This window comes from Diadema antillarum, unplaced genomic scaffold (assembly GCF_040938485.1).
Source record: "Diadema antillarum isolate AM-2024a unplaced genomic scaffold, OU_Dant_1.0 seq00002035_RagTag, whole genome shotgun sequence".
Lineage (NCBI taxonomy): Eukaryota > Metazoa > Echinodermata > Echinoidea > Diadematoida > Diadematidae > Diadema > Diadema antillarum.
Window position 1 is genome coordinate 25,192 of NW_027272687.1, and position 72,089 is coordinate 97,280.

At 38.7% G+C, this 72,089-nt stretch overlaps 1 protein-coding gene across 1 annotated transcript; it reads right to left on the reverse strand.

The window, feature by feature from the left end:
- Positions 1-29,402: 29,402 nt before the first annotated feature.
- Positions 29,403-58,968, reverse strand: LOC139713692 (striatin-interacting protein 1 homolog). Its single transcript, XM_071625398.1, has 21 exons — positions 58,842-58,968; positions 55,998-56,067; positions 54,157-54,231; positions 53,390-53,521; positions 52,927-53,047; positions 52,072-52,140; positions 51,177-51,283; positions 50,325-50,452; positions 49,218-49,400; positions 43,606-43,787; positions 42,598-42,663; positions 41,669-41,732; positions 40,948-41,019; positions 39,587-39,661; positions 38,327-38,424; positions 37,196-37,322; positions 35,792-35,892; positions 34,665-34,731; positions 32,597-32,701; positions 32,010-32,214; positions 29,403-29,856 (listed from the first exon to the last, which is right to left on the reverse strand). The coding sequence occupies exons 1-21, from the start codon at positions 58,962-58,964 to the stop codon at positions 29,582-29,584; spliced, it is 2,445 nt and encodes an 814-aa protein (XP_071481499.1). The 5' UTR covers positions 58,965-58,968; the 3' UTR covers positions 29,403-29,581.
- Positions 58,969-72,089: the final 13,121 nt, after the last annotated feature.

The window sequence follows — 72,089 nt, forward strand, 5'->3', positions numbered from 1 at the left end:
CGCACGCACACGCACGCACGCACTGGCATGACTGGTATACAGCAAGTATAGGTAGGTATAACATATCAACAAAAGCCAATAACCATTTTTCCGTTTGTACATTAACCATTGTGGGCGACATCTGCGAATTAAAATGAAGGCCACATTCCTTGGCGTTTCTATACATTTAATGTAGGTATAGGACTGCCCAGTTTCTACATTTGTGGGCGATTTTCTGCTTTAGTGGGCGTTTCTACATTTCTGGGTTTTTGCAAGGTACCATGTGACTTCCCGGGTTAGGTCAGGGCTGTGCCAGCCTCGGAATATACCTCGTCAGACCATTATGGAGCAAGCTCTGGTCAGACCACTGAGTTGAAAGGTCTCTTCATAATCAAACCTCTACCATGAATAGCTTCCATTCCTTCTCATAGCAAGGATAGATATTAAGGATCAGACCTCGCATTGCTGCACAATGACAAGGAAACAGTACCTCAGCTAACACTTTTTCGAGAGTGAAATGCCAGAATCTGCTTTAGACCAAAGAGCCAGTTAGGACCCCACCGCAGCGAGCAACCGTATAATCCTGCATCCGAGCGTAAACTACTAACAATGGTAAAATAAGTGGGGGACACTGGGATGTTTTTCCGAGAATAAAGGGAAGAAAGAAAATAAAAAAGAATGAAAGGATACAACATGAAAGGAAAGAAGGAGGGACGGAAAAAGCATTGTCCACTATAAAAAAAAAGGTGGAAATTGACGCCGCCGCTTTGCAATTGGTGGAGCCGCATCACGAGTACTCTACGATGACAATGTAATGTAGGCCTACTGTGCAAGAAAGCTCCACCACTGTGCTTTAATATGGACCGTTGAAGGCAATACGGTGGGGCTTAATTCAAGAGAATAAGATCTCGCGACGTAGGTGGAAGATTAGTCAGTAATATTTAGTATACAGTAGTGCCTAAATTACCACAACTACATGACCGTTTCAAATTGTCACTTCAACTCCTCGCTTGGGAAAGGTAATGTCGTCTGGAATGGCTACCACTTCTGAACAAGATGCCAGAGAGCCACGTCGTCTTATACTGTGGTGCAATCCTCGAAGTGGATCGACGGCCCTAGCTAAATGTCTGACGAATCTCGACGAGGACACGGACGTCTGGTTCGAGCCGTTCACTTTCAGCCAGATAACAGAAATGCACTTCAAGAAAATAAATATGGACCTACCAAAAGAATACACTGGAAACGAAGCGCTCTTTGACGGCGTGGCTCAATCCATTCAGACTCAATCTCCGTATCCGTCCAAAGTCAACCCAGAATTATTGGCGTAAGTTCATCTTTCATCTCAATTGTTATGCTGCTGCTGCTGCTGATAATGATGATGAAACAGCATTTTTATAGCGTCATTCATTTGTAGAAAAATTTAACAGTTCAAGGGCGCCCGGCCCACAAATTGTCACACATTATTCACACAATTGCTGGAAAAAATAGGTCTTCTCTTCAGATCACTCTGTTTTCAATTCAATTGAGCTTTATCTCCATCCAACAGGAAAGTTATACAAATAAAAAGCATACATTAATAACTCACATGTTGCTAATTGTTTGTAAGCAATGCAGATCATAAAATGTTTATGCGAACGAATGAATATAAACAATGCATACTTTGCAGTGGTAACAACAGAATGTAGATCAATAAATTGACGGAAAAGCGTGAACTACTGAAAAAGGAGCTTTTAAAGCGTAAATCACTCGGAAAACAAATTGCCAAAACCATGTCATACACTGTTGGTCATAAAGGTGGAATATTTTTTTCTCAAATTTTAACGGCATATCTATTACAATGTGCTTAGAATATAATATGTTTGATGTATGTCAATCACTTAACTTTGTTATAATGCCGTTTACACACTTTCACAGTGATTTTTAACTATATGTCTGAATCATTACAAGCTATGGGCATAAAACAACATTGATAATATTACGAAAGAAACTTTATCAACAGAATAGTTGGTTTAAACGTAATTCAGTTTTCCAGATGACTTTTTTTTGTGTGATTCCATTGACAAGTTCACATCAAAATTAGTCATTGTTCTTAGATTTCACTAATATCGGGTATGTCCACTCCGGGTAGGCTATATCCCCCTAGCACGAATCAAAGCGCGTAGGCGTTGTGGCAGGCTGTCCACCAGGTTGCTAATGACGTCGAAAGGTATGGCTTCCCACTCTTCCCTCAACGCAGCTGCCAGCTCCTGCAGATTTTGAGGAACGACTTCTCTGCCGTTGATGGCTTGGCCCAGGGCATCCCATGCATGTTCGATGGGGTTCATATCTGACGAACAAGCTGGCCATGGCAACTGCTCAACCCCCTCTGCCTCTAGGAATTCTCCAAGTACACCTTCCCTGTGCTTAAGGATTTTAGAGACTGCACTCTGTGAAATCCCTTGGATTTCTCCTATACGAGTCTGCTTGTAGCCCTCCTGCCTAGGCGCTATCACTCTCTCGCACATTGCCATCAGCATTGGACCAGGCATAGTCAAGGGGGACTCTGTACCGATTTTTAATGTAAACAGTACAGGAAACTTGGAAAAAAAAAACTTTCTCTTCACGGTGCAAAATCAGCAAAAAGGGCAATTTTTAAACTGCACAGGGCTTAATAGTCTGTACAAGGTAACTTTGTTATGCAATAACACATTCCTCATGTTCAAATATCACCTGAATAATCCGGTAACATTGCGTAACCAATAACATACCAGACTGTCTACAGACAGCCGTTTAAATGCAAACAAAACGGTCGACTTTTATTCCATACAAAATTATTCCACCTTTTTGACGAACTCAATATATCAAAATTTATCTATTTACATTTAAAGTTTTTACGAATATATCGTATACGTGTATTTCATATTATATACACTCGACGTTTCGGACAATTAACTGAGGACAGACAGTTAACTGTCCGAAACGTCGAGTCCTTCTTGCTCTTCTAACGCTCTCCGGTTCATAGTCCTTTTCAGGACTATACACACACTCCAGAAAAAAAAATACTGTCGCTCAATTTCTTGCTTCTCCTATACCTTCTCATTTCTCCTTTCATTCTAACTCACACAATAGTGAACCGAAAAACCGAACACATGCTATTCCATGTCGTTATTGAAGATTGACAATAACAGCTTAATGACAATTTGACAACCATATAAAAGCTAAGTTAGCGACGTATGGACGAAGAGATCTAACATTCGTAAATGGCAGGTGGGTTTGTCTTTCTGCTAGTGATCAATGTTAAGAAGTATAGTCTCTCTGTTTGTGAGATGTGCATTTCTTCCTCTTCTTTCATTACTCTTCGGCCGACATTTCGTGCATGCATGTTCTTTTGCTGTCATTTTGGAAGCCCACCGAAATACTTGTTATATCCTCGTTCAACTGTGGTGTGTGTTCCGTGTTTTTCCTTCCTCGCCGTTATTGACCTTTAAGTCTGGTGAGATTTTCGAAAAATGTGACTGTTAGAGGCACTTTTTTGTGTGTAAAAGTTGGGAACCTATACTTTTTTAATGATTTGAGTACACTGAATCCAAAACCCGGGTTGCAAGCGGAATTGTTAGTACGAGACTATCTAATTTGCATAAACAAAATCGTTTCCAAATCACCGCCCTCTTTCATTATTGCAGGCTATAATCTCTCATAAATTATCAAAAGAAATGACAAAATAACCCGATCGTTAATTGTTTCCTACTTGGCGATTATGATATTGATTCGTTGAAATCTAGAAGAAATCATCTCTCAAGTTAGTTTCTTGAAAACTTTTGTTTTCATCGTTTCTGCCCCTCATTTCCAAACCTACTCGTGTCACAGTCTCACAGATCACTACTCTCATTAAAAACTTGTATTGTAATATTTTACTTCTTCCTGTTTCTTTTATAAATCTTTCAGATATGACTGATCGTTTTCCAATAATGACTCATTTTACTCTGAAAACTTAAGACGATGATGCAAATCTTCATTTCCTTGTTTTAACGTACAGAGTCTCGCATGAAAAGGTAGCCAGCCTTTATGTCGCGCTTGATAATGTTGATTGGCAACGAGTATGAAAGGGATGTTAATATGTTTTTTTTTTATAATTTTACGCAAAATGTAGCATTCTTTTGGATGCTATTATTCCTAAGCAAAAAATAGACAAATAAATTGGATCATAAAAAAGACACCAACAATACTGTGGATTTCAAAAATCAATTCCTTGCTCAATTAATACACACACACACACACACACACACACACGAACGATTTGAATACAGAAAAGGGGAAAAGGGATTTGAACTGCTGTGACATTTACATAAAACGCTTGCGAAGTTTCTTAAGCAACTAAAGTTGTTCCTATCTAATAAAAAATGTAGCATAATTCAGCAATGATCATACTTTGAAATATCCTGATATACTCAATCTCTATATACTTTTTCAATGCAGATACGGAGGAATAAAACAGAACTTAGAGGCTTCTTCAACTCGCACGGTAGTTGTCAAGGCTATGGCAGTAGCCATCCATGACTTCTACGATTACATTCCATCGGGATTTCGCCACGCCATCTTTATTCGTGACCCAAGACGGGTGGTGCCTTCCTTTCGTAAGATGCAGATAGATTATCAGAAGCTGGATCCCAACGACAACAGTATAGACCTCGAAGAGGTACACCCAAGCTATCCAACCTTGCACTGGTACGGCGAGATCTACGCACTTTGGAAGCACATCAGGGAGAAATTTGAGCCGAACCCTTTGATCATCGACACAGAAGATTTCCTCACCGATCCTGCGACGTACCTGAGAAAGATCTGTGAGCTGATCAACGTCGAGTACCGCGACGATCTGCTTGAGTGGGATCCTTCGATGGACGCCATCAAGAAATGGAAACACTGCTGCATTGAGTTGTTAACGAGAGGAGGCGTATCCGGTGCTCTGCTATTTCAAAGAGCTTTTACCAGCTCCAAGTTTGTCCCAACCTCCAGCCCTATACCATCACTAGATGATCTCACACCTGACTGTGTGCGCATCATTGGCAAATGTCAGGATCTGTACAATGAAATGTATCAGCATCGATTCAAACCTTAGTTGTTGTTTTTTGAAGAGCCTTTCCCTGTCACTCTAAGGAGCTCATTTTCAGAAGTTAATTGCGCATGGTAATGTCATAATACAATCTCTTATGAATTTGTTGATGAACGAAACAATTTTCTGCCATTTGGTTTTATTTCTGCATTTTTCATAAAACAGATAAAAACTTCAACGATTTTTCCATAAATCATTATACATTAGCCAAAATACATTTACCATATATGAATATACATACATGCTACATATCTATTTCGTCTTTGTCTTAATCCACTATATTCCGCGCTTAAGCATTTATAAGGTATCCCTATGACTTGAAGCGGCTAATTTCCAAAAGTTCCTTGCAGGTACGTATTCTTTTAGCTCTGCGGTGGCTAATGTAATAGTTTACTTTGTCTACCTTAATTTTTTTTTTTTTTATTGTTCACATTTTGCAAACCATCATCATCACGTTCGGGTAGGTGGAACGGGCAAGGATAAGCATTTGTTGAACTCTTGGATGAATTGTGAAGATAATCACGGCTATCAGATTTGTTGACGTTGGAATAAAAACGTCTAAACTCAGACCTAATTCCTATATAGAGTGACTGGAATCAATCACAAGAAAGAAAAACAATGGTGGCTACATTGCGAAAGTGAACCTATCAAATATTCGGCAATGAAATAATTTGGCATTTTTAAGTTCTGAATTCTATATAAGGCACTTTCAAGAAATAGAGTTGACCATCCATACTATCGACCCTATATCGCACTCTCCATTTTAAACTCTCCAAAATGCGTTCTTTAAGGACCATCTGGATAAACAAATTTCACGCGAAAATGGTCTTATTCTTCAGAGTGGCGATAACCACACCGCTTGTATACAATAACGAGTCACCTGAAAATCTGATGATTATGTGCGCTTTGTTTGTAAAATTACTGTATTTTCTTGTTCGAACTTCGCCCCCTCCATAAAACTGGCATCAAGTTACGTAACGCCTATATTTGGTTGGCAACGTCTATTACAATAGTGGCAGGTTTGTATGGAGCTAACCTTGCGCTAACCATGGGTATACATTGTATAAATATTATGTATACACGTGGAGCTAGTAGCTCCGTGGTATACGCAAGGAGGTACTAGGCACGCTTGCCTAGTACCTCCTTGGTATACGCATGAATGTAGCTCCATGCAGGGAGGGACCTTCCTGGTCCATAGTAAACGTTAGCTGGTGCAGTAAGTATTACAAGCAATTTAGACAGAAAATTTGTCCTGGCTATTTTCGCCGCAGACGTATACCTAATGGCTCGGGCACAAATACCATTAAGAACTGCTACGAACGCCGTACAAAAGATTTTAGACAATTTCGTAAGATCTTCTTAAGAAGGCCGTACGAAACCAGCGTTCGTAGACCGTAAGTTCGTAGCCTGGTCGATGGTCTTGTCCAAGATTTTTTTTTTAAACTTCGTACGAAACCCTCTCTTCGTAAGGCGGCCGTACGAACTCCAGAATTCGTTCGAACAGTGACATTCGTACGAATGCATCGTTCGTACGAACCTTTGTGACCGTAGCTTAAGACATTTTTATGTGTGAAATATCTTTAATACCGCTTCTCTTGTGTTCTCAACTCTGTCATTCTATTAATCTATTTTACGTTTCTTCATTGGGACGCTTTACGTATCTGACATTATATATTATCATTGTGTGATTTACCTGGCTTTACTCCAACACCGTATGTCAAAGAGTGCCATGGTGCCTGTGACTTTTTTTTTCACCTAAAGGGCTTATATGATAATTTCTACCTCTAACAATATAGCAATGTCGGCATTGCTAATTAATCTCCAGAATCTTTCCAGCATAGTTAACATTTTCGTTATTGTAGAAATGGATGCAACATCATAGCCAATTTCTGGACAGAACATTCTTAGTAAAATGTTACTATGATCTGGCTAGACTGGCGCAATTTCATTCATTGGGAGATGATGTGCCGGAACAAATGTTGGTTGTACATTTGATTTGGAACTACTGTTTAGAAATGAATGGGATCCTGTATACGAAGCGTGAAATTTTGATGCATTGTGCTTAATTGCTCCCTTAATCAAGGAATTGGTAAAGATATCAGTATAGATCAACGCCACTATAGGGCCATCGAATGTAAGTAAATGCAAAAACAGATTGGTTGGTTAGATTTTGTTGTTGTTGTTGTTGTTGTTTTTTAATTTGTCATATTGCACATGGGTCATCTTATCTGTCACTGCCAATAAAGAAAGTTTGATCTGCCAACGCCAAATAAATCTGATGTTGTATTGATATCATTGTATTTACTATATCGTTATCCTACAAGTGCACCATGTATTTATTGATACCGATAAGAAATTGTGAAAGTTCAGGAAATGAAAGGAGTGCGAGAAACATGCGACAGATTAAAAGAAAAATGCGATATATTTTTTTAACGACCTTAGGCCTTACCATCTATGTTCCCTTATCCAATATTAGCTGAGAGCACATTCACTAATTATCAAAGAATAAGTCTACCTTCATAAACATGTTGATTGAGTAAATACAGCAATAACAGTAGAGCACAATAAATCAGAGAAAGTTTGGGAAAGATCTGACAATCCAAACTCAAAAGTTACGAATGTTTAAAGTATCTGCGCGGTCACTGCTGGATTAGAAAGCAACTACAGTGTATGATGTCACAATAAATGCTTACATGCATGCGTAGCCCGATAAAAGGAAAACATAAAGAGAATTTTCCATATTTTTTAAGTGTTTATTTCCTTGATTTTTCACCAACGTATTTGGTAAGTGTATATAAATATTGTTCCCGCGGCCTTCTGAAAGAGGCAAGTCAAGTGTTCTTTTATTGTTCAAGTGTTCAAATTGCTTTATATTATCTTTATTTCGTTCTACACATGTGACATCACAAGCTTTAGTAGTCTCCTCATCCAGCAGTGACTAAGCAGAAACTTCAAAAATGCATTACTTTTGAAGGGATCGTCCAATTTTCCTCAAACTGACATGTTCAACTCATTTTGCTGTATTCACTAAATCCACATGTATATGAAGTTAGACTTGTCATTTAATACACGTTGATGATGCGAATGTAACCCTTCTTTTTTGCAAGTGTGGGGAAACATTGCACTGCACAACAAATACGTGTGTAGAGCCTATACCCCCGTGCATGGTCCATTATTTGAGGATAGTAAAGCGATTGATGGTGGTTTCTTACTGTTTCTTAAAGGTCAGAGATCAGAGGAGGCAACCCTGATAACTAATTACATAATAGTAGAGAAATCCAATGAGGACATCGCAAACAAGGAGCAATCCGTAAAGCACACATTGCACGCATATATCATATAAAGCATTTTATTGCGGTAACGGGTGCTGTGGACTGCTTCCCTTCGTTGCGCCAGTTTCAGCTAGATTCTATTCCGATTCCGGGACAAAATGGCCCCTCCTATACAACCAACGGCGTCAGAAAATAAGTCGCGCCGACTGATACTGTGGTGCAACCCTCGAAGCGGGTCGACAGCTCTTGCAAAATGTCTCAGTTTCCTTGACGACGACACCGAAGTGTGGTTTGAACCGTTCACTTTCAGTCGGGTGTTGAGAATCAACACGAAGAAGGAGTCTAACAGTGACATCCCAAAGGACTTCAAAGGTAACGAGAATATCTTCCATGGACTCGTACAGAACATGAGAGCTCGCATTCCCTTCCCAGTGAAGATCTACCCTGAGCTATTAGCGTAAGTAATATCTGTAGATACACACTGACTTTAGATAGAACTCCAAAAATAACAGGGTCTTCATGCAGTCACTTCAAGATTTCAGTTTCGTCTCACCTTCCTTGGTAAATCCAAAGAGGAGAATAAAAGCAGGGAGGGTAAGGCGTTACCTCGTTGGTAAAAGGACTCATTACTTAAATTAAATATGCGTTGTTCCTATCATGGACTATATTAGGTCCATGTTCCTATTTAGGATGCATTCTCATACCCGTTTTCGGGGATGGGTTTGGTAGGTGTAAGTGTGTTTGTGAGTGTGTGTTTTAATAAATTTATTCACGTGATAGAAACTCATCGTCAGTTATGCTGTATATTGAGTGAACTCAATTATATTGTACTCCCATTCTTCTTAAGCTCTCCATAACTTTCTGTGTTAGCTTTCATGTAGTTGTGTCATTAGTACTTTGTGTCCTATCTCCATTGCAAAGTTTATACACATTGATATGAATTTGTTCCTAGAACCCGCAGTTACAATTGCTTTGCTTTTGAGGTTGATTATGTTTCATATCTTATTAAGAATGATCTTTTATGTAGATAACGCACGGTTACACACATTCTAGTCATGACCCTCTATGTTATATATCTTACTTGTTTGTATCTTTTTGGTTTAGTATTTAATACATCAATGTCAAGCGCTATATGAATTAATGTGCTGGAACTGTCTACTGAGTCTCCCCCTAAGGTACCCGAATAGGAAGAGTAGAGGAAAGAGAGAAGAGAAGAAAAGCGATGAGATACAGTGTTCAGGAGTTGGGAACTATAACAAAAGCGTAACTTCTAATTCGAGTGGTACATTGCGAGAAGAACGTTTTTATAAGATGATTTAAAACATTGTAAAAAAGAACTGCGTCTAAGATCATCATTCAATGAGTTCCATACATCTGGACCATGATGTCTTATGGAATTTTGAGCTATAATGAGTTTAGGATTTTCCAAATGATAATCTGTTGCATTACGGGTAGGATAATCATGAATGAATACTATAATTTGAAAAATACATATCTTTAAACAATATCAAGTCTCGAGCTAGTGTGAAAGGTGCAGTTTCAGTAATTCAATTCCAATCAACAACGAAAAACAAAATTTTTCTTTCACAAGATTAAAAACAAACTCTTCAACGATCAAAATGTATCCCACAAACTTAACCCTTACCATAGCAATAGCATGCTAGACTTTCCAAGGTATTTTCTGTCCTTATACATACCAATTCCTCAATTCAGACCTTTGAGAGGTAGGGGGATGTTGGGGTTCGTAGCATTCCTGTGAATATTAGGAAGCACAACAACGTTTGTACGTAGAGTGATGTTCGTTACTCCGAAGGTTCGTTAGTCCGAAAATGATTTCTTTTTTAATTGAAGGTTCATTATCTCTTAAATGAAACATGGTTCGTTAAACGGAACATTTGTGGCCTTTTTCCGGAGGTTGATTATCCCAAACGTACTTTAATGAAATAAGGTTCGCTATTCCAAAGGTTCGTTTATCTGAAAATAAAACGAAGGTTCGCTTATTTTAAAAAAAAAAAAATTAAAAAGAATGCATAGAGAGTGCACCTCCATGGACGTATAATACACGGTGAAAGACGAAAGCGTATACGATTTAGTAATTTACATTGTCTTTGGATATCTTTTTATTACATTACTTTTCAATTGAAAAAAAAAAATCAAATATGCCACTGAACCGAGCGCACTATAGATGAATTTCAATGAATTTCATAAGTTCCCTCATGTGGGAGGGGGATATACACCTAAATCCCGTTCTTGATAAAGACAGTGCATGTCATCGAGGGACTGTGGAACACAGTATTTTGTCCTCCAGAATTCAAGCAATAGCTTGATCGAGCTTTCTTTGATAATAACAATACTAAAATGAAGAAAAGGGGCGATATTCGGAAAACATATACATGCACATCTGGTATTATGTATCACGAAAGACTCGTGAAAATGAGAAACTGTACACAAAGTTTTGTGACGGGGACTGTTTTCAGCAATGCCGCATTCTCACCACACTTGCCTATACCTTCCACCCTCAACTATCACACGATATGACACTCCTGACAAAGTACACATGCAGACAATGATGTGCAGTATGATATACAAAGATGGTTGTTTGTTATCTTATATAGTGCCCAGATAAGTTCACGAGTCTTCTTATTCGGTATAGGAGATAGGGTATCTCCGATGAATAATGAACGCTTATGTCGACTGACTTCAGAGACCAGAAAAAAAAAATCGCCCTTTTGATAGTATTCTGAGAGAGATCGAAACACATTATAGTATTAAACTTGCTTGTAACACCACCCAGCAACAAGATGATAGACATTAAAAAAATATGCACCTATATACCCCGACGCAAACCATCATTTAATGTTTTCCTGTCAAATGCTGGTTGCATGGCTTTCGACCATGATCATGCATGTTCAAAAGTGACCTCCAGACTGACCACTATGCTATACATGTACTCTATTTTGTCGACTGTCCACTACCACCTGGCTGGTCAAAATGGAAATCCCATAATATACATATGCTTCTCCCTCCTCCCTGGGATAGGCACAATTCCCTAAACTTTCCATAAGTTTCCACAGACTAAGATATATTGCTTATGTAAGGTTCTGGGGCAGTTACCCCCCGGACAATTACCCGAGACCCTTCTCCTGACCATAACCTTAATCCTAGTCCTGAACCTAATCCTAACCCTAACCCAAACTCTAAGAACCCTAAACCTAGCCTTAACCCAAATCTTTGCTCCAACCTAATCACTAAGAAGTTTTTAGCCGGGGGTAATTGCCGTGATAATGCTTTTAACAGTTTGTAGAGGGGAAACAGCCAAAATTTTCCATACCAAAGACTCGACATTTTCTTTGTATTTCTTTATAGTATGGTTTACGAAGGGGAAGGAAGACAAGGTTTGATTGCTCTGTCGCAAGACGCAGTCGAAAACTGATCGTTTGTACCTATGTTTGAATATCAGTTTTGTATCTTTTTTCTATGTCGTTTCGAGGCGAAATAATGGAACGTTATATAAAACATCACATCTGCTATCTGTCTTTATTTTCTTTTCTTTTCGATACTTTTTTTTTATCGCGCTCTTTTCATTTCATTCCAGCTTTGGAGGAATCAAGCCGGACTTAGAGTCTTCGACAAGTCGCACGGTAGTGGTCAAGGAAATGGCAGTGGCTATCCACGATTCCTATGATTACATTCCGTCGGGATTTCGCCACGTCATCCTCATTCGTGACCCACGGCGAGTGATACCGTCCTTTCGCAAGATGTTGCTGGATCTTAAAGGAATCGACGCAAGCGATACCAGCTCGAATATGGAAGAAGTGCACGACACGTATCCTACCCTGCACTGGTATGGCGAAATGTACGCACTCTGGCAGTATATCCGGGAACACATCGACATAAACCCGCTGATCATCGACACAGAAGATTTCCTCACCGATCCTGCGACGTACCTGAGAAAGATCTGTGAGCTGATCAACGTCGAGTACCGCGACGATCTGCTTGAGTGGGATCCTTCGATGGACGTTGTCAAGAAGTGGAAACAGGGTTGTATGGATCTTTACACGAATGGTATCATTCCCGGTTCCCTGGCGTTCAAGAGGGCTTTCTGCAGCTCCAAGTTTGTCCCTACGTCCAGCCCTATTCCATCACTGGAAGATCTCACGCCTGATTGCGTTCGCATAATTGGTAAATGTCAGGCAATGTATGATGAAATGTATGAACATCGTCTAAAACCAAAAGTCTCGGAATAAATTCCCACCCCCTTCGTACACATGCATATAATGCATTTACTTTTGTGTCTGTAGCTTCTTTATTTTCATTTTTATTTTTTTATTTTATTTTTTGGCAGGAAGAGTAGTTTCATGTTATCTGTCATTGTCCCTCTTTTGTAAGATAAATAAGTTAAAGTGATTGAGCATATTAGCAGTGTACTTCAAGATATGCAACTCAGTATAGTAAAAGACGATATTAGTGTGTTTGTACTCAGAAAGGGGGTTCAAATACAATATAACTTTTCTGCCTATCTATCTATCTCTCTTTCCCATCTGATATATATGAATATAGGCCTACGTTTTGTTAGAAAAGTGCAGCAAGTATCTGCGTAAAGCCTTGCTGAAGTTGTAGCCTGTCAATTCTGTTAAATGTGTTGCTTCATCTCATTTTTGCATTATTGTTACACAAAAACCGAATTGAATCTTTTTCCCTGGAATATTGGTACCTACAGAGTACTTGCCAATGGAAAGGTGACATCCTTGTATTTTTTTTTCTTTTAAGATCTGAAAGTGTCTGGCGAGAAATTTCTTCATGTTGATACTATTGTCATTAAAAAGTACTAGCTATGATAATCTTGATAATATACCACTAAATATTATACATTTATATATATATATATATATATATATATATATATAACAGAATTTACATGTAGAAAACGTTACGGTATCACACGAAATACGTTGGTAAGATTTTTTATTCACCCATATTACCTGGTTTGAAAATATTATACAAATAAGTATAACGCAACCATGCTCCCGATTTTTTATTACGGGGATATAACATGTATGGCAGCTGCAACATAACCCCTTTTAAAGATTGCAATATAGAGCTATTTGCATAGCCGCTGTGAACATGTATAGGGTATTGTTTGAATCTAGACTTTTTTTTTGGGGGGGGGGGTCATTAAATTCTATATTCCATGGTATGTAAAGCAATTAATGGACTGTCCTCTCATTATATTTACAGGATTTGTTTAAATACAGCCAACATCAATATTTGTGCTTAGGTCCAAAAGAAAATTATACAATGTATCTACCAAAACCCAACATTGATTACTGCAAATGAACTTTTCTCATAGAGATGCTTTTAAGTTTGGACCTCTTTTTGGATGTATCATCTTTTAGAAATAAGTTAAACACTTTTCTCCTGACTGTCTGTTATTCTCCATTTAAGATATTTCACACTTAGTTTTTATGAGGCATTATGCTTTTGAGTTAATAGTCAACATGGATATATTTATCGAAAATATCATGTCGGGACCCTATGGAAGAACACTTGTATTCTTGTTGATACAGCTGAATGGACAATCCCTCCGTATTTCAGTAAATTTGTTCCCTGTTTACGTACTGTTTCTGCACTATATACACCTTGCTATATCTTAAGATTGTTCTGCTTGTCTGTTTTTGTTTTCACTGCTCCTTGTACCACTCTGCCTTTTGATGTTTGAATACGGAAATGAATAAATCCAATAGATATAAATACAAGTTAAGAGGCTCTAGTGAAATTTCGCTCAATTTTGTTAATTTGGGTTTTTTTTGTTCTAGCTTTATTTATTCATTTTTTTTTCGAGACTTCCTCTCGGCTGAAATATCATGCAAAATGATACATGGTGCCACACTGAACTGAATAAAAAACACAAAGGGTGGGGCGGAGAAAACAGACATAAGTGAAGAGCTGAAACGAACTTTTCTTATGAGTGTCATGATCTGTAGGGCCTACATGTATCCACGACCGGAAAAGTTAAGCTGCGGCAAGTAGCAATAAAATAGGTACGAAACCACCAGGGAGGCGAACCGAAACCTCCCTGAAACTGCTAGGTATTAATATTGTAAGACCGGATAAGCAATTTAGCTAAGGTGGTGATATTAGCCAAACAGACATTGATACAAACGCCTAATTACTCATCATTGGACAAGGATTGTGTACTCAGCATGTTCCATAGAAACAATGGGAACAAAGTACGCGTCCTTGATTGTGTTGTAATACTCGTTTACAAGGGCGCCCTTCAGCAGCTTGGAGCGACAATAAAGCAGTCGGTTTTCAAGAAGTATTTAGTGACAATTTTTTATCCCCACTGAACCACAAGACACTCATAAATTTGAAAGAAAGAATTCTGAACGCTGCACATTCAACTCAGCACACACCATCCGAATGGGATACCACAAATGAAATGAGAAACTCAAAAGGATGAATGAAATAAACACCTTGAATATAGATTTTTATTACATATACAGTGTATTTTACTATATAAATTACATTCATTTCCACAATTGCTTTATTATGCGTAGATGGCTAGCAATTGTGAAGTTGATGAGTGACCGTATTGTTTAAACAGCTAATAGAGTCAACTTTGCCTTAGTCGACAGCGCAAAATTGTACGTCAAATCATCAGCTAATAGGGGAAAAAATCTAATTTATACACTCCTGAATAGTCTAACTTAGTAATTATTCCTTTGAACATGCAGAAGTCGAATACAGACTGTATCACCTTGGTCGATGTGTTTCTCCCAGTCCCACGTCAAGATTGACTTTCGTGGAGTTGACTGTATCAGCTCAGATATGGTGTATACTATGATACATGTAATTGCTTTTCTTTATTTTACAAGGCAGCAGTACTTGTAATACAGTAACCGCCCGGCCTTATAACTTGCCATGCTTCTATGAACAACTACAATGAAAGCAGTATCTCAGCTTTATACAATTTTGCTCTTTCCGTCAATCTACATGCACGTACATACGTCGACACACAGTGTAGTACTATAAGACATTAAATGTGTAACAGCAGTGTCTGCACATTGTTTGGCATGCTGTACACTTCTTTGTAGGAGAAATAAACACCATACAGGAACAATTCTGTTGGAAAAAAAGTGCAAAACAATAAGCACCAGTCCCTGAAAAGAAGCAGCAGCAGTTTACACTCCTAGCTGTAATATTCAGAGACTGAAAAAAAAAATACATGTATTGACATCAATAACTTCTCATTTATTTATTCCGCCTTCTACCTGCAACAGACATCAAAGATGCTTGAGACAAATCCCTTGCCAGTTACTGTAAATGCCCTGAATTTACTGGAAACTATTACTACACAATGGAGTCAGTAAATGTAAATTTAACAGATACTGAAGCAAGAAATACTGTGAAAATGTTATTTTGCAAATACATGTATTCTGAAATCCATTCACCAGCGTATACAACTACATGTTATACAGTCAACCTTGCTTAAGTCGACCTCGCATATATAAGTCGAATAATCGCCTACATGTAAGTCAAAGGTCTTTTCAAGTCCTCTTCTCTTTATACATGTATTCCACTGATTTTAATCCCTTGTGAGTTAAACTTTCTCTTAGTCAAAGCTATTTCTTCAGTCCAAATAGATTCGACTTGGGCAAGGTTGACTGTACAATGTATGATATCTAAATCATTCTGCACCCATAATACTGTCATGTTGTTTAGTTCTCAGGCTCACTCAATCCACCAAATGCAAATTTGTAATAGATGCGCAAAGACATAAATGTTCATTTGCCCAGAATCGACTACACTGAATGCATTCACACAACATTCTCCTAAAAAAGACATGTTTACATTGACGCAGTATCTCCAACAGTATACACATTATGGAATGCTTTGTAGGTCAATGCCAATATCACAGCCCCAAGGGGCATATCTCTTGCTCCAAGGATCATAGTAAAAAGGAGAGATCCCAAGGGGCAATAATATCTATAATGCCTTAAAGGGATCGTACAGTTTTGGTTGAGACCTAATTTCAGGTTTCTAAATTTTTTGGTGAGATAATAAGAAACTTCTTATGAAATATGAAAGAGCATGTAATTCTATGAGGAATTCAACGTTTATTTGAGGAAAATCGGTTTTGAAATGGCTGAGATATCAATAAAGAGTGATTCTTATAAGTGTGGGACCCACACTTTATTACGATCGCTTTGTTTTACTTTGTTTTTGGATGTTTTAGTCATTCCAAACCCGATTTTCATCAAACAAACTTTGAATTCTTCTTAAAATGGTATTTTCTGTACTATATCATAAGTGTTTTCTTGGTATCTCGCAAAAATTCTCATCTCCACCAATACTGTACCATCCCTTTAAATAAAAGCAGTGCACATCTATGTTACATATTGTAAGATTTTACTTGGTTAATCGCTACTGCCAGATGTTTTTATTCCGATTGTATCGGACAAGGTGCATTACATGTACACCATGCCAACACATCACCACGAACCAAAAGGCAGTTTAGTAAAAATAGTATGGGGCAGTTTGGGTACACTGTACTATGGGGCTGCAGGCAACTGCTGAATTTACGCCCCCAATTTCAACCACTCAGAATTGAGAATTCAGAAAATGAGGTACGCAAAATGAACAGTAATGCAATACTGCCAGCAAACTAACATTTTCAGAGATGATTTTGCTACTATCTAATGTCAATACATTGTATGAGTAGATAACAACACTTCTGAGACATCCAAGACTAGGGAATGCATACAATATCTCGATGACATGATTTACATTAAACTGTGTACTGTAACAACCTTTACCTCTGAATGCAAATTAATAGTGTAATTTGAGTAAAATTCTGTACACAATTTACAGTAGGATTCTCCACATTTGTGATTGAAATATAACCTTTTCTACACACAATTTCTGGAAAAGGGGTACTCTACTCTACTGAGTACAATATACCCTTTTTATAAAAAGGAAGCCCTCCATTCTTTGGTGAATTCAGAACTCAAAATACTCTTGCCATTAGAGATTGAAACAGGCAAAACTAGTGCATTTTTGATTGACTTTGACTACAACATTGTTTGCAAAAGACTTCAATCAATCCAGATGTCACAAAGCTCACACTGATTGAATCACAAGTACTGAATCATAATGTATCAGATTAACAATACAGTACTGCAAAACTTTGATAAAGTCCATGATTATTTGCTGGACTGCATAAAGTTATCTTTGATCCTTTTGATAGTGCAGCACATATTTCTTCATGTTAAAAAAAAAAAAGAGAAAAAAGGTGAACACAAAGATATGCACACATAGGTGCACTTCATTAAGAATATTTATGACATGTTTGTATACATTTTTAGTTATCACCTGGTATCTCTTGTGGACAATAAAAACAACACTACACTCTCTACATATGTGGCAATACAGTGTACTTCATGGAAAATTCACATCAAACTGACACACCTGAATGCGTGTGTATACAGAGTGTACTGCGAGAAGTGATTGCCTTTACTGTATGTTCAGCTCAGTATTTACCCAATCATTCTGATTCAAACTATGTAACTATATTACAAACATTCCATCTTTGTAAGCTTCTCAAGGAATTATTGGGATTATCAGTTTGCCTGCCTTGGTCTGCAAAAAAACAACATCTGCAAGCTTACTGCACATGTACATGTACATATTAAATTGTGCGCACCTTCCTTTTAATTGTTTTTTCACACCCTCTCTGGAAACAAACATTACACAAGCAACTTGGTATTCATGATCATTCCAGATTTATTTCTGGGACAAACCATAATTCATGGCCTCCAAAGGACTCGGCCTAACTCACTGGCCCTAAAGGGTTTTTACAGTGAGAAAAGGTCCTGCCTCCTGGTACTCACCTTCATGGTAAAAAAAAAACCCCACAAAACAAACAACAAAAAAAATAAAAACAAAACAAACACCAAAAAATGATAATAAAGAAAATGATCATCCTCAGACTTGTAGACTCACCAGCCTCCTGAATTTTTCTTTCGAAACATATACCAGGGGGTTCTTTTGGCACCACTCCAGCATGTACACTTGTATGTCAACTGGCTTTACTTCAGTTCTGACATGTCTACCGCCTTCATGATGCTACCTATAAACTATAGGGTTTATGGCAAGCAGCTTGTCATTTCTTTTTCTTCTTGCCCTTCCCTTTCTTTTTTCCTTTTGGGGCATTGGGCCAGCCAAAGCCCCGAATTTCCAGAAAGTCAACAGGTCCATGGGCAATGTAGTAGGCATTGGTCATGGCGGCAGGACTCATTAGATCTACTGGCTTCTTCTGGCTGGGGGAAGCTGACCGGGATTTCTTCTTTCCTCCTTTCTTGGGACTCTTGCTTCGGCTGCGGCCCCTCGGCAAGGCCTTGGCACTGCGACTGAATCCCTTCTTGCCAGGCTGCAAGAACAACAACACAATGCTTTACTGCATATTTACAAGTACACAACCACCACACATTTTTTCTTCTTTCATCCACAGTGCACTTATTTCCTTTTCCTGTGACAGACAAAGTCTATTTGAGTATGAGAGTGAGTGTGTATGCGTGTGTGTGTTTGTTTGTTTGATTACAGCAATTATGTAGACTGGCAGATAAAGAAAAAGTTACAAGAGTTATGTTACGGTCAGTAATTTGGTCTATGATTGGCTGTCCAAAATCAATCATTGTCTCATCAACACGATGCCCAAGGTAAAACCACCAACACTGTAATCACTGTGTGTTTAAATAAGGATTGAAGATTTTGACATTCTCTGTCTTGGATGTTGTAAAGGTATACTGTGTGTAGTATCCATACAATATTTTTTGTTTACCCCCATTTGGGATCAAAGTCTACAATCAAGAAACTTTACAATGCAGCTGAGCACTGATATATCACATATAATGAATGCATTACCAAAGCAATAATGTCACTGTCACATCATATGTGTACATACTACGACTTGAAAAGTAATGATTGTTGGTTTCAATGTGGAAATAAATGAAATAAAATGAAATGAAATGTATTCATGAACAATACAATGCAGGAACATTTTCCTCTCATACAGTGTAGCTGCATGTATTCACGCAGTATATTGTACATGTAAATGGTATTATATACTTCACTGTATGGTGTATTTACGGCTGTAACAAACTGGAACCTGTATGGCAATTTTCTGAGTGGCTGGATTTTCAATTAATAACCATATTGAAGGGATGAGAAAGGAGTAATGACTACTTTTCATAAGAAAAATGCGCAATCTTCAACCTTTACTGTACATATGATATGATACAGGAGGCAATATATTTCTATGGGCTATTGATTTCACCAATACTGTATCTGCCAATGCATAAATTTGTTAAAGACACCGAAAAACATACCACATATAATTGTACAAAGAACTCTTGTAAGCATGTTTACTTCCCTCTAACATTTCTACAAGAAACAGTACACAGATTGTACATACCATGATGACTTGGCGTTGAGGGACAATGGACAGGTTTCTCCAACTGCACAATTTGCTCAGAAATACGGATGAATTCTTGGGATCCTTCCCAAGGACACCTTCATATCCTCATTGGCATCTGTAAAGTAAGAATGAGTACATGTACAGTACAAAGTTTGTAAACTCAGGACTCCGCTTAAAGATCTTTAGATTGACTTCAGTACGAGGTATGGATCTTGGATCTTGGATAAGTAGACCTCCTAAACATCTCCTGTGGAGTTTTAACTGGAGGTTGCCTAGAGGGTGGACTTTCAGAGAAAGGATGAGAGGGAAGGGTCCTCAAACAGGGCATGTTTGAACTTGAATAGGGGGGTCCTTTTGGGAAATAGTAGATGGAGCCAAGTTGTTCCATGCTTTTACAGTGCGTGGAAAAAAAGAAAACTTGTAGACATCAGATGAAGTTTGATCTATCACAGACTGCATGGTATGTCCCCTGGTATGTCCAACCCATTCACTGCAGTGCTCAATCTATAAATGCAAGGTTGCTTGTCACAGCAGGTAGATGTTAGTGTAATTTGCCATGACAAGACACTCATCCCATCAATGCTGGCTAGTTAATTTCTGAACTTATCTTTTGGATAGCATTTTGCACTCATCCCCCCCCCCCCTCCAATCCAACAATACTGTCAATATTCACGGATGTTCTGTCATGCATCAACATGATACATCATTCGTACATGTCTGGACCAAAAATATCATTACGGCTTCTGGAGTAAAAAAGTGGGGGATCTATCTAGACTTCTATTAGGTCTAACAGTTAGATAGATTCTAACAGAACTAGAACACTCTAAACTTTTATTAAGCCAGCCTAACGTTTGTCGTTAGGTAAAAATTAAGACTCTGTACTGTCTGTAGTGAGGGAATAGGATCTTTAACGTTAACGTGTTAGTACAAGTACGTAGATCTACTTAACGTTACAGAAGTAGATCTACCATGTATAATTTAAACTTGCAACTTGCATCAGTTGTGTTAGAAGTCTAGATTCTAACCCTAGCCTCTAGAAATCTGTACTCCCATTATTGCATTGTTACATATAGTACTCCCAAATCTATCATAATTATTTTGTACAGGCTCATGACATGGCGTAGATGTACGTTTTATAAATCAACTGTCTAAACGTTAGACTTAAATTAGTGTATTCTATCCCGTCTCGTCCCCATCACACATTATTACACATTCTCGATTTATAATTAGATCTACCGGTAAAATTTATAGAATCTACTTACATCTCACGTCCAGGGTGGTGACTCTCACAGTTCCCTCTCAATATTACGTGCTTTTGGAAACTCGCAGTTTAGAGGAATTATCCAACAAGCAATAATGACTCTGACGTTATGACGCGTTTGTCCAAGTCACTTTATCAAAATCGATAAACACCAGAGGAATGGATCACGATATGAGCCGGTGTACAAGTTGTCCCATACCACACACCGTACCTGCACACTGCATGCACGCACGGGTACTGTCGACGGGCAAGCGGCGGCTAGGCTGGCATCGCGGTGGGGTACGCGGGCGGGCAGCGGTACGTACCGGACGTCCGTACACTAGCGCCTGAGCGATGAACACACGCAGAGCTACAATACACACAACACAATACGAGGCACGTCGCTATGGTTACCAAAGTAAAGTTTGTATAGTCTTTAATCAAAGCGTGCTATAACTTTAAAAAAACCCAGTTGGCCTGAGTAAAATCAGGAGAGGCTGATGGTTACTAGTACTACAATGGAATAACTGAGTCGGATGTTGGAGGAGTGTTACAAAAGACTTCCAAAGAAGAGAAAAAAAAATAAAGCGAGAGACTTGTGATTACTCACAGATCACGTTGCCTACCTTAAAAAGGATGGGAATGGTGAGAAAGAAAAATCTCCATGTCTTCTGAGAAAGACCGTCTTTCTTGAAATATATCAATTTCAGGCGAAATCAAGCCTGATTACAGCATGTTCATTTCTGGAAGGGTTCAAAAGACGTTCTTTTTTTTTTAATTTGGGGCCAAAATGAAACTAAGTTAATTCACTGTTAATCAACTGATCCATGCGAAGTAAAATACGGACTGAATTCAGACTACTGCCCCGTGCTTATTTTGAGAGTCGGTCGATGGTCCCGCCTGTTGAGCACTCGGCGAGACCATTGTGTAGGCTCTAACGATCGCTCCAAGTCGGGATGGCCCCTTTTATGGAGTCGCTAGATAAAGGCCTTAATTGATGAAGCGCCTTATTATGCAGGGATTATTCGATAAATAAAATGTAACAGAGCGCGTATCAAGGATACAAGAAACAAAGAGCAAAATGTATGTCCCACACAGTCCCGGCCATGTCTGAATAGGGACGGGAATTAACTTCATCGTCTGATGCAGTATAGACAGAATACACGACAGCTTAGGCATGCTTTGAGGCATTTCACGAAAATGAGCTCGACGTCTCAGCAGCTCTGGCCGGAAAAAAAATGTGAAAAGGAGTAATAAAATATGTCAAAGGAATTTGAAGATTATTAAAATCATACAATGAAGTAGAAAAGTCATCAGATATGTTGTCACTGCTTTCAGTGTTCAGGGAGGTCAACTTGTTTCAGCAGACCAAAACTCTTCATTGCAAGCCATCAAGTACCTTCCCCCCCCCCCCCTCTCTTTCATTCTGTTTTTTTTTTTAATACACAGTGGAATTCTAACTCACTCTCAGTGTTTTTCATTCACCTTTAAAGGGAACGCAAACCCAAAGAGCAATGTGGATTGAGTGAAAGTAGTAACATTAGTAGAACACATCGGTGAAAGTTTGAGGAAAATCGGGCAATCGATGCAAAAGTTATGAATTTTTAAAGTTTTGGTGTTGGAACTGCTGGGTAAGGAGACTACTAAAGGTTATGACATATGAGTGGACTACAACATAAGGAAAATATAAAGGGAATTCAATAAAAATTCGTTTTTCATGAAAATTACACATTCCATCAACTTGATACTGACATGCGTGAGGGGTAGCAATTATTCCCCCTGCTTTCTGAAAGCGGTTAGTCAAGGACTCTTTCATTTTGCTGGAAAAGTAAATTTTTGTGGAATTCACTGATGTGTTCTACTAATGTTAATGATTTTACTCAATCCACATTGCTCTTTGGGTTTGCGTTCCCTTTAAGTTGTGAGGGAGCTAGGTCAAAGCAAGCAGGGCCAACTCTTTACTCCAAGCAATCAATCACTTTTCTATCTCTCTCAGTTTTTCTGCAATTCTAACTCCCTCCTCCATCTCTCTCTCCCTCTCTCTCTCTCTCTCTACTTTCATGTGTCTCTTGATCTCTCACATGTGCATACACACAAACACACTCATATGTGTGCAGATATATATCATACAGATAATAGACAGATGATAGATAGTATGTAATAGATATAATATATCCCTATATCTCTCTCTCTCTATTCCTCTACATTCTCATTTCAGTCACTTCTAACAGGTGTAGTGGTTATATATGTGTAGCCCATATGGCTACTAGCACATATAATAAAGAATAGAATAGAAGAAGATAGAAAGTTAAAGAAAACAGAAGCATTACAGTTGTTTTCCAAGTCACCCTGTGACGTCAGTATGAATCAGTCTTTTCCCCTTCTTCGAGTTTATGAAACCCTTTATTTTGCTTCCAGCTAGACTTCCTTTTTTTTTTTTTGTCAATTCTCCTCTCCCAAGAAAAGTTATTGGTCCTAGGAATTTATGAGTTTGACATTGGCTACTTTCTCCAGCTAGTGGTCAGTTCTCGGCACTCTCCATCCCCAAAGCCCCAATCCAAATTACGGGAATGACGTGTTTTTGCCCTCTGATCCCTAAAACATGAATGACCCTCGCTGGTCTAGAAGGTCGTTCTCCAGCCAGAACTTCTCCTTTATTTTGATGTACTTTAGTGCAGTAGGTCAGACAGGAATTCCAAAGACAAATTCAGGGACAACAACCCAGAAAAATGATGACGATGACGTTGGACGTCATAAGGACACTAGCATTCATTTGTTTTATGATTTTATTATCCAAGAAACAATAAGTCTTGACCAGTGGTTACAGAGAAGAAGGAAATAAAGAAACCAAAAGACAGTGGGCGAGTTAATCAGAAATTGAGATGAATCCAAGAAACCGGAGTTCCACAGAAACGAATGGGAGGAGCTAATGTAAGATCTGACCAATAAGAAACTAATTTCCAGTGAAGATCACACCCTAAAAATAAGATTTAGCCAATGAAATACTTTTAGGGAAAGGATGCCAACAGTAAATTTGTTATAAAAGACCATGTTTGAGGAGAGTTAGATGATTGATAGAAGAGAGGGGACACAACAGAGGAGCTGCGTGATTAGAGAGACCGGCAGAGATAGAGAAGGGCCATGAATAGTTGGAGACCACATCTGAGATAGAGTTAGGAGATCCCCTTTCCTTATCCATCATGCTCCCCTCCATATTAACGAACTAAACTCTATCAACGCTGTGAATGTGACGAGGATCTTGGTTGAACTGCCCAAGAGTTAACTGGTTGACAACGACAAGTTGGGAAACTTTACACCACGACAAGACAGAACTTTGGTTTACACCAATCTGGGGTGTAATGAACTCCAAATAGTCGACTGGTACGTGTCATCAGAGATGTTAAAGCGTCCTGTCAGGTTGCCTTAACGTGGACGGCAATGGTGACGAACTGTTTAAGGAAGCAGTGAAAGCAGACCGGTTAACAGACGCCCCAGCCCTTGGACGAGCTCGATCGACATGCAGGCGAGAACCTCATCCCGCGACCATGCCGACGTCGAGATAAGTGGCCACACCCATTAACATCATTATATCCCTACTAACGAAACCCCTCCCCTTCCTTCCCTTAAGAAGTGTTAAAGAAGTAAAGGTCTCCACAGGTGTAGAAGAGTTAAGCGATGTGACGTGTTCAATTGTATTGTAAGAAAAGAAATTTATTTGTAATCAAGTATCTATGTTTCAGACCTACGAGAAGGCAGGTCGGTGAATAAATATGCTGTGAGCAGCACTGACATTATCCATATAAATTTTATCCCTTCTCCCGCATTTTATATTCACTGTTGTTGTGAAGCAATAATTAGTCTCTTTCTGACTTTTGGAAATTTGTTGATGATTGGTGTCTATGTGATTAGCTAACCCCCGACCAGTACAGAGAGAAGCTAACAGACCAGACCAAAATTTATCCGCCTCTGTACAACATTGGTCAGCCCCTAGAGACAATTAGGGGTGTGGGGGTTGCATATGTATATATGAAACATGTGCAGGAAGCCACTTTGATCACTATCCTTGTTAAAAGTCTTTCCCATTGCCAGCATAAGTGTAATTTTACTCGCTGCTTATCCGGTACGTTGCCTTACTCCAGCATTATACACTTTGCATGCACAGACATTTCATTCATCTCGACCATGGGGTAATGCTGCAAAATACAATAAATGCACACTGTGGGCATAATATTGGATGATGTTCTAACATTTCATTTAAATAACAGACATCTATTTACACAAAATACAACAATGATAAGTACACATTCATACATATGCACATTCAAATTTCCCTAGGGTCAGTGCATTGTGACTCTCATCAACCAAAGGAGAGGTAAGCAACACAGAACAGTAGGGATATCTTCAAAGAAACAGCTTAATGTCACTTAGCACATGCAATAGAAATGCTTCTCAAAAAGTTTCCCCTACAGCTATTGACAAGATAATTTATATGAGATTTGGGTGAAAAAAAGACTAAGCAAACATTGTTTTAGATCTGATAAAAAATATCTTTAATTGTTTTTGCTTTTCATAGAGAACTTTATAATACCATTCATCTTTCTACTTATGAGCCAAAAAACAAAACAAAACAAAAACAAAACAAAAAAACAAAACAAAACAAAACAAAACAATACAAATCCTAAGTGTAAACCAGGGGCAAAGAACTTTCCTGTGCTAGAGCTTAGTACCTGGTAAGAATTATGATCAGCAAACACAGTTATTAAGAATCTGCTAATGACATATACACGTACTGCTTAACAGTACAAGAACTGATGTAGGATTTTGCTTTAAATAAATAAATGAATAAATACAATCATACATACATGATGATGATGATGATAATAATAATTTTAATAATAATAATAATAATAATAATAATAATAATAATAATAATAATAATAATGATGATAATAATAATAATAATAATAATAATAATAATAATAATAATAATAATAATAATAATAATCCACACCAAACCTCACCCATCTCTCCCTCTCAGGAGAATGTACCCCAAAGAGGCAGATATTTTGAATTAACTGGATGTACAAAATGTTAGCAGCGAATATCCACATAATTCAGACAAACGCATTGTTTCATAATCTTAAAGAATGTTTGTAAAGTCATCAAGTCACTTAACACAGTGTCCAAAGGCCATGTTTTAGTGGCTAGCACAATCACTGGATTCTTTGTGTTTTGTACTTCGTGTCAGGTTTTTTTTTAAATATCTGTAATTTAGCTTGAGATGTTTCCAGCACACAAACATTAGGTTCAAGTAAATCTCAGCACATAAAGGAACAAAAATAATGGATGATTAATAATATTGCATTAATAGTTAACATGGAGTTCTACACCATCCCAGTTCTTGTCATAAGACTTTACAAGATGTTCTTATTTAAAACAGTCTTCTCTCTTATGGGTTAGATTTGCAGACATTTTTAATGAAATATATCTTGTATCTACTTGGTACTGAATGCTCAAGTCTCATCAGACTCTTTTGTAACCTCAATCTGCACCACTAATTTCAATTACCTGGTACTAGATTTCAGTTTAATATAAAGACAAAACACAAGAAATATATTTAAAAAGAATAAAAGCCACAGATTAAAAAAAAAAAGAAAAAAAAAAAAACTAACAAATGATTCATTCAAAACCAAATTAAAAAATATAATAATCTGAATGTTTTACTATGGCCTTTAAATAAGTTGAGAGAATTTGTGTTTGCCTGGGCAATATTAGCCTGTTTTTCAGACAATCAGTGACATGATACCACCTCACCTTGCAAACTTATCTTGATCGGGGGGGGGGGGGGGGGGGGGGGGGTGGGGGGGGAGGTAAGGTAAGGTAAGGCAAAAGAAATACCCTCATTAAGAGAAGAGAAAGAGTGAAAAACTGTGACTCCAACCCTGTGATTGTGACTCTCAACCGCTGCTTACAGAAACTATTCAGGAATGAGTTGTTAATAAATGTTTTCGGTCACTGTTTTGATTTCTTATAGCTAGTGCCAGAGTACATCTGCCTGGCCCAACATATTAAGTAAAGTACTAAGCCCCTCCTTGACATCAGTAAAAAAAAAAAACAGGCAAATGCCAAATGAAGTCTCACCCACATATATACAGCAATTTGTGATTATAATGTTTCTAAATAAGAGTTCATTGACCTTTTGACCTCTGACTTTGTTCGACTTAACCAATATTCAAACTTGACCTGCATCTTTAGGTGATGTACATGTTGTGTGAGTTTGGTGGTCCTAGCTCAAAGCTGTGGAAAGTTGTTGAGAGTACATCACAATACTGTGAATACACTGCTTATCTGGGCAAGCTTATTGACCTTTTGACCTTGACCTCATCTGCAGAGACTCCAACTATCCCACTTTCGATGGCAGATCTCCTGCCGAGAGCCCATTTTTGCAAAATCTCCCGTTCTCCCGCTTGAGATGCAATTTCTCCCGCTTCAAATGATTTCTTACTTACAGTGTCATCGTATGTCAAAAATCAAGCCTGAGATAGCATGAGAGAGCATCTACAACCCTAGACCTTCCAGGGCCCTTAAGTTGCGGGCCCTGGACCCTGGCCGCAAGGAACTTTGCGCTTTACACTTGTGATGCGCACAACAAGTTGGAGTCTTCCGTTTGCTAGGGGTTTCAGGCAGGAGAATCTCCAGATCAGAAGGTGCTTGGGGTTGGAGTCTCTGTGTCTGACTTGATGGTGTACACTAGTCACAAATGTGCATGTTTGGTACAGCTAGTCAGTGAGTTTCACTGCTTTATGAGAATGATTACCGGTACCAAAGATGACATAAAGTCATTAGGTTAACATTCAAGCTCTTTGATACATGTGACCTACTGACACAAAATATATCACGAACTTTCACCTGCACAAAGAGTAGTCGTCATATGTTCTCAATATAACGATGGGCCAGTTTGCAGCAAAGTAACAAATGATCCAAACTTTTCCTTCCCCTCTTTCACATTAAAAAAAAAAACCCAAACAAAAACATGTCTTGAAATTAGTACTAAAATAGATTTATACGTCAATATTCTGAAGCTTGCGATCTGTTCCTGTATGATATTCTGTGTCACCTTCCAAAATTATTAATTCCCATTTGGATGTTGCAGAATAAATAGTGGACGTAAAGTCGCTTTGAAATGAACGTCTGCCCATGGACAACATACCTCAAGCAACAACTTTTTTGATGTGTGAAACTTGAGCAAATGTGATGGTCATTTTTACACACTTTGCTAGATTTTGCATCACAATCCAGCACAGCAGCAAAGTGGGAAGAGTCCATTTTTCCTCTCCTCGGGTCAGAAGCCTATGCCTATTACAGCATGACTGAACCATTCCATTAAAACAAACAAACAAACAAATAAACTCGCTCTCTGAGGCATGGACAGTCTTTTCGACAAGTGAGAATGTGATTGGAGGTAATTCTGCCAGGTATATGGGATACAGGACATGAGATCAAATGTATTGTTTTCGATATGGCTGCACTTTTTCTATGCAGCTGAATTCCGCCATCACTCTGAAGTAAATCCAGCTGAATTCCAGTCTCTGAACCTATGGGATGTGCTGAGCAGAAAATTTGACAACAGCAAATGCACAACCAATTAATAAGCTATGAACTGTAACTTTCCCCTGGCTAGCAGGGTACGGCAATATATGTACAGTCATTGAGATATGAACACTGTGTAATAAATACTACCATCTGCTGCTGTAGCTGGGAATAGACATTAGAATCATTGACTCCCATATTGAAAGAAAAAAGTATACAGCGATATGCACCAAATGAACCATTGTAGCTCATGACTGTCAGTCACATACATTGTAAGCTGCAAGTCGACCAAAGTCCAGAGACTGAGACCATCAATCAATGGCCATGCTTGAGTGCTCAAAAGCAAACCGAATCAAACTAAATGACAGCATACTGTCCCATACCATGCCAGATTGGGAGCATTTGAGTGCTCTGCGGAGAAAGCGTACCTCATAACTTATTTTTGAACTTGAGTCAGAGGGGTCAAACATTCCGTAGCAGCGGGTCAAACATTCCGTAGCAGCGGATCATGCATCTCCCAAGCTTACGCTACATACAGGATGTTCCGTACAAAGAGAACCAACTCTTTGCATTACGACGTGGTGCGTGTCATGTGGTGCATTCTTCTCAGGTTAACTTCCGGGGGGCATTTCACGAAGTATTTTGCCCGACAAAGTTGTCAGACAAATTTGCTCTCAGCCAATCAGATGCAAGGATTTCAGTAGCTTGTAACAGTTTGTCAGAAAAATATCCCACCAAAACGCTTCATGAAATGCCCCCCAGGTAAAGTATGGTACGGTTTTTCTTTGGAGCACATCAAGAAGTTGTCCACTTTTGGCTCAGTACGGTACAGTACGGTATACTTTAGGAGCGTTTGAGCACTCCTCTGGCACGGGTATGGTACGGGACGCTTTAGGGGAGCGCTCTGAAGCACCCAATGTTCTGACACCAGGTCATATGTAGATCTTGTCCCTGAGGAGCAGGTCCCAGTTGATCTGGGTGGAGAAGACCTCCCGGTCGAGCCAGACCTCGTAGTAGCGCTTGAACTCCTCACTCAGCTCCACCTTCTGGCTCAGCACGCTCTGTAGGTTGTTGTCCACTGGAGCCAGCTCCGGATGGAGTGGGGTCGACGAGGAGGTGTGTTCGTAGCGGCGCGAGTTGAAGCGGTCCACACACGCCCTCAGTGCACATTCCTCTGCCTGGAAATCCCAAGGACGGGCGTCCATGTCTGCAAGTGAAGTACACAGCATATCTCAGAATTTTCTTGCATTAACAACATAAAAGACAGCAGAATTTTCTTGTGACTAATACAGAATGTGAGTTTTCCACCTTACAGAGAATCAGATTTATTTTTGTTCCATATAAATTCATCATGAACAACTGTAGGTGACAGTACTCTCTGGAGTTCTGGCCACTTTACCCAAGGACTTTGATAGTTACCCACGCCGATGAAAATCGGCAGGGGGTTATGTAAAGGGTTCCGTATGTTTGTTTGTTTGTTTGTTTGTTTGTTTGTTTTTTTGTTTTTTTGTTTGTTTGTTTGTTTGTTTGTTTGTTTGTTTGTTTGTTTGTTTGTTTGTGTACAAGATAACAAGAGAACGGGTAAACGGATTTGCACGAAATGTTCAGGGAATGTTTGGATAATGACAGGAAAGAATCGATTAGATTTTGGTGATAATCGGTTGACCCTTGCAAATTCTGTGTGACCTTGAAGTTTTGACCCCATGGTATAGTGACCATTCCGAAAATTTCCCGTTTCTCACTTTGCGATTTTCCGCTACCATACGAAGACATAAACTCCCCAACGATCCGACTTCGCTGCTCAAATGTTCGTAAGAATTCCGAAATTTACGTTTAGGCCTATTTGAGGGACTATGTCCTTCTAGATTTATGAAAGTTCGTTCTCCGTCATCACAAACTGGCCCGTATTTTGATGATTTTTCAAATTAACATTGATTGTTTTTTCGTTGGAGGAGCATTTTGCTCGGTCGCAGTCACACTGCACGATATGCGTGCTCAATGTCAATGCATGTGCAAGGCCGCTGAAAATGCATCGCGCTCTACACTGTTGGTGCAAAATTGCACCGGGGACGTTGCGGCGCTCGTTGGTGGCCGAATACTGGTGCAGTAGACATTTGCATTCAACCCTTGCATTGAATAATTCCCGTAGACACTAATCATAGGGGTAATTGCCTAGGGGGTACGTAAATTTTGTTTTTCTTTTTTGCTTTTATGGATACCATCAAAGATCGTACACTCATACGACCTTTGATATTTGATGATTTTTCAAATTAACATTGATTGTTTTTTTCGTTGGAGGAGCATTTTGCTCGGTCGCAGTCACACTGCACGATATGCGTGCTCAATGTCAATGCGTGTGCAAGGCCGCTGAAAATGCATCGCGCTGTACACTGTTGGTGCAAAATTGCACCGGGGACGTTGCGGCGCTCGTTGGTGGCCGAATACTGGTGCAGTAGACATTTGCATTCAACCCTTGCATTGAATAATTCCCGTAGACACTAATCATAGGGGTAATTGCCTAGGGGGTACGTAAATTTTGTTTTTCTTTTTTGCTTTTGTGGATACCATCAAAGATCGTACACTCATACGACCTTTGATATCATCACACTCTCGGCTTGCTATAATCAAAATATCCCGCAAGAAAACGTCGTATTTCTCGATTTTTAGCGCTTTTTCCGCGACCCGTCGCGTAGACAATACTCTTAAAACTGGACTTAATTCGCGCACGCTTGGAAAAGTTCCGATTCTGCACTTTTGACGGTGGAATTTGGGATTTTCGATGGATTTTTGGAGGAGACTTAAGGACTTTCCTGTACGTGAATGAGTGTTAATACCGTATGTGTAATTATGTGATTTGTGTGTGATGTGACTGTAGAACCAAAGATCGTACACTTCAGTGTACGATCTTTGGTAGAACTCACTGGCTGGTGATAAAGCACACTGGCAATTAAGTGGCCGAATTCTGGTAGATGACCGAATGCACATTATGTTTACCCCGACTTTGTACTTAGGCGTGGGTCTGCCGCCTTTGACGGCCCCTCTCTAGTTTGTTATGTGAAGTGCTGCCTTGCTTTCAGTTCAGCTGGTAGAATGACTAGTCTGGAAGGAAAAGCAGTCATACTTAGAATGAAAGCATAAATCATTTGTATGTATTCTTGCTTTAACTGTTTGCCACGAAATGCAGTCTTGCTGATAGCATGTAAATCTCATTGATATATAATGGTCACCCTCACACAGAAGCAGGTGTCTGAAGTGGTAAAAGCTTACAGCATTTCTGAAAGATTTTTATTAATTGGCATGAATGGAGACTCAAAAAGAAGATGTGGATAAGTAGCTGACGAGGATTGGGGTTTTGATTACCATTCCCATACGCCCAGTCATCATTCAGCCTGTGCCGGACTTTCTGGTAGATGGCCGACATGGTCTTCATGTTACTCTTCCGCCACTGGCGCCCAAGATACTTAGTCTGCACCTTCAGGAGTTTGAGGACGTAGAGTTGCATCATGGCCTGCTTGACCTTCAGTGCCCGCTTCAAGATGGGGGCTGATTTGAAGACTACCAGCATCTGGAAAGTCAGGAAATGACATTGATATTTTCATGTAGAAAAATGCTTCAAATGTCTTCATCAAGTCCATAAAAATACCACTTGTAAGTCTCTGGACAAGCTGGCATATTATACAATAATTCTTTACAACAGACTCACACAGCCAGACAAGAGAGTCTTATTATCAACTTGAATAACAATGACAACGTAACGCACATCTTATCAAAGAGTGTCAAAATGCTAAATACCACTGCTTTCTACACACTGCACACTCTGCTTCGCATGTCTGACATAGGAATCACACTAATATTTCATAAGTCACATCAAAATAGATCAATTTGAATAAAATCAAATGAAAAACTAATTTGAGAGAACCACAAAGCTTAGATCTTTCATATCTTACCATAGTCCTGGAGTGCTTCCACTTGGTAAGTTTGTTGAGAATCCTAAGCAGGTTGATGCAGGAGAACAGGTTCCTCCAGCAGTATGGTTGAGAGTCTCCAGCCTCCTGCAGGAATTGAATTAAGGGGGGAGGGGGAGCCTTTACCACAACTGTGACATGTAGTAATGTAAATTTCACATAGGTATTCTCTACGGAGGTACAAAGTGTAGTGAGCAGTTGAAGGCACATTAACATGTGGTTCTCAGATAGTGATTGGTTCTTTGCAGCTTAATTTGACAGCTCTTTTTGCATGTGTAATCACAACCTTAGATTTATTGTTGCTATGATACATTATCTTTGGTATGCCAGATTTTCTGAGGTTGAATGAGATCAGCACACACAATGAGCATTCAGAAAAAAGAAGATTTATAAATATTATGCATTACTTGCAAACATAAAATTCATATGAAATGGGCCATTGTTTTACATACAAACAAACGGATTTATAGCATGTATCTCTATTCAAAAGTAATTTGACGTGCATGCTGTGATTGATTCGTCTCTGTATTTTAGAATGTTGGGATGAAAGAAAAAGCATTAGGAAAATGTAATTCATAGTAATTCAATTTTATACCATCTTCATTCACTTGGAAGAACATTAAAAGGACAGTATAGTATTGGTTGACATGAGGATTAAGCTTTTAGCTTTTTGCAAAATACTAACAGAAACCACTTTATGAAATGTTTAAGAGCATACAATTCTAAGAGGAATTCAAGTCATTTGAAGACTAGATATATCGCTACGGCTACTGATATGCCTCCGCCATAATGCATGGTTCTCCTAATAGGTCTATAGTACAATGTCTTGACAATGTGTGATGACAGTTTCACACAATTGGCAAAATATTAAAATGACAGGTTTGACACAAATGTGCTGAATGTTCACTTTCCTAGAACTAGGTTCAATTGGATGAATGATTAAAATGTCAGAGTGCAGGTATTTGGGGAACTGATGATTTTTACTTGACTTTTGACCCTTTTATAAGTTTATGCATTGAGTAATTTTCAAGGTATTGAGAAAAAGTATAATTTCAGTATCAAATGGGAAAATAGCATTATCTAAACCTGGCCTTTGACCTTTGACCTCACAGTTCCAAAGAGAATCACTGTTAGGTTGAACATGCATAAATATGTAAGTTTCATGATGATACCTTGAGTTACTTTAGAGATATGGAGGAAAAAGTGCAATTTAGCACTTTCACTTGACCTTTTACCGTTTGACCTTTGACCTTTTGGCAAGAAACTTCCCCAAAAATATATATAGGGTAATACATGCCATACATCAAGTTAAAAAAAAAAAAACCTTCAGGCATATTGCATTTTAAGGAAAGTAGTGATATTTTGAGGAGTTGACCTTGACCTTTGACCCCCTGACCTTTGACCCATGACCCCCAACTTCCCTAGATAATCACTGCCCATCGGTACAAGCATATATACTTGAAGATACCTTGAACCATTTGCGAGATATGGAGAAAAACATGAAATTTCAAATTTTTTTTCAAAAAATAACCTGTGACCTTTGACCTTTGACCCTGTGACCCTAAAATCCACACAAAGTATTATCCCCCAAGGATATTCCCTCATACCAAGTTTGATGTAAAACCACCACACGGTTCTTGAGATATCGACAAAAACAAAACGGGACGGACGGACGTACGGACGGACGTACGGATGGACGTACGGACGTACGGACGGACGGACGGACGGACGGACGACCCGAAAACATAATGCCTCCGGCCACTTCGTTGCGGAGGCATAAAAATTGGTTTTGAAATGGCTGAGATATCCATAAACAAAGTAAAACAATGCAAGCCTAATAAAAGGTGGGTATAAAAGGTGGGTCCCACCTTTAATTTGGGTGGCTCTGTTTTGGACATATCAGCCATTTCCAAACCAATTTTAACCACATAAATTTTGAATTCCTCCTAGAATTATATGCTCTTTCATATCTCACAAGAGGTTTCTCATTATCAGACCTGAAGCTCAATCTCAAGCAAAACTATACCATCTCTTTAATAAGATTGCTTACCAAACTCTCTGCGGTCAATTCTGGCTGATCACCAATCACACACGATGGGAAGTCAATCACGTGTATGCTAGATATATGACACAGACATAGACGTATGATAAGAGCATTAACTTCAAGATGGGATGGAAATACATTCCAGCTGTGATGACATATCAGGGAAATTAAAGTACAAATCTATGATTATCCTTTGCATGACATGATGTTTGTGCTTTGATATCACATTAAATCCTGAAAGCATAGATATAATTGATATTCATTACAAATCAAGCAATGTGGTGCAGCAAACAAATACTTTGAGGTGCTTGCATTCACAAAGAAAATTATTACCACAGTGCTCGCTTGCGCTTTTAAAGATAATATAAAGTTTTGGTACCTCAAAAGTTTCCCTGAATTTTTTTGTCTCAGTTTGTGTTTCAGGTTAAAGTACCTTTCATATAACTAACACTGTGAGAATTACTCACCCCAAAGTGCTCTCATGTCTTAGTAATCATGCAATAATGGTTTCGTACCAGAGCAGAACGGGCTCTGAAAAATTCGAACGAGCCGTTAGTTTGACTCGACGCGGTACCGCGAGAATCAGTATACACGTATTGTACGAAACCATTATTGCATGATTACTAAGACATGAGAGCATTTTGGGGCGAGTAAGTCTCACAGTGTTAGTTATATGAAAGGTACTTTAACCTGAAACACAAACTAAGACAAGGAAACTCAGGGAAACTTTTGAGGTACCAAAACTTTATATTATCTTTAATATGACATTCACCATGTCACATCGACACGCACGGGGTGTATTGAACTTCCTTCATTTAATTTCATTCATTTTCATTTTCAACAAAGAGTGTCAGTGTAAAAAACATAGAACGAAGAAAGAACAAACAATGAACATATTTTACATATATTGGAATACAATATAAAGACACAATAAATTGAGGAAGAAATAGATACATACTATTTATAGCATAATAATGAAAATGTTGAAAACTGACTTTATGCTTCTGGTAGAAATGACAGCACACCTAAATAAGCTCTCCCTGAAATAAGCATGCACTGTACTTGACATTGTGACTCTAGACTTATATTCCTCGCCATTGCCCGAAAATAGCAAGGGGATGGCAAACGCTTACCTGTTCTTTGCTCCAACATAGGAAAGGATATTTTGGTTGAAGAACTTCAGGACAAGTGGTATGCAATTGGCAAAGACCAGATGCTGGCTCATGAACTCAAACTGGCAGAAGACAAAACAATTATGAAACAAACTCAAATTAGATAACTGAAATATTTTGTTGCCGTCATCAAAAATATTTCAGTTTTCCCAACATGATTTCTACCACCAATACGTCTCATGATATTGAAGAGCACTGGCAGCATAGAGATTGTATGCAGAGTTTATGTGATGGATTCCAATGCAAGCTCATGGCATTTTGTCAGGTATCTTTATAATTCTTTTAACGAGACAGTGAAACTGACTTTCATTTCCATATTGACATAATCAACTGAATGACTGATAAACAAACATAACGGGAAAATAGCAGACCTCAACAACAATGTACAACACCACTTTAAGGTAGCCATATGTTTTCTCTACACTTAACTTATGAAACATTTTGAATACTGTCCATTAGACACTCAAATCTGCTCTGACAACCATCAGTCCATTAACAGCCACCATTCCGTAAAAACCATGTCAGAAAAGAAAATATGTGGTTAAGAAACTATGCATAGTGACTATCTACCTAATGCAATCACTAACCACAGATTTGGTTTCGGTGGATGACTAACCACTGTCTACAATAATGACCACTATATAGTGACCAATTGTCTCTATTGTCTCTATAGCGACCAATTGTCTAGGACCCCATTTACAGTGCGGGGCTGGGCCGAGCCGCGGCCGAGCCCAGCCTCAATTGCGAGGCCAGGCCCCGCAATTTTGTCCGTTTACACTGCCGGGCTCGGCCGCGCTTTTGATTCAAACCTTTCAATATTTTGTCGTAGTGGCGCTCTGCTTGTAAACAAACGCAATTTGGTATTGTCAGGTTTTCAGACCCTTTGCCGACTGAATTCCGTGGCGACGAAGTCGCCGTACGGGCAAAGGCCTCTGCCGAAGGGAAAAATCCTTTGCAGGACAAAACCACCTTAAACTATACTAATTTTCGACGTTGAGGGGGTTAATATCCTGAATAGCGAAAGATACAGGCAGAGGGTTTGGAAGCCAGACTAAAATTGGCCGCGCATTTGGCCCAGTTTGCGTTTACACTGAGAAAAGGCCGGGCTCGGCCGCGGCTCGGCCATGGCCGAGACCACCTCCAGAGCGAGGCCAAATGCGAGGCCAAATGCGAGGCCAATTTTGGTCTCGCATGCATTTGGCCTTTTGCGCGTTTACAATGAAATGAAGGTAGACTCGGCCGCGGCCGAGCCACGGCCGAGCCTCGCACTGTAAACGGGGTCTAATATAGCGATTACACTTTGTGTTTACCCCAAGCATTTCTGCAGACAGATTTGACTTGTGTATATGACAGTGCAATGCTTACCTGGTAGACGTGGTTAAGTTTGAAGTGTTTGAGAAGAAGCAGAAGAAGAGCCGAGATGGCTTTGACGATGATCTCTTTGTGTCTGTTAACATCCACTCCCAGCTTCATGCTCTGCAGAACAGTGATACTGTGCACATAAAACAGAACAAAATGAAAATGATGCTCAAAGTGATCCTATTCTCATAGGAATATGCGAGTTTCACATAGCCTTACGTACAGATTACTGATATTAAGTGGGGTGATGTTCGTGTAAGTAATCTTTGTGCTCAGTTTAAAATTAGCTGGATTTTGCATATCCTTAACTTCTCTGACGGTACACATTTAACGACAACATACAGGAGGGAAAATCAGTTGCCTTTCATATTTTTCTTTTGTTCTTTTGTGTTGGTATCACTTACAATCTTTTATAGTGATACCTCTTCCTACTCCCTATCTTAAAAATTCCATCTGGGGAAAAAAATACAACAACAATTTTTTGGGGAAAATAAATTAATAAATGAAGCAATCACTCTGCAATGTGTATATCCACAAGACCTAAATATCACATGCAAACATGCTCATTATACTGATACCAGTTGATATCGAATAAAATATGCACATGACAACACACGGCCTAGAGACATATGATTTAGTAAAAGCATAGATATCATATATTTTTAGGCATAAAATCAATCTTGGAACGAACATCACATGGTACAGCACAATCTTGTTTGAAACCACACTGACATGGTAAACCAGTCTTATTACTCACACAATGGCTGCCATGAGTCCTTGTAATATGCATTATCTAAAAAGCAATGTGTTAAAATCAATATATTCTGAAAAAAAAAAAGATTAACTTCAGGTAAAATACCAGGGTAGCCAGTAAGCTATGGCCCAAACTAAATGTAATGTTTTGTCTTTTCTGACACTTTTTACTGCCATCCCCCTCCCCCCAAACTTCCTAAATAAACAACTGAGGTAAGACTTTAGTTATACCTCATGAAAATTATCACATGCCCCTTTATCATTCTCTAAATTTCAACACAGACTGAGATTGTTTGAGTTATTAAACAGAGTAGCACTATTTTTCCCCCCACTTGAAACCACCGCACAGGAGCGAGACTTGGCAAATACAGGCACGCGACATACGGCATTTCTTCTGGAAGGACGTCCGCCAGTATGTTGATGGATTCTGTCTTGGCCTTGGAGGTCGGTGCGGCGGCCAGAAGGATCTTCAGCAGAGAGATCTGGTGGGGCGAGAATGTCACATGTACAAACATAAGCCACTTTTGAAGAGGTCCTTGAGTTTGAACATGATAGGTGTCATTATCTCTACAGGGTAATCACATGTGGAGAGGAAAGAAAGAAGTAGACAACTCAGTATGCTGTCATTCAAATTTAAAGGGATCGTACAGTTTTGGTTGAGACCTAATTTCAGGTTTCTAACATTTTTTGGTGAAATAATGAGAAACCTCTTATGAAATATTAAAGAGCAAGTAATTCTATGAGGAATCCAATGTTTATTTGATGAAAATTGGTTTTGAAATGGCTGAGATATCCAAAAAAGAGTGATTCAAATAAAGTGTGGGACCCACACTTTATTACGATCGCTTTGTTTTACTTTGTTTCTGGATGTTTCAGTCATTCCAAACCCGATTTTCATCAAATAAACTTTGAATTCCTCTTAAAATGGTATGCTCTGTACTATATCATAAGTGTTTTCTTAGTATATCGCCAAAATTTCTCATCTCCACCAATAATGTACTATCCCTTTAAATGAATTTGCCTTGATGCATCTTCATGATTGTACTCTTTAATCCAAGCCAAGATCTGAAATTCACACAAAACGTATGGATTCTCTTTCACAAGTTTTAATGCTAAATACACGCAAGAGTTTAATCACTCTAACAAATGTGTAGCCAAGCAAATTAATTGCCCCTCTGATGGAGCAAGCCTGGAATCATGTCCCATTCGTGACTTTGACAAAGACAATACCAAATCCTGCTTTCTGAGGCCAACATTTGCTTGCTATAGACCTTGAGGAAGAAAGTGGATTTTAGATATTATTTATAAATGAATTGTCATTTCATCTCTGTAATATGGGTGCTTTGTATACAATCCATGAAAAAATGCTGCTTTCTTGAGTCTCAATAGCCCGCATTCATGAAGGTGGTTTAAACCTGGTTTTAGACCATGTGTAAAATAGGCTTCTCTTTGACATGCGCCTATCAATGCGCGATTGTTACTGGACGTCCGTTAGCATACGCAATCTGTCAATCGTATTTTCGTTGAAGAAATTTGCAGAAACCATGGTTTAATTTTTTTCCCACCTTCATGAATTTGGGCCAATGTGTCAGATCGCACATATACAGGTTGCTACACTGTGCAGCACTGCTGGTGGAGACTTACCATGTACTGTGGCAAGTTGGGAAGCATGGCTTGATAGAGGGCTTCCACAGGGGAAGAGGTGATGTCCCCTTCACCCTACAGGCAGAGATAACATGGAAATAAACTCATATTAGGGCAATTTTGGTGCATGTACAGACACAATGTGCAGAGATTCCAACCTAAAGCCCCTTCTGATCTGGAGATTCTCCCACCTGAAACTCCTAGCAAACTAGAGACTACAACTTGATGTGCACAAAGCGCACCTAACGAGCGTGAAGTCCCTTGTGGCCGGGGTCCAGGGCCCGCTTAAGGGCCCTGGAAGCTCAAGTGTTGTAGATGCTCTCTCGTGCTATCCAAGGCTTATTTTTTAACATACGATGGCACTATGTAAGTGATAATTCATTGATTCAAATCATAGGTGTTTGGGTGGGAAAAAGATCACTTCACGCGGAAGAAAATACATCTAAGCTGGAGACACAGAGCCAGGGTGGGAGAAATTAAATCTCTAGCGGGAGAACAGGAGATTTGGCGAAAATGGGCTTTCGGCCGGAGATCTCCCATCGAAAACGGGAGAGTTGGAGTCTCTGAGTATGTGTGTGTGTGTGGGGGGGGGGGGGGGAGGGTGTGGGGGCTGGGGAGGTACACATGTAGGTCTAATTACCCAATTATATTCACAATGTCAGTGGATAACGTGGGACAGTAATTAATTTAATGATTGCCAATTATCGAATTACAAAACATCCATCCAGCCAGTGCATTAATGAAAAATAACTTCTTCTGCTAATTTCCTTAATTCATGTCCATATGGGTTTCCTTGGGCATCTTCAGAGAAATAACTAAATTTGTTATTTCTTTTTCTGTGTGTAATACTTGGTATCATGTTTGAATGGTTGGCTGTAAATCTAGAATTTCAATAATTTCACATACCTCTTATAACCAGAATAAGTGTCACATCAGATAGATATTGCCCACTGACCAGGTATTCATGTTGAAATAATCATGATGGACCACTGTGTGCATGATACAATCTTTAACAGAAGTTCATTTATACAGGCTATACAAAGTCAATTAGAATCTACATCGTGGCTATAGCTGATCATCAATCAACACATTCTTGGAATAACACTGCATGCCCCAAGTACTCAAGACTACATCAGCTACGTAATACACTTAGATATTCATGAGAGTCGTAAGCAGTCTGACATATTTAAGCAAGTAACCTTCTTTCTTCATTTGTATTTCAAATATGAAGTTAAACTGTACAGAAGCACTAAAAAAACACAAATGAATATCTGCAAGGGAGATATTTCTCAGTTTTGTGGACTTAGCAGGCCCACAACATGGTCAGTGGATTGTACGCTTACTATCACATTCACACTTACTTTGGATAGGGGATTCTTGTTGATTTCTTCTTCTCGCTTTATTTGAAGTTCTGAGAGCGAAACATACACATGCTGCATGGAGAGAGAAAAAAAACAAAAACAAAACATGATTAAAGTTCATCACTTATCAATCTCACACCATTACAACCCTCTTCCAAAAGACAAAATTTATGCTGAACATGTTCATATCATTCTCATAAGGTAATGATAAACTCTTTGATGCCCATGCCAAACAACAACAGCAGCAGCAACAGCAGCAGCAGCAACAACAATAGCAACAACAACACAATCAGTGTCTTGTTTCTTCTTTTATCCTGTCTTATTTCAGTCGTACTTGAGTGACATAAAACAAATCCCTGCAAACAGGGCCACAATGCCACTTAAAACAGAAATCCAGAATAAAAAGCTCTTGAGGTATAAAATTCCTTTCCCAGTAACTAGCCATGGGAGTCTCCTCTCATCTGAAGATAGCATAGATACTGGACAGATCTCCCCCCCCCCCCATAAGCAATTTTGTGTTTCTGAAAAGAGTATTTTTACAAGTCTTCTGAGCTGATACGAATATGAAATAATTAGGTCATGATACAGCATGCTAGATTTGTGACTAGGCTTCAAAAGTCATCAGAACCAAGACAGATAGCACAGGCTAGCACCTTGTCAAAAAGAAAAATACCTACAACGATCTTAATAATGTCATCCCTCTTTTACGGGCACTCCTCACCTTTTTCAAAATTTGGACACCTTCATGGATGGGGTGAGGAAGGCCTGCAAGTGTGGTGGTGTCACTGTAAAAAAAATAATCAGTACAGTCATGTTTTAAATGCCATGCTGATACATATCTATTGCTGTACCAGTTGATTGCAATTCATGCTAGATTTGATGAAAAAATACAAGAAATAGTATATCCCTCTTGGAATTCAATTCTCTCAAGAAGTATTGAATTGTTGGTATTAAAAAGGTGTTCTGTTTTCTATGAATCCTACTTGTTACCTTATTACAAATTGTATCTGTTTATTCCTTTCACATCTATTTATCTATCTATTGTTCAACTCATCTACTTATCTTGTCTGTTTGCAGTTTATTCAGTTGTTATCTCCATTTCAAATTCAATCTGAATCAGAAGTGACAGTTTTTTTTCTTCAGAATTCAGTTATGTAGGCATGTTCTGTTTATTGTTCACTTACCCACTCACTAATTTGCCTACTTTCTACCTTCCAATCTATCTATCTATCTATCTATCTATCTATCTATCTATCTACCTACCTATCTGTCCATCTATCTACCCAACTACTTGTTGATTTGCCTGTTTGTTTGTTGGTCTTTGGACAACTCATCCTGTTATTGCCACCGTTCAATTTCTGGTAGGCCTACACCTAAGCAAATGTATCAGCTTGTTAATACAAATACCACAGCAGATTGAGTGATGTATATTGTGAGATATTCTTCTGGCGAAACACTTGACACCTGACAAAATTAATTAAGTCATAAAGCTCAAGATATCCAGTGCTTGCAAGAGCACATTAAAAAAAAGAAGGAAAAAATAGAAAGACAAAGAGAGAAAGAATGGCTAAGAAGTAAGGGCATGAATTAAGTTGTGACACTGGTTACATAAAGTACATGGAAACAACAGAAATAAATTATTGCACTGACCTGGGGACCTGATAGCCAACAAACTTGTTCCTTGTGTGATCCAAGAAGTTATCCAGATCTCTTTGTCTGCAGAGTAATATGAAATCATTGCACTGTCAGGTCAAGAAATTGAAATGCGAAACATCAACATATATCCCTCTCACTCTTTAGAATATCAAAGAGCAAACAAAAATGTCCACCTTCCCTTGTTTGACAATCATGTGAATTATGTATAGTATTCCTTCAGATATCCAACACTAACTACAGAAATACTCTCCATCCGTGACTCAAACATCAAAATCATCCTCACTAATAAGCATCAATCACAATTATCATTATCAATGGTCATCAGCATCAAAACAAAAATACAATTCTCAGACAACTGTCATTTTAAACATATAAATCAAAATTACCAACACCAACATTATCATAGCCACAGTTATAAACACCACCATTGCAATACCATCATCATCGTGACCATAACACTGCAAATTAGCATCATTGCCATTATGGCTTTCATTATGAGACGACCTAACATCCCCAATACCTGTACCTTTATCACTGTCATCATCCGTATTGGCACTACCATCATCACCATCACTATCTGATTACAAATCATCACCAAAATTGTCATCATCACCCTCATCACCATCATCACCATCATCACCATCATCACCACCATCATCACCACCATCATCACCACCATCACCACCACCACCATCATCATCATCACCACCACCACCACCATCATCACAACCATCATCACCACCACCACCATCATCACTACAACCACCACCACCACCACCATCATCACTATCATCACTATTATTGCCAACATCACCACCATTACCACCATCACCACCACCACCACCACCATCATCACCATCACCCTTGGTATCATCCTGCCCACCATAATTGTCATTGTCATGATTGTCACCCTCACCATCATTACAACCAAAGACAAAAACACCATTACTGAAGGCCATCACTGGTCACCATTTCATTTGTTCGTTTTTGTTTTTTTGTCACCTGACTTTCGGTACCCATGGTAACACCCTGGGCTCCCTTGGCGTGTCAGGGGGTCGTCCGTTGCCCTCGTCGTCCTCCTCACTCCCGTTGTTTCCCTCTTCTTTCCCGTTGCTCTCGTCCTTCTCCTGATTCGATGGATCGTCTGGCATGGGCTCATCAATGCCATTCTGCTTGACCAATCCCTGTGGCGGGTTGTGATGCCATCGGTAGAAGAAATGAGTCTATACTTGAAAGGTTGTACCGCCTGAGCAATCTCAATACATATTGACACAAACTTTCTCCTCCCAAGGCAGCAGACACTGCCCTAGGAACATTTTTTACTCTATTCCTCGCTTGACCTTCAGTTTGATACATCTTCTACACCATAATATGGAAGTTACTTAACTGGAGCAAACAAGGAACTTCTTAGTGGCGACTTCAAAATGTCGCTATGTTTTATGATACATCCCAATGAAGGAAAAAACTTGCAATTAGCATAGAATCCCACAACCCCTTTAAATGTATAGGTAGCATACAGCTATTCACATTAACTCGAGCATTCTTGATCCTATTGCCCAGTTACAACAGATGACACTTACATGACTACCAAGTATTATATGACAAAGGTGAGCATTAGCAAGGTATGACTTAAATGAAGAAGTCATTTTAAAGTACTTTTAATAGGAAATGCTGCAACCTTCCCTTGTTAGGGCTTAAGGCTTAACACTTTAACTTTAACATGCACATACACTAATTTTAGTTTTACAAAATTGTCATGCAAGCCCCATGTCTCTGCATGCTGCCAATGATGAAAAAAAAAAGCATTGAAAAAATAATGAAAAAACAAGCAAACAAACAAATAATAGGGCAGAAAATAAACTGGCTTTATAGCAATTATCAAACACATACATGTACATGTAAATCCTGCAATAAATGGCATAACTGAATACAAGACATGCCAGAATTTGATAAAGACAGCAAAGCAATCAACTCCTTAAATATCACATCAGATTCTTATGATGTACAGAGGCATATACGAGGAATTGCTCAGTTCGTAGGCACCAGGGAGGCACAGCCTTTAGCTGCAGTATGCAAATTAGATATATGATACTGCGCCTCCATGTTATGTTGATGCAGCCAACATGATTGTATTGCCAGGATTATGTACAGGTACCAAATGGCTGGGACAGAAAAGTTTGAAAAGAGGTAGCATACTCGACTGCATGGATATATGTTCTGCCTCAATAGTCATACAAAAGTTCGCGACCCATGAGAAAAAGAAAAAAAAGCACCAAGAGAAGCACCATCAACTGCATCACATTACCTTACGAGTAGCCATGTACGACACAGTAAGAATGTGATAATTCTTGTTTGACAGATAGAAAACAATTATCCTGCATATAAACTCTCTTAAGAATTAAAGGCTTAATTGACATGATACATATGGTGGGCTGCTCTGGAAGCTGTTTTAATGCAATTCTTGTATACATAATTTAGGAGTAAAAGAGACAGGTCGCAACTTTTAATCATGTGCCTACACTATACGGCAACCCAGTTGAGTAAAAGTTTTTACACCATTTATTCATTTAAATAAAGTGTTGAATTAATGACAAATTTACACATCCATACTCCAAAACATTACTACTAGTATGGCAATTTGTTGGTTCGATTGAATTACTGTAAATGTGGAATTTTTCATCCACATCATGTGACATGAAACTAACGCAAAAATACAAGAGCGCCAATATTTTACACGTTATATGTGATATAATTTTGATCTCAAGGTAGGTATTGTCAGGGGATAAGTGTTACATTCTTTGAAATTTTCTTCACATTCGCTAATTCTGTAGCATGAGAGATTTTGCCATCGTAAATGCGGACAAGAACCTTTTTACAGTTATGGTAGTATGGAATGTGTTGCCCCAGCCCTTAACTGCAGTGTCAGCGATGAGCTGTCTGAAGTGCTTGCTCAATTTTCATGACTGTCCATTAAATAAAAAATATAAAATTCATCTTACCTACAAAGCACAGAAAAAAAAAATTTCTCTTGCCAAAAAATTCCACTTTTACAGTACAACCCATTGAGTGTCATCGAATGGAACACAATTACTTCGGAGTGCATGATTTCTAATCAAGACATGCCCATTCTTTCTTTTTTCTTCCCCACATAAAATGCATGCAATGCAGTGATACATGTACTGTATGCCCATGTTTTATTTGCGCGTGCATGGCGGCATGCATGCAGCGTGGTCACAGCCATGCAGTGTAAGAGTTCATTATTTCCTGCAGCTGTCGTACTCAAAACACACACACAGAACGCAGAATCCACACACAAGCATGCATACAATGTATACAAGAGGAACATTACACACTTGTTTTAGCAACACCATGCTGCATCAAAGGTCAAGGTGACCATGCACTGAGTGTGAAAAATGCTTTTGCACACTTCACGCTTTTAGAATTAAAATATCGCACATGAATAGAATAAAAAAATATATACAAATGTATATCTATTGTAGTCGGTGACACCACATTACCTGAATTGAAGTCTCAATTACACAGTTTTTGTTTAATCAATCTCTCATCTCCCAAGTGAAACAGTGAGGTTTTGTCTATATGGGAATTTGCTCATAGTTTGTTGAAAAATGTGTTAATTTTAAACTAGTCTTCATTCCAGTCACTCAGGTACCATTATCACCAGGGCCCTGTTGCATGAAACCCTTACCGCTGAACTTACCACTCCTTTCTAGCGGTAAGTCTTCAAATTAGTGGTAAATTTTACAATCCTTGATGCTGATTGGCTGTGACGCCTAATTTTGACGGTAGTTACCATTGAAATTCAATGGTAAGTTTTATGCAATGGGCCCCTGGACTGCCTTAAAAACCCGACTGCATTAAACCTTCAATCAATGAATATTTACCCCAGAACTTTGCTGTTGGAGGCAATGCACGATGACTTTGATAATGTCTATACTCAACTAGTCAGGGAGGCTGTGATAAATTTCTTGTGCTATTGTGATTATACAGATCAGTAAATATGTGTGCTATTGCTCCATCTGTCCGAGTATGTGATCAATGCGATTAATGCTTTGTGTGTGTTTGTTCATGTAACTTGCCTGTTTTTGAGATAATACTGGTAGTCCAGTTTCTTTTCATTTTAAAGGGACATAGCATTACAAACATGAATAAAATGTACATTGGCATGTAGAGAGGTCTGACCATCACTGAACTGAACAAAAAACAAACAAGCAAACATAACAAGAACTTACTGGAGACAAAAAAAAGAGAGAAAAGATAAGGGCTTCTTTAAAACATGTACATATAGACTTTCAGGGAAAGGTCATAGAGAAAACAAACATGGGAATATTTGATTCACAGGAGGAGAAACTAAACGGTACTGTACTGTAAAGGCCACTTATAAAAAGACTTCAACGTACACGAGAAGGCAATGATGTCAGAGGCACAGGGAATCATGGGTAGGTCACGGTGATGGATGATGGGTAACCAGCATCGGCAGCAGAATCAGGTCAGGGGTGAGAGGTCGGGGCATTTGTTTTTGAACCATTTCCATCAGATGAAGAAAATATGAAATAAATATAAAAGAATAACAAATGGGAGTGCTTGGGGGTAAGAATCACAGTGTAAGATGAAGTACCTATTTGGAATAGATTTCACATAACTGCTTGTAAAGTGAAAGATGTTGCTCAGAAAATATTATTCTTCAAAACATATGACTGTCTGAGCTTTGAGGATTGGACTATAACTGTGAACGGTACTGCAAGGAAATAGCTCATATTGTGTATATATATATCTTTTAAAAAAGCATGAAAGTTGAACAGTTTCACCAGCCATTATTTGTCTAGATAGCAGAGTATCTGGTTCAGAATGTGTTTTATCAGGTTTAGCATACAAATATGAGTTAGCTGGGTTTAGTTATAAAAATCAAGCACTTTAGATATTCAACTAAACCATTCAATCGGTTAATATTCTACATTAGATAAATTATACTTCCATGCGAGTATAAGGCTAGATCTTTGGGTAAAGAAATTAGCAAATTATGGTTAAACAAACGAACAAGTCATGAGACAAAACATCAATCACACATCAATGTAGTGAAATCAACGACACTCGCAACTTCCACGAGAAGTGAAAGCCAGACAGGGGACAGGATAGCAGAAGAGAGTGAGGTGGAATTAGACAGAGGCAGCGGAACTTTTCTCTTTTCTACTTTTTTTGGAGTTATTCTACAGCGTTTTGAAGTGAGACGTCTAAGTCATTTGAGCGCCATGCACTGAGGACCTAATTAATGCTGTCAAGATATATTGACCAGTTGCCACGGTGATATATTGACCAATCACACCAGTGGAAGTCATGCAGAAAACGTCCCACCACCTTGAACGTTTTGGGCTAAGGCTACTGCTGTGACATAACATGATGTCACGAGCCCCTCCTCCCTCACAAAGGTTCCCAAAAAGTGCATGAACTTGCATATATATACCGATGCCTGCAGACTATACTACCACATTAGCCCGATGTATCAGTGAATATGATGGGAGTCTGTCACCAATGCAATTTACATCATTTACATCAAATATGCTAAAAAAAATATACTACAGCAGCTCTTTCATGAGCAGAAAGGGTGATGCTGGTAAGTGCCTAAATCTTTTCGTAATACTGAATCATTCATTCACCAAGTTACTCTATAAATTTGTTAAGTTCCTCTTTGAATTTGAAAGTGGCTTACATTTTCTTTACAGTGCCTTAAACTTTAACACAAATGCCCCTCAAGTTCGTTTAAGCTTTCATTAGAAGAAAAACTACAGAAAAAAGATACAGCAAAGATTTGTTAGACGTCTACCTCAGCTCTCATCTGACTATGTCAAACTCTGCTAGATAGTTAATGATGATAAGACAGTTTAAGAAATTAAATACTGGGGACATACTCGGGAAACCTGTGCTCTGTTGGAATGACTCTAAGACATATGACAGATTGCAAAATTAAGCAAGGAAATAATGGGTAAACATGTGTACGAGATTAATATTCAACAGACACAAAATTCTGGGTATTTCTATAGCGATGAATTACAATCAATACAACTTCAATACAATCATATGAACACAAATGATGTGACTGAAAACTTTTGATATGTCTACAGCATCCATGAATATGTTTTTGTTGCTGAACAAGCAGTGTTTCAAGGTTTTCATTTTATTTAATATCACATCTTTTATCTTTTAATGTTTTCTACTCTTTGTTCTTCTGGCATTTCAAAGTGTGTGTGTTTGTTTCTTTGTTTCTTTGTTTAGAAATAAAAATCAGTAATCATATTATAATGGCTGAGGGAATGATAATGTACACAAATTCCTTTTTTTTTCACATGATAGAGACAAGTATGCATGATGATTCTACTCATGTTTTGGGGCTTTGATCCTGAAAAAATAACCCATAACGTCTTTATGACCTCATGATGTCCATTTTCTAGACTGCATAAATCACTAGATAAGTATCATTTTCTTGTGCATACTTGAGCCACCATTATTTCTTTAAATCCGATCCTGCTTGAAATGACTCTCACACGAGTGTTTGTAAAATGGCTCAAATGGGATGACTATTTCTTCAACAGCTGTGTTACCCTTCTGTTCTGTCTTGTTGACCTCCGCTGGGGGTCAAAGACCTCTGCAGCAGCCATGGGAGGGGAGGAGGCCCTCATAGTCTTGGCGATGGCCACTGTGTCTTCCCGCACGGCAGGAAGCCCCGCGGCCTTCCTTGCCGATTGCTTCATGTCTGCGTAGTCCGTCAGGCCGCCCAACGAGAACTGCATTTTGAAAGTAAATAAAAAGAAGCCATAAATAAACCATACCCTCTTGTGAGGAAAATCCCCAGTAAAATTCAGCATGTATGTCCTTGGTAAATATACATAGAACAGCCAAACTTGCTAGCTCTTTTCAATATTAATCAGCACAACCTGGGATATTTCTGTTTGTCTTAAGTATTGATGTCAGGATCATAAAATGTAAAAGTTTCATATCTTTCTTTTTATGTTGATGATGGCTGGATAGTCCATATTCAGCTGCAATAGCTGGTCTTCCATGGGGTCTAGTTGGACATAAGATGGACCACTTCACTGGGTTATGCACCCTGCATTTTGCAATGGATGAATGAAGCCGGATCTTTACATACATGAGTTGTGACTCCCTCATATACAGGATCTCTGTCTTACGTTCTATCCGAGGGATAGGACACTAAAGGTTTTAAAGGGTCTGAACGGTGCACGGTCGCGGTGTTTTAGTCAAATGCGTACGCGGGCGCACGGCGCAAGTTTCCTATAGAGACCTATGCTATCGACTCCTCTTTGGCGCTTACGCTGTGGCCCACTTCCCCGAGTCCGAAGGTGTCCAATCCACTGAAGTCAGTGGGCCGATCACAGTTCGGCTCATGATTCGGCTGAGGGGGATGACAGCTTTAGTACACTTCTTTTGTGATGCCATAATAAGAAGCACATGTGCACGCACCCTGGCATTACTGTGTTACTACAGACTGCGCGATGCGCAGAAAAGACAACGAAGGCAACGTTACTTAGCAACACCTACCCACTTTACTCTTGATGACAGCTCAACTTTGGTAATCTTCGCATCAATGCTAACGGTGATCGGCAGTATCATCAACAGCGCCCTCTACACTACCGGGACTATGCACCTTTAACTGTGACAATACCGTGCAGCTGACAGAAGCAACATACCAGTATCGTCTTCCACAGCAGGAGCAGGATCTTCTTGATGGGGAAGTGAGGGGCATGTCCGCTGCAGAACTTGGTGACCATGTTGAAGAGAATGATGGCCAGAGACTCCTCCTCCTTCATGGGTTGACCTGAGGAGAGGAGCAGAGGTGGAGATGACCGTCGATCCACCATTTACTTGTTACGGAATTGGCAGCGAGAGTTTTCATACTTATAGCAGCATCAAAGACATGAGATGACATCTGGCAAACAACCCGAACGTAATTTATTTTCCTAGTTCCAGGTCAGAATCAAAATAAGGGTTTCTCTTCTTCAGAGCAATTTTCTTTTCTTCTAATCTCTACTCAGTAGCATGATGCAGAATCTCCCTTTGTCTCCAATTTCTTCTTTGCAGTGGACTCTAAAGGATTTCTAATACTGACCTGCCTCTAGGCTCCCATCAACTGAATGAGAAGTAGTTCATTTTATTTTCTTTATCTTTTAAAATTTGTTTCTATTTTGTTTGTTCATTTCTATATCAAATGAAAATTACACAACAAATATAATGCATGCAGAGTATTCATCATTTTCTAACATTATAATGTGAACTTAAGCCTCTGCTTGGAATCAATGTGAAATGAGTAGAAAACTTGTGAAAAGGCTCAGGGGCCTTGTGGGGGGGGGGGGGGTCATTTTAGATATTACTACAATATACGTGTAAGCACAATTAGCATGTTAAAATAACACACACAAAAAAGAGAACACACATCATATCACTAGTGGAGAAGATGGCAAAATGATCAAATAATCAGTTATTTTAGCAAAAGAGAATTTTGGAGGGATTTTATTTTCGAATAACCTAATAGTGGAGCTCACCTAGCTCGGCCTTGAAATTCCTGACATCTTTCTTCATTTCTTCCGTGTCCTTTTCAGCAGGCATTCGTAGGGTCTCCACCATGATGTAAATGACACTCAACACAACCCTGAAAACAAGGTGATTAAAATCAAAGTGCAAGGGAGAAATGAATACAGGGATAAATGAGAGAAAAAACATTGTTGGATAACATTTCTGAGCCACGAAGCACTCACTAAGCAAAAGGAAACCCACGCAATTCAAATTCATTCATTACTCATTATTTTATATATTGATGCATCAGCAAAACCTCACAAAAGCACACCTACACAATGTTAATAGTAAAACATGATTTGAATCGCACCTTGTTTTTCTAGCAACACACAGCATGGCATCTGGCATATCTCATGATTCCCATTACATATCATGATATACACACATCATTACTACAAAATCCACTGAAATTATATGGTAACACCTAAAGAAAACACTGCTTAATGATGATCTTTATGTTAGCTGCTTAGCATGTTTTATGCACTGCAGTTCTACCTTATTTTATACAAAGGTGATTATGGCACAAAAAGATCGAAAGAGTCTGCATCATTTGTTATATTGCCTGTATTTCATTATTTCAGGTAACAGCCACCTTGCCTGCTAGACAAATTATCACCCATTAGTGTAGGACTTTTTTTTTTTTTCTGATTCTATGGCTACAGCAAAAATGTTTTCGGCATTTTGAGTACAATAAAGGGGCAGTTTTATTTCTTACCATACAATGAAATGGTAACAAGACTTTGTCCCGGCAAATTTGATGCAAAGTTTGGTGTTAATTATATAATGAACCCCTTCCTTGATGATCGACACTTTCACAAAACATTAACATATTAAAATGAAACACTGGCAACTGATTCTACTCACCTTAGATCTGTGCTATCAATAATGGACACTGCAGGTTTGCGTAGTGCTGTCGATGCTGCCACTGAATTCCTGTTCACAGAAGATCATTTCAAACACACACGTATGGAAACTTGAAAATGTGCCAAGGGCCTGCATAATCATATTCTAGCAACACCAGCTTCGACATAGCTCTATATTTCAAAATCTCTACATGAACAGCTTAAAAGATGAACGGGCTTAAAAGATGAACGGGCATTGAAGTAAGGGGTATCAAGAGAGTGGAAAGAAAATAAGACCCTTTGCAGCCAATCATTGTCATCACTCAGGGACAACTAAAAGTCATCACAAATGAAAATTTGAAACATTGTTGCTGAAGGAGAAAATCTATAGTTTTATCTTGGTAATTTGATAACCTTGTCCATTTTAACAGCAAAGGTCAATAGCCAGACTTTAGCCTGTCGTCACAGCAGTGAACAAAATCCTGTACCTCTCAGAAAACCACATAAATTCACAATTTCCTTGCATAACATTTCCAGGTTTTAAACTCCACTTCATACTCTTTTGACTCTGACCATATGAAAACTACAAACATGACATCAGCGTTGATACTACAATGTAGTATCAACACATTCAGAATTACTTAATGCCAATAGGTTTTATGCAGCCTAAAGTTGAAATGAAGTCTTCAAATGTAAAAGAAGAAGCAAAAATCATCTTCATTATCTTCACTGAAAATATCCACATCCCATCCAAACAAATTATACAGGCAATAAATCCACTTCTAAAGTTGATGAAGAGTGGCATGTTTGGGAAATGACAGCAGCACTGCCATGGGAGAGGCAACTCTAGCCTTGAAAACGAGTGCCGATCACTTACTCTGCCTCCATACACAGCAGCTCCACAAACGTGGTGAAGATTCCGCATCGATACAGGAGGAAGCAGTTGTGGCGACACCACTTGACCTGGTCATCCTCTGACGAACATTCACTGAATACACCTAGAGGGCAGTATAAAACGTGAAATCGTCAAACTAAGCCAACTGAGTTACGTAGATGACACATGGAATTGATGCACAGCTAGTTGCACAGAAGAGTATGCTTTAAAGACAATTATGCACTGTTGATTTATGTTTGTGATTTTTTTCATCTTTTTGTGGCTGTTATTCTAAATGTTGATGTATGCATAGTTACCTTAACAAACACATACAAACAAGTAATCTGTCTACTACCTGTTTTAAGCTTTTCAATGTGATACTGCTTCCATTCAAATGTATGGCATGAAAGAACTTGAAGAAAGAAAAAAAAAAAAGGTCCCTGGAAAAGAGACCAGAACATCATACCCTGCGCCAGGTAGAGTACTGCCCTCGCTGTCTTCATCCTCTGCTCCCTCTTGGCACACTCCAGGCTGTTCTGGAGGCGCAGGATGTGCATCACCTGTCGACTCTCATCCAGCTGGCTCCACTTCTGGTCCACTGCATCAATAATCACAATAATGATTGTCATGGTAACACTACTACTACTTCTACTTCTCTTACTGCCACTATCATTAAATGATTTTAATGATGGTGATGATGATGATTTTAACAACAATGCAAGTAAAACAACTTGGATTTAAAGGCATTATTTACCATTTGCACATGAAACAAAAACCCAGCATTATTGTTTCAAAATAGTTCTAAAATGTGAGTTAGGGATAGAAACAAACAATGTAAAAATTTGAATCAGTATAATCAATGTTAAGTATTGTTAATATACAAAATGTGAACAATAGTTATAATAAAAATGTTTCTTAACTAAACCATCTACAGTTATGGCTTACTGAGAAAAATAGTGATAGTTCCTTATATTTTAGGCTTTATTGCAAAATTTTTATATGGTAGGATGTTTTGTGATACAACTGACCTACACATATGCATCAAATGTGATAACTCGAACATTTTTTACTGTAATCACTGCTCCCAATGGTAAACAGGACCTTTAAGATTAGGTATTTTTCAAATATTTACCTCACGAAAAATTACCTTTCAAATGAAGGATTACATGCATGTACACTTGCATGGCAACATGAGTATGTACGTTCTTGCAAAGCCACCTGAATAAAACTTACCATATGAATGAAAATCTTCCTCAAAACACTTCTGTCCGAGAGAAAATTCTGGCTCTTCTGTGTAGCTGTACAGTTCTGATATGACACACATACGCAGAAGGACAAACAGTATGTAACGTTGGTTATCCATATAACTTCCAAGAATGTGTTAATCATCTTTGTTTTCAGAGTCTTCAGTCAATGAGGATGTTTACAGCCTACACTGTACATTGTCCTTGGTTCATGGCAGACTTTCATTGCACAACAATGCATTCTATCATGCATGTATTGTGACAGTGATAAACTACAAAATAATAATCATTCATGACATACAGTATTGAAAATTTGAATTCAGTTGAACCAATAATGAAACTTCTCTTAAAGACCTTGTTTTCCTGCTTTAAATACTAAACAACAATTCAAACAACATGCGATATCAATGTATAAGGGTATACAGTAGACTGAGATTGGAAGAATACATGTACATGCTTGAAGGCCGTGTCACACCATTCCAGGCAAGCTACGCGGGCTTGTGGCGAGGAGGTACTAGTAGTTTCCAGCACGTAGAAGATTTTCAGCGGGCGAACAAGAATGTTTGCAATTTTCATTCATGCCTTGTCATACCGTACGGGGGAACTTCTGCGGCTTGAATTGCGGGGAAACAAATTTACTCCCTGGAGCTCTCCGCAGTTGGTCCGCACCTGACAGTATCTATCGCGTAGTTGCCCGGAGATGCTCACGCAAGTCCGATTTAAGCGCAGCCAAGTTTTGAGCATGACCAAAATTTCTTCCAGGTGAGTCGCGGGAATGCCCGTAGAGGTCCACGCAGAACGCCAGTAGGAGACCCTTAGCGGCAGTACTTCCCAGGCAATTCCCACGCAGGTACTTCGCAGTCCCGTATGCAGCCAAGATAATGAAATTCTGTGAGATTTCAGCCATTCCATTAGAGGAATTCCTTCACTGAGTTGTCAGCCCCTATGCGACTGGTACAAAGGTCACACAGTATACTCGCAAGTATAACGCGTCCAGCAAGTAAGACACATGCGCTGACTCGCACAAATCCTTTTCCACCCTCAGGAATGTCCGGTATGCTAGAAAATCCCTACACGTAACAAACCTGAGTAGCTTGCCCGGAAAGGTGTGACAGGGCCTAAACACGGTTGCGGGTAAAAAAATATGCGTGCGCACCTCTGGGCAACTACTTTTGAGATACATGCTACATAATGTAGGTACTGTCATGTGCGGATCATCTACGGGGACCTCCGGGTAGTCAAAATTATTCTTTGCAAGTCGCACGCAAGGCTGGTGTGACACGGCCTTGAAGTGGTGGCAGAAAGTATAGCAAATGATTTGACAAGTCTGATCATAACATACAGTAGAAATTAACACATTGAAAACGAGTTCCGAGAGTACTCGGGCAGGTGTCTATGGGCAATGTGTGTTATAGCTCAGTAAGTCCATCGTATCTGGGTTAAGATTTTTTTTTTAAAGCCAAGTAGACCAGCACGTTTTCATGAAATTGGAAAATGTGTCATCCCTACTCCATGATTATCCCCAGGAAATATAAATTAGCATAGCTACACTCACAGAGAGCTTATGCACAGCAATCATGAAATAATCTACTTCATTTACTGACACTGCTGCATATGAGCACATACATTGCATCTGTTCCGACATCGCATTTACAGCTGTCTCTACTGTTGCCGTTTCGACAGTTTTTTTACAATCTGCTGAGACTTATGCTGCAAATGCATGACAGAAAGTTACCACGCTAGTTATTCTTAGTTACTTATCCCTAGTCTGTAAGAGTATCATGGTAAACACTTCAAAAACCACAGCCACAGCACAAATGCAACTCTTACCTGCAATTTCCGCTGTGTATTTGTGAGCATCATTGTATTCAAAGTCAAGATCTGGTGTATCATTTTGACCCTGTGAATAAAGAGAATGAAAACATCTGAGAAAATCTGTTTCTATATTTGAGCACACTACAATGAATCACACTGGTTAACACTGAAACCATCACACTTCAAACAGAGCAAAAGTTTCAACATTTCAATTCCAGACTCTAACATATTAGACTACTAACATAAAACTAGTGTATAACTGTATATACCCTGCAATTCACCCTTGTCATTCCTGTGCAGGGTACATGAACTATTGATCACGTGTGTTTTAATGTAAACATTTGTTAAACCTTCAAGACATGATCTTTCATTTGACACTCAAACACATGATACTGTAGTCAATGCTATCACAACCACAAATTCTTGGGGGGGGGGGGGGGTAGTGTTGAGCACGAATGTTTACCATTCAGGTGGTAATACTTGCACATCATAAGACCAACACACATGGCAAGGTGAACTTGCCAGATGATGTCTCATACATGTAAATGGCAGTCTAAGTATGGAATCCTAAACCATACATGCACATGTACATGTATATGACACTGAAGAGCGAACTGAGGTGAACCAGGAACGGGATTGATGGAATATCAACAGCTACTAAAAGTACTTTTCTGAATGATGATATGGCATTAGTGTATTAGTTCAAAATCTACTTTCAGATGTACAATGTACCTTGCTGACTAATGGGACTTTATTCTTAATCAAAGAGATTTTATAGACACAAGAGGGCATACATAGCCCACAGTGGAGGTGGCCCCGCAAGGGAGCTAATATACAAGTTTTGGAATTTTTTTTTTTTTTTAAATCATTTTGCCTGGATCCTGTAGAGTCACTGAACAGCAGATGGCAGCACACTATTCAAAGGCGCTCGACTCCCAATCTTAAACGCAGTCATCTACGCGCCGTACTACATAGTTACGTCACAATGCTTTATTAATCATAATGTTCAAAGGTAATAATGCTCAGAAATCTTCTGCTCTACCTAGGCTATAGTTCAGTTCCCATTTTGTGAATACAAAGGTTAACATGTACTGAAATGTAGACTCTCAGCAGTTAGACTACATGATATGATATCATTATTGAAAATTATATACATATTGTATCACTATCTTAATGAAACATAAGTTTCTGTATAAAGTTTATAAACATTGATTTAGCAACAACAACAAAAAACAATCATGATGGTATGAATTACAACATATAACATGAACCTACATGCACATAGACTGCCGGCCATCGATTCCTTGATCAGTGCGAACAGCGACACACTCAATACATGCATAGCACACATATACTTTGACACTACCAATCTACAAAAAACAACCGATAATATGGGCACAATCTCCGACAAAAGTGAAATTTTCTCACCTAAATGACAACATATCACACCAAAAATGTTATTTTCCGTACTTCTTGATGTCAGTTAAGAAACAAGGGTTGAAGAAACTACGTAAAATAGAACTTTCCCGAGCTGATGTGGGCCGCCATTTTTTTCTTGAAGTGGATGTTACAATTTAAAAAAGTCAGAAAAATACGAGAAACACATCAACAACGCCGCCAGAATTGTGATCCCTGCTTGCAGTCGGTGCATGTGCGCCAGCTATTTTCACATGCTTTCGCAATGGGAATTGGCGCTTACGCAACATTCGCGAGCCATGTAAAGGCATTTACACTGTAGCTGAAGATTGCGGAGCACACGTGAATTGCATATAGGAATTATACATTGTGCCGCAAGCCGAGTTACTATGGCGCATATCAGCGAAAACTGGTGTCGGGTTTGGCCTCGGTCAATCTTGAAAACTGCGTTTGTCATTGGTCGTATTTTTATGATAATAGCGTGTAAAAATAATCTTGTCCATGTTTATGAAATGGTTGAAAATAATTTGCCCTATTTGTTTACTGTGAGAAAAAACTGCCGCAAATGGGGTATTTTAATACTCTATAGTATACTCGTCAATTCAACCCCATGTGGCATTGTGCACTGTGCGTGACATTCAACAGTTGGGCTTCCTTGCAGTTCTGCACTGTAATTAAGTACAATGCAATTCCACCAATCAGCGTTTAGTGAAATATGAATGATTGATACTGCAGCATGCAGCAAGGTCGATTTCCATAGCACACGCGTAGCATCTTTTGCCCTTCCTTCTTTTTATTTTCGTTCCTTTGTGGTTGATCTTTCTTTTAATGTTTTATTTCTTCCTACATCTAGGCCTATCTCAACTACACCATGCATCAGCGACCCCAGCACGTTCACTGGTTACAGCGTCTCAGCCCGTGGGTATGTATGGTAGGCCTATCTCAGCAGAACCAGATACATTGTTGTACAGTACAGTCAGCTATAAATACAGGAAGACTTCCTATACCACCAGTCCACTACGCACTACAGCACTCGTCGTAGACAGGGTCATCACTAACGTCAACGACTCCCTCGACTAATTTAACCATTAAAAACCCTAAACAAAACCTAACGGTAACCACGCTAGCTATTGAGCGCACAGATGCACGCGCCCTGCGGCGGTGCCTATTTCACGATTTTGCAGATGAAAGATTAGACTAGGGAGCCTACTTAGTACTTTATTAAATTTACTCAGCTCAGAGCAACAGCAACTTCGTCTTCAGGTTCTTTGCAGAATGCTAGCTAACACAGTTATACACATATGGGACAACGTAATAATCTTCACTGTCCTGCTATGCTACAATTACAAATAGGATCTAACACAATATGCGCAAGTTTTCCTGGGATTCCACGGCACAACAACTGTAATATCTAAGAGGAAATGGATAGAGAAATGCTCTTACATCCGAATCACGCCTCTGACGACGAAGAAGCTCCCGCAATTTTGGTAAGCCTCCACCTCTTTTCGCTGCTAGCCCACCAGCCATGGGCACGTCCATTGACGCCATGGTTGTGGTATTTACCATTGGGTGCGGTGGTACGTGAAAGTCTACGCATCACACGCAGCATAAAGTCAACTGTTCTGCATGTATAGCCGCAAGTTATCCGCACCCGTGTTCACATGCTAGCTCGTCCATTACATTTTGTAATATCCACATGCAATTTTCTTTCTCAAATCAAACCAAATCACATTATTAACACACAATTGGCAACAATTTGAAAAGTGACAAGGGAAACATTTGGGGAAAATCATTCACAGGATGGAGACAGCAGGGTAAACCATTCCATGGTGACTTCATTATATAATGGTACCACGTTATTCAAAACCATGAGTTATGAACATGACATACACTATTATTACAGTTTGTAATATCCACATGCAATTTTCTTTCAGTTTGACTGCACTGATAGAGAAATAGAACATGTATCTAAGTACTTTTACTAGCACCAATAATCTTGTAAAGTACACTGATCACCAGAAATCAAACCTCCATTTTCTAAAATGAATAGGAAGCTTATTTCTATGTTTAATTAGAGAAGTAATATTCTATTTCTTTTTGTTTTTGAACAAATGATTTAAATGCACTAGCATTTGGTATATTATCTTTAAATTCACAAATAAAGATAAAATACCATACTGCTAAGATTAAATATGTTACGAATTTGTCAGATGATACACATGATACACAAAGTTGTGGAAATTAGTAAAATCAAAATTAGAATCCTGCTTTTACACTTATACATACCTTTTAAAACTTCCCAAATCGGGTGACATTCTTACCAGTGGCAGATCCAGTGGGGAGCGCACTGGGCGTGCGCCCCTCCTCATTGTTTTTTTTATGTTGTTGTTATTTTTTGTTAAAACAAAAGAAATAAAAAGAAAAATGAGGGAGGGGTGCATGCGCCCCCCTTTAATTTTGTAAAGGCGCTCCCTCTTTACAGAATTTCTGGATCCGCCCCTGCTCACAATCACAAAATATAAATAAATCATTGTCTCTTCGAATTTGTAACAAAAAGAACAATTTAGGGAATCTTTTCTTTTGATCTTTGACAAAATTTCTTTCAGGGCTATCATTTCATGAAACATTTTGAAATAAGACAAGCGTATAGTTTAGTATCAATAGTGCATGTGAAATTTGTAACAGTAGTGTTCCCAGTCAAGATTGGCCGGTACTAATATCTTGTTCTCCCACCCAATATTCTTAACGCTTACTGGGAACTTGCTGTGCTCATGACTTTGTGTGCTATAAAATAGCTTGCGTACTTTTTCCTCTGTTCAGTACAGTTTATACTTTTTGTTATGACTGATTCTTGTTTGTGAGTAGTATATAGTGGCGGATCCAGAGGGGGGCGCAACCGGCGCACGCCCCCCCCCCCCTTTATTTTTCGTTAAAAACAAAAGAAATAAAAAAAATGAAATGAAACCCGGAAGTGGCACCAGAATTGTTAGTCACGCCCCCCCCCCCTTTACAGAATTCCTGGATCCACCCATGGTATCTCATCTCAAGATATTGATTTTTTTTTAAAGAGAGATTACGCAGATTAAGGCATCCTACAGCCAATGCTCTATGATAAACACATTATATTTGTTGTTGTTGTTGTTGTTGTTGGCATTAAAACGTCTCGAGAAACAATGGCGTAGCACTAAAGACAAGAAGTTTGCACCGCCTCGAGTGGCTGTAAAGCCCCACTCTTGAATGACAATCTCTGGCGCACATGCAGCTGACGAAGTTCGTTGGGGCTGATACTGAGGTTGCCCTTGCTTTCCTCCTGGCTCTCTTGTCGGTCTGCTGTATGTGTCTTGCAGCTTCTGCCCTCTTGACGACGCCCTCCCTGACGCTGCCTCTCCACAGCTGACGATTGTCAGCTGCACCTTCCCATGTGTTGGTGTTGATGTCAAACAACACCAGCAAATTATATTTACATTGTATTGACATTACTCTCTAAAAAAAAAAATCGAGTGAAAATTTTCACTCTAAAAAGAGTGAATACAAAAAAGAGTGAATTTCGAGTGAAATTGGAGTGAATTTTGAGTGAAAATGCTCATTTTCACTCATTTTGGAGTGACGTCAGGGATCACTCGAAGATTTTGGAGTGATCCCTGACGTCACTCCAAAATGAGTGAAAATGAACATTTTCACTCAAAATTCACTCCAATTTCACTCGAAATTCACTCTTTTTTGTATTCACTCTTTTAAGAGTGAATATTTTCACTCGATTTTTTTTAGAGAGTATGTTTACATTATAGTTTCGCCTACATTTACAATGAAGTTGGTCATCTGCTAGACTTCACCAAGCAGATACCATAAGGAATATCCCGACCCAGGCAGAGACATTTGGAGTCGGCTCTGTATATTTCGTAAACAGCATTGAAATCAAGAAGACAATTCTATGGAGATAGGTAGATAGATCAATAAATAAATACTCCGGGAATTTACCTTGGACGTAGGCTTAAAGTTACAATAAACTTATTTGCCCTCTGCGTCAATAAAGATGCATAATTTCTGTGTGATAGCTAGGCTCCGTGCAGCTGAAGTACATGGACAGTTGACATCCGGGTTAAATAATCTTTCTTTCTTGCTCCAAATTTCATTGATCTGTTTTAAATGTACTGGTTGAGTCTCTAGGCCTATGCTACATGTGATGGTATAGACTGTTCCATTCCGATAAGTGAATAAATGAATAAATGTTATGATATATATATATATATATATATATATATATATATATATATACATATATATATATATATATATATATATATATATGACAGATGTAGGCCTATGAAAAGTCATGTACATACGTGTGTCCGCATTCGTAAATATTCTACATGCAGCTTTTCTGAAATCTTAAGATTTTTATTGTAAATTGTATCATCTGCTGCAATTCACTTCTAGCTATAGTCCATCATGTGTTCATAATTTGCTTTTAAATTGCCTTGAACTCGTTAGTTGAGTACGTTTGGAGCAGTAAGACGGTGTAAGCCTGCAAATTAATCCCTCCTAAGTCTTACTATCATAATAATTATGTGGTGCACCGAGGGAGTATTACGATGCGACCTCGTACCATGCAGTGATATTATACCATTTGGCTTTGTTGCTCCTCTTCCGTCAACGTGATGAAAATAATAAGATCACAATGGTGACTTGTGAATAACGTTTTGCGAGGATACGAAGTGCTGTCGTATACCTGTCAGCACGGAAATTATATCCAAAAAGGCATAAAAAAGAAATGGAGGGCAGGATGATGAGGAAAGAATAAGAAAAAAACAAACAAAAGGCGAAGAAAAGGAGAACGACACAGGGAGCGATGTAGAATTAAAAGCAGCAGTATATTGCAGGTAGAATCTGTTGCTATGGTAGAAGAAAAAGAAGTAGTCCAGTCAAAATATGAAATGACCCCCAACTAATTGCAACAGAAGCGATTCCACTTGCATTTGACCCGGAAGAGCTATTAAAATAACATATTAAAAGTTCCCTAAAATCCGAGTGGTGGATCAGTGTCTAATTTGCATAAATTCAAAATGGCCGCCATATAACCTAATTATGCCTATATCTCGGGATATATAACCCACAGAAAGTTGATTCCGGTGTCTAAACCTATGTTTGTTAGGTCAAGGAATACAATTATGTTATCTGTAGCAACTTTCAAGCATCCCTTTATATAGTTTTTGCATATATTTGCATATAATTACATGCAAAATGGCCGCCATATTGCCTGTGCAAGCCCGTATCTTCGTATATCATTAATGTAGTACACTCAGGAATAAGTCGCCGTATATCTGGACATAAAACCCGCAGAAAATAGATTCTGGTGTCTAAACCTGTTTTTTAGGTCAGGGAATACAATTATGATGTAAGCAGTAACTTTCAAACTTCCCTTTATACATTTTTTTGCATATATTTGCATGCAATTAAATGCAAAATGGCCGCCATAATGCCACTACAGGCTTATATTTCTATCTGTAAAAAGGTACCTAGTGATGGTGTCTGTGGTCTTAATTTTACTGCTGAGAATCACTGATGTAGAATACGTTCCACTCAGGAATAATTACCTATACAGTATTTCACTTAAAATTTGCATATGTTGCTTAAAATTTGCAAATTTGCATACATAAATCTATTGAAATTACTACCGTGAATATAATTTCAGATATACGAATACGAGCTGCAGAACGTTAATTGTACTGTAATGTCTACATCCAAGATTTCAAGGGAAAATTGTTCTGATACCATTCACAACCTTGATGATTATCCTTACACCTATAGTGTGTATATTCTTGCATTGATTAAAAGTATTGTATTACATTGTACTCACATTTTCTTGAGATAAAGCCTCCGAACAGAAAACAAATGTAAATAGCATCGAATAGAAAATATCTTTATCTAACTGTAATCTCTTGTGCTCAATAGGTACACAAATATTAAAGTCTCAAATTATGTAGTAGGAATCGTTAAAATATTTCATGATTGCATGATATTTAATGTATTATATTTTGTAATTTGCCCTCATGCTTACTGCTTATACTTGTGTCTATGTTGCAATTCTTTATTTCTTCTTCTTCTTCTTCTTCTTCTTCTTCTTCTTCTTCTTCTTCTTTTTGCCAAAGGGGGGGGGGGGAGGCATGTCATCAAGTTCATGATTATGCATAAGCTATACTCTACAAAAGTTTCGTGAGTTTGGACATATCTCATATAGCTTTCAAAGTGTTCTTACCAGCCTACTTACGGTTCACAAAAATTGGTCTTAAATCATTCAGCAGATTTTTTTTCAAACATCTTTTTTCTTACCTGCGATGACTTGCATCCATCATGTTTAGTCGATACTTGTGTCTTTTGTTGCAAAACTTTTGGTAAAGGCATGTTTATCAATGAGCAACATATGGCCGTGATAATTTGTATAGAAGTGGATTTTGTCATATTTTTGCGCGGTTTCACCCAGTGACTTACTGAAAATGTAAAACATTGTGATTTACAGCCAGATACAAAAAAAAAAAGAAAAAGAAAAAAAAGGAAATGCCTTAACATTTCTATTACTATTACTCTGGATTCATCAGTTGATCAATACAAACAGCATCCTTCTCATCGGCTTCAAGCTCATACAACACGTTTAAATTCTTATAAGTCTTACTTTTACCTGTTTTCGTGTTGTATCTGCAGCTTTATTAAAAGAAATGTTTCCTATTGCTTTGAGGCTTCGCAGTAATAACATTTTCATCAACACACAGTTTTTTTTTCGGAAATGCGAGCAGCATGAAGGCTGAATTCAATTTTGCTGACGAAAAGGGAGTCTTAAGTCAGATAAAAAACAAAATACATAACATCATTTTCTGTTCCTAACGCTTTCAAAAGGTCCCTTCCCTCCACTTCAGCAGCAGCCTTTCTTCAAGTTAAACAGTGGAAGGAAAATGACATACAATCACTGGAATTGGGACGATTTGAGGAAGATTTTTAATCAAAAATATGTTCTGATCAAAGCTGCAGCTATTAAGGAACTCCTCAAGGAAAGTCTGATGCAACTGCGAGACAGGCTGTTAGCAACTGGCAGTGTATAGTTGCAGGACACACAGATTTGACTGCACACAACCCATACCAGTGGCAGATGCGGGCCATTATATCAGACACTTGTAATGTTGTATTTCTAAAATATGTGAGGAGTGAGATTATGCTGTTCTAATTGGTGACTAGGAATAAGAAGCATCCTCGAAAGACATTGACACAGTTTCCAACAAACGTGAGACTAATCACGCTTCAGTATAAAATGGAGCCGAGATCTTGTTTGCTTTAAATTAATCAATTGCAATTTCACATTATCCTAGTCCAGAATTTGTGGTATAACGCATAGAACACTGTGAGTGTAAGCGAGTTTTGTATACTTATTTTTGATCTATATTTTCAGAGATCACATTACATACCATAAGTATCTGTATTATCACAAGCTAGAAAATGAAAATGATGTACTGAAAACGAAAGAAAGTTTTCCTCAAATCAAGTGACTTTGATTCATTAGATTTTAAACTTATCTTAGCCAAAGGTTCAAGACAGCAAAAAAGGTTCAAGCTAATATTGCAAATAGCCATCATTTATCTTCTGGCGTCCGTCGTCAGTCATGCATACATTTTCAAAAACCATTTTCAGATTCTCTTTAAAAACCCCATGTAATGACAGATTTTCAACAAACTAGGCAAGTAGCCTCCCAAGGATGACAGACTTTCAAGATGTTCAAATAGACACCATGTCCAAAAGGTCCCAGAACCCCAAAATTAAGGAATCTGTCATTAAAAAATATCCCCCTCACACATACACACACACACACACACAAAAGTAGAACCAGGTGTAACAGAGCTAGGTATAATGTATACAAAGTTGAATATCTTGGAGACTGCATATAGTCTTATGTTTACTTTCGCACTTTTATCTTCTTTTCAAAAGATTACACATTATATATAATATGATACTTGTAATCCGCGTGTTGGTACCAGTACAAAAAAGATGACGAAGTAGGGTGGTAATGCATTTCAGTCCAACAGTGCTATTTAGTCAGACCAAATTTTCGACGAAAACATTCGTCTTTCTTCACAATTGTCACTGTCGACCCTGAGGAAGACATATATATATATATATATATATATATATATATATATATATATATATATTATATATATATATTACGTGTGGGCACCATGTCCCCCGCAGAATTTAGAGTTGCTGCTTTTATAAAACCAGAAGATCATTGAGTAAATACATCAGTCACAGTGTATAAGCATACTTTCAATATACTCATACTTGGGGCTAGTGCCAAATAGAAACCAATTTTCACACGTTCATCTTCACAAAAAGTGTATTCAATTTGTTATCAAACTTGGCTGGTAGAATATTGGTAAATGGGTACATCTACCCCGACCCCCCCCCCCCCCCCCCAGGCCACAGGATGCCCAAAGGCACCTAAAATCTGATCTAGGTGTGGCCGCCTTGGGGCTCGGACCAAATTTTGGGGGGCCACTTTTGATTTTTGATCCTCTTTTTTGAAAACACATGTAAATTTTCAACAAACTTAGTACTGTAGGTGCATTTATCCGCTAGTGTCGTGAATATAATATGAACATCATGCCTCCTTGGGCCCTGGAGGTCCCTAAAGGCTTCCAGATATGGCCCTAGATGTTCCCAAAGTCTTCCATTTTCCTCTCTCCCAAGTAATAGTCCTTAAGAATGTATGGAAGGTGAACTTGAGATACTCGGGTGAGGCTGGACCCCAGGGTCTGTTATTCAGAAAGTGAGTGAGTGACTTGGTACCCTGATATGACAAGAACATTCTCTAAACAAGAATGTCCAAACTCATGAAACTTTTGTAGAGTAGCTTATGGATATAAGTTACTCTTAATTTGAATAGATTTATGTCTTAATATATGCAAAATCTTAGTGAAATATAGGTTATTATTCCTGAGTGGAACGTATTCTACAGCAGTGATTTTCAGCAGTAAAATTAGACCACAGACACCATCACTGGGTACCTTTTACAGATAGAGATATGGCCTGTGTAGAGGCATTATGGCGGCCATTTTGCATTTAATTGAATGCAAATATATGCCAAAAATGTATAAAGGGAAGCTTGAAAGCTATTGCTTATATAATATTATCACAATTGTATTCCCTGACCTAAAAAACATAGGTTTAAACACCAGAATCTATTTTCTGCGGGTTTTATGTCCAGATATATAGCGACTTATTCCTGAGTGTACTACATTAATGGTATACGAAGATACGGGCTTGCACAGGCAATATGGCGGCCATTTTACATGTAATTATATGCAAATGTATGCAAAAACTATATAAAGGGATGCTTGAAAGTTGCTACAGATAACATAATTGTATTCCTTGACCTAAAAAACATAGGTTTAGACACCGGAATTTACTTCCTGTGGGTAGTATATCCCGAGATATAGGCATAAATAGGTTGTATGGCGGCCATTTTGAATTTATGCAAATTAGACACTGATCCACCACTCGAATTTTAGGGAACTTTCAATATGTTATTTTAATAGCTCTTCCGGGTCAAATGCAAGTGGAATCATTTCTGTTGCAATTAGTTGTGGGTTAACCCACTTTTTGTCGTATTTTGACTGGACTAAAGGGCAAGAAGAGAATTGGGAGATGAAAAGTGAAAACTAGAAATGTCGCTATGGCAACTGCGTGGTATGCATGGTTCTCCTAATAAGTCTATAGTACAATGCCTTGACAATGTGTGATGCCAGTTTCACGTTACTGGCAAAAAAATGAAATAACAGGTTTGTCACAAATGTGTTGAATGTACACTTTCCTTGAACTTATAGGATTGCTATATTGTCTAGGAGTGACAGGTACATGCATTTGGGGATTTGAGGATTTTTACTTGACTTTGACCCTATAAGTTTTAGTAATTTTGAAGGACCGGAGTATGGAGAAAAAGTGTAATTTCATTATCAAATATTAGCATTTTAACCTGGCCTTTGACCCTTGACCTTCCACTCTATCATTTGCTCTATGTTCCTATAAAATTTCCAAGAGAATCACTGCCAGGTGATTATAGAACATGCATAAATATGCACTAAGTTTCATGATGATACCTACCTTGAATCACTTTTGAGATATGGAGGGAGAAGTGAAATTCAACACTTTTACTCGACTTATGACCTTTGACCTATTGCCAAGAAACTTTCGAGAGTATCTATCCTGGATAATACGTACATTTAAGTATCGAGAGAAATCCTACAGGCATTGCATGAATATGAAGGAAATAGTGAAATTTTGAGGCGTTGACTTTGACCATTGACCCCTGACCTTTAACTCATGACCCCAAATTCCCTAAAGATAACCACTGCCAGTCAGTATACATGCATATGTAAGTTCTACGAAGATACTTTGAACCATTCTTTTGTGAGATATGGAGAAAAAAAGTGAAATTTTAACATTTTCACATGACATTTGACGTTTATTCTTTGACCTTATGACACAAATATACTCTCTCTTGGAGAATCTTTCTTTGGTAGTACATGTATATGTTAAGTTTCAAGAAAATACCTTGAGGCATTGCATAGATATTTGGGTAATAGTAACATTTCGAGCATTTTGCCTCGAGCATGTTTAACGAAAAGTTAATAGGCACAACTTCGCCCACTTATACATGATATACAGTACATGCCAAGTTTTATCTGGATAACTCAAACATTTTTTTTGTTTGTTTTTTTTTTTAGTTACGCTGTCCACAAAATTGATTGCGGACGGACGGACGGACGGACGGGCGGATGGATGGACGGAAGGACGGAAAAAATAAGAAAACAAAAGGCGAAGATAAGGGGAATGAAATAACTAACGATGTAGAACTTAAAGCAGCGGTATATTGTTGGTAGAATCGGTTGCTGTGGTAGAAGTTGATAAGAACAAGAAGAAAATTGGGAGAAGAAAAATGGAAAAAAATGCAAGAAGGATAAATAAACGGAAATAGGAGAAGGAAGACAAAAAGAAGGAGAGTTCATAAGGAAGACGCAAATTAATCGGAGGGTGGGTGGGGTGAAGAAGCTGCCGTGCGAGATGGATTGATTTAAGGTGAGGTCAGACGTCATCCAACCATACAGATCGCATCACCGCGTAGCTAGGAAGAGAATGGCAACGCCCATTTATTTTAACACCGGAGAAAAACCGTGCGAGAATCTGCTTATTGAACGATTTCTCGGCTCTTCGTGTCAGTTTGCTGGCTGGCCATCACGCATTTTGCATCTTCAGTCATAGCAGCTGGGCGATTTTTCAGAACATGCGACTTAAACTGGCTTGTCAGGTGAGCTCATTAAAGGTATATATAAATCCATCAAGTGGCGGTGATTTCTTTCGCAAAACATAAATCCATCAATTAGTATATACAAAATTTATATTGCGTGTCACTTATACAAAGAGAGAGAGAGAGAGAGAGAGAGCAAATTTGTCTATTCCCATCAAGTTGATTTGATGGTGACGGTTGGGAAAATCAAATCATCACTTCTTTGATGGAAAACGAGGCATGGCTACCGATTGATATTTTGCGAAACGCATGGAAACCGATTGATACAAATCACGGTGATATCTTATCAATTTTCTCGATCGTCTTAAGAGACAAGTAGATTTCAGAAAAAACGAGATCCGATGAATCGTACAGAGGTGCAGAGTAAGAATAAGAAATGTATTGTATGTCTGCATACCGAGCACACGCATTGCTCATCAGCTCATGACATAGTTTTAATCTATTTTCAGGACCAGGACCAGGGAGTTACCTCAATAAAAAGTAGCGCCTGTTTCCTCCAGTCATAGTCATCGTTACCGTCACCCCATCGTCATCGTCATCGCCACCACCACCATCATCGCCATCATTGCTTCAAATGCCACTTCCATGATGGAGCTTCACCCGACAGTTCTTGCCCATAACGCACTCGTAGATAATGACACCAACCATGCCAACGAAACTTTGGACTACTACTTGGACGCCCAGAGCACGTCCTCGTCAGAACCATTGCAACGTTTGAACAGAAACTTAATACGCTCAATCATTTTGTCCTATTACGTTATATTAATCATCGTCGGACTTTTTGGCAATCTGATGGTTATCTTTGCGTTTTGCACCAGAGCGAAGCTGCGCGCTGTGTCATGCAATATTTTTCTCGTCCATATGTCTCTGGTGAATCTTATCGCAGTCTGTTTTATGGACTTTGTGTGTGCTTATATTGTAGCTAGTCACACTTTCGTAACAAACTTACTGTTCTGCAAGATATGGACAACCCTCATTGAGGTCTTTGCCGGGATCACCCTGTTTTGCATCACTGCCATCGCCCTCAATAGATATTTTCTCATCGTTAAACCTAAGATCTTTCGCACCTGCTGCACGCCGAGACGGATTAGGTTTGTCATCGCCATTCTCTGGATTTTGACATTTGCCATGGCAGTCGCCGTTGTCAGCCATATGAAAGTGACGAGGGATCCATTAACGAAGAGATGTCGCCTTGACAACACCACCGCCATATCCAAGTTTGTCAACAGCCTTATCTTATACTGTTACTTTCTGCCTCTCATGCTTATAGTGCCCATTGCACACGCCTTCACTCTGCATGCCATCCGTGAAAGCAGAAGACGAGTGCGGGTCCAGCCTCCCCCTGACCAAGTCAGGCGAAATCATGGTAGAATCGTCCAAAATATTGACGTCGTCTCCTCTCCTCGGTCAAAACCTGAGGGTTCGCAGGCATTCGAAAAGGTCGCATCCATCAGTGAGTCCGTACAGATTCAGCAGTCTGATGAAAAACTTCTGGGGGACGACGTGAAATTTAAAAGAAAAATTCATGGCGAAAAGATCACAATTTTCAACATAGAACAAATGAACCTAACGGCCACGACCAGTACGGTGACGCATGGTACGAAACAGGAAAGTGATGTCCAAATTCCAATGCTTAAGTTGGTCCAACAAAGGGCTCGAGATTTTGAGGCAGTTCCTACGTCTGCTCGTCATGCCAAGAAGACCTGGTTCAACCGAGGAGGAGGATGCCGACGTGCAAAGTGCCGCGAGTATCCTTTGATTCGAATGATGACACTGCTCTATATTGCGCTGTGCCTCTCCTGGGTACCATACTGGTGGAACAGCATTTCCGCACCGCAGAATACTTTGTCAAAGCTCCTTTATTCCATGGCTTGGCTCAACCCCGTCTATTACTCTGTCAGCCCTTACATTTACGCCCTCTCAAACAAGAATTTTAGGATTGCTTATAGTGATGTCTTCAGGAGAACTTTCCTAGCATTTCTACGGAGATCTTAGCTCTGATCAAAGCTCAGGTAGGATGACATTGATACTTGCTTGCAGCGAAGTGGAACGCTCTTGACTTCAATCTGATAGGCAATGGCAAATGACATGTCATCATCATTCCTAAAAGATATTTCGCTCCTCCACAGGAAGGGTTATACATTCTGTCGGCTCAGTGCTTTTCTCTCCGAAGAGAAATTACGGCATAAATAATTATAATGACAATCATTGTTATCTTTATTCTGTCATGGCAAAAAAAAAAATATTACCCTGTGTAGCTGCTAGGACAATTTGTAGAGCCATTCATTTTTACTGTACTTATTACGTTTTTAGAATCTTTGTATCAGACAGTTATCGGACTTGATTAGCCTATTTTTTGGTATGTTTTGGTATGATTCGTCTGGTATTTTCTGGCATCCTGTATTCATGTAGGTGTCTTTTGCTATGTATTATGCCATGTAAATTAGCTTCAACTTCAACTTCAACTTCAACTTCAACTTCAACTTCAACTTCAACTTCAACTTCAACTTCAATAATTTGCCTATTAATACTGTGATTACTTGAAACATCTCTGCGTATTCACAATGATGCCTCACTCAGGTGACTGCATTTGTTTTGTTTAATCGCTACTTTATTTAACATTGGTACCTTAAGTTAAATCATAAACATTACATAATAATTACTGCATTCTGTATACTTTATCATATTCTCGACATATTGTATTCTTGCATGTTTCGTCATTTTTCTTTATTGACACATTGTACTATATACTGAAACGCCTATATTATAACTTTGGAGCCTACATCCTACAAGCGCTCCTTTTCAGTAGGTTCCTTATATTACACGTCATTTATAATGTCTCTACACATTTGTGTAAATTCATCTCAATCTAACTGTTGTGTTAAACTTTTTTTTTCGAAATCATATGGAATGTAAAATTTGTACGAAAATGTGAAATATGCAACAACAACAAAGAAAAAGAAATGGTGTGTACGTATAAATGTAGGTGCCCTACACTTTTCATCATATTGAGTTGACAAAGCGCAGTTAAATAGAACATGTTTAAAATGGTTTAATTTCTTAAAGTCGAACTAGGGCCTACCTCTGATATTCCTCTATACACATCATGCAGAGGGGAACTTTCCCAAGCTGGAACCGAGTGCCTGAGAGCAGAAATAATCGCTGATGCTTGCATGAGATTCACCATTGCAACTCTTGCCAAGTTTTGAGGACCACAAACCATTTACAGTAACTTTCAAGACGATTTATCTTTGTCCGAGTATAGTAGTGGTACAGTTGTACTAACACAGTATCTGACCTTTACAGCGCACTAGTTATATTGCAATCGAAACAAGGCATCA

Coding starts and splice junctions, on each gene's coding strand:
- LOC139713692 (XM_071625398.1), bottom strand. CDS start 58,964: ATGGTAAATACCACAACCATGGCGTCAATGGACGTGCCCATGGCTGGT. Junction 42,664..43,605: donor CCATGGGTACCGAAAGTCAG/GTGACAAAAAAA, acceptor ATTACTCTGCAG/ACAAAGAGATCTGGATAACT. Junction 32,702..34,664: donor AATTGACCGCAGAGAGTTTG/GTAAGCAATCTT, acceptor CAATTCCTGCAG/GAGGCTGGAGACTCTCAACC.